At 40.6% G+C, this 70,045-nt stretch overlaps 5 protein-coding genes across 13 annotated transcripts in view; 3 read left to right on the top strand and 2 right to left on the bottom strand.

Annotated features, from left to right (window-relative positions):
- The window catches only part of dis3l2 (DIS3 like 3'-5' exoribonuclease 2), an 11,840-nt gene extending 5,021 nt beyond the window's left edge, over nt 1-6,819 (top strand). For both annotated transcript variants that reach the window (XM_026148799.2, XM_080293231.1), the window contains exons 11-21: nt 746-858; nt 977-1,084; nt 1,183-1,416; nt 1,604-1,683; nt 1,867-2,050; nt 2,148-2,234; nt 2,345-2,492; nt 2,831-2,961; nt 4,350-4,454; nt 4,742-4,846; nt 5,045-6,819. In XM_026148799.2, the coding sequence (XP_026004584.2) occupies nt 746-858; nt 977-1,084; nt 1,183-1,416; nt 1,604-1,683; nt 1,867-2,050; nt 2,148-2,234; nt 2,345-2,492; nt 2,831-2,961; nt 4,350-4,454; nt 4,742-4,846; nt 5,045-5,146 (1,397 nt within the window). In that variant the 3' untranslated portion in view covers nt 5,147-6,819. The remainder of the gene's footprint in view (nt 1-745; nt 859-976; nt 1,085-1,182; nt 1,417-1,603; nt 1,684-1,866; nt 2,051-2,147; nt 2,235-2,344; nt 2,493-2,830; nt 2,962-4,349; nt 4,455-4,741; nt 4,847-5,044) is intronic.
- Nucleotides 6,820-9,891: 3,072 nt separating this feature from the next.
- On the top strand, nt 9,892-32,076 carry LOC113010024 (unconventional myosin-VIIa-like). The gene is made up of 49 exons (XM_080293302.1): nt 9,892-9,903; nt 10,061-10,162; nt 10,268-10,420; nt 11,683-11,751; nt 11,833-11,948; nt 12,035-12,162; nt 12,261-12,403; nt 12,685-12,798; nt 13,268-13,421; nt 16,178-16,254; nt 16,345-16,464; nt 16,878-17,020; nt 17,777-17,987; nt 18,074-18,209; nt 18,306-18,472; nt 18,627-18,767; nt 19,990-20,148; nt 20,256-20,348; nt 20,915-21,009; nt 21,137-21,209; nt 21,305-21,406; nt 21,656-21,772; nt 21,866-22,009; nt 22,109-22,378; nt 22,477-22,632; nt 22,720-22,779; nt 22,894-23,018; nt 23,461-23,587; nt 23,717-23,836; nt 23,974-24,147; nt 24,283-24,510; nt 25,885-26,052; nt 26,147-26,264; nt 26,431-26,557; nt 26,685-26,842; nt 26,931-27,109; nt 27,368-27,483; nt 27,614-27,759; nt 27,986-28,139; nt 28,240-28,395; nt 28,750-28,855; nt 30,089-30,202; nt 30,372-30,459; nt 30,549-30,655; nt 30,756-30,941; nt 31,054-31,170; nt 31,251-31,334; nt 31,436-31,555; nt 31,695-32,076. Exons 1-49 carry the CDS (start codon nt 9,892-9,894, stop codon nt 31,788-31,790), a joined length of 6,369 nt encoding a protein of 2,122 aa, XP_080149428.1. The 3' UTR covers nt 31,791-32,076.
- Nucleotides 32,077-34,812: 2,736 nt separating this feature from the next.
- On the top strand, nt 34,813-48,142 carry LOC113010032 (serine/threonine-protein kinase tousled-like 1-B). 6 transcript variants are annotated; one of them, XM_026148808.2, is made up of 22 exons: nt 34,813-35,616; nt 37,459-37,580; nt 38,214-38,282; nt 38,448-38,486; nt 38,604-38,679; nt 38,772-38,815; nt 38,896-38,985; nt 39,233-39,313; nt 39,440-39,532; nt 39,938-40,048; nt 40,633-40,769; nt 40,998-41,189; nt 41,373-41,439; nt 41,592-41,689; nt 42,055-42,136; nt 42,237-42,328; nt 42,424-42,513; nt 43,316-43,485; nt 43,615-43,750; nt 44,920-45,031; nt 45,125-45,232; nt 46,463-48,142. In XM_026148808.2, exons 1-22 carry the CDS (start codon nt 35,490-35,492, stop codon nt 46,610-46,612), a joined length of 2,286 nt encoding a protein of 761 aa, XP_026004593.1. In that variant the 5' UTR covers nt 34,813-35,489; the 3' UTR covers nt 46,613-48,142. The 6 variants fall into 6 exon arrangements, with proteins under 6 accessions (XP_026004593.1, XP_026004594.1, XP_080149359.1 ...); XM_026148809.2 differs by lacking the exon at nt 38,448-38,486; XM_080293233.1 differs by lacking the exon at nt 34,813-35,616 and having other exon boundaries at nt 36,873-37,580; nt 38,902-38,985.
- A 3,954-nt stretch (nt 48,143-52,096) lies between these two features.
- Nucleotides 52,097-57,092, bottom strand: gorasp2 (golgi reassembly stacking protein 2). Its single transcript, XM_026148810.2, has 10 exons — nt 56,902-57,092; nt 56,096-56,176; nt 55,784-55,987; nt 55,621-55,707; nt 55,398-55,528; nt 54,960-55,092; nt 54,568-54,694; nt 54,349-54,456; nt 53,856-53,978; nt 52,097-53,459 (listed from the first exon to the last, which is right to left on the bottom strand). The coding sequence occupies exons 1-10, from the start codon at nt 56,962-56,964 to the stop codon at nt 53,185-53,187; spliced, it is 1,332 nt and encodes a 443-aa protein (XP_026004595.2). The 5' UTR covers nt 56,965-57,092; the 3' UTR covers nt 52,097-53,184.
- A 5,320-nt stretch (nt 57,093-62,412) lies between these two features.
- Nucleotides 62,413-70,045, bottom strand: part of LOC113010476 (glutamate decarboxylase 1) — a 14,565-nt gene continuing 6,932 nt past the window's right edge. For all 3 annotated transcript variants that reach the window (XM_026149547.2, XM_026149546.2, XM_080292200.1), the window contains 12 exons: nt 69,557-69,647; nt 65,677-65,789; nt 65,416-65,531; nt 65,010-65,089; nt 64,865-64,919; nt 64,642-64,758; nt 64,496-64,560; nt 64,326-64,404; nt 63,502-63,651; nt 63,234-63,341; nt 62,986-63,075; nt 62,413-62,858 (listed from right to left, as the gene is read on the bottom strand). In XM_026149547.2, coding sequence (XP_026005332.1) covers nt 62,685-62,858; nt 62,986-63,075; nt 63,234-63,341; nt 63,502-63,651; nt 64,326-64,404; nt 64,496-64,560; nt 64,642-64,758; nt 64,865-64,919; nt 65,010-65,089; nt 65,416-65,531; nt 65,677-65,789; nt 69,557-69,647 — 1,238 coding nt within the window. In that variant the 3' untranslated portion in view covers nt 62,413-62,684. The remainder of the gene's footprint in view (nt 62,859-62,985; nt 63,076-63,233; nt 63,342-63,501; nt 63,652-64,325; nt 64,405-64,495; nt 64,561-64,641; nt 64,759-64,864; nt 64,920-65,009; nt 65,090-65,415; nt 65,532-65,676; nt 65,790-69,556; nt 69,648-70,045) is intronic.

A 70,045-nucleotide genomic window follows, 5' to 3' on the forward strand; every position in this document is an offset into this window, starting at 1 on the left:
TAGAAAGCACTTTCATAGGAAAACCATAGAAAAAAGTGCTTGTGTGAATGAGGCAAGTTGTATAAATCGCTTTGAGTCCTCTAAGTAGAAAAGCGCTAAATAAGAAAAAAAACGATGGTCAGTGATTATCATTGGCCATAAGTATCCTATTCTATCCATAACCTGTACATAAAAGATGGATGTAGCTTCTGCCTCTGAAAAGGGAAGCCAATCCAGAAATGCCTTAAACCTGCATTCTTGCTAATGGCCACTAGGCGGCGGTTCCTTTGCTTCCAACCAGATTATTTTTATTTTTTTTAAATAAATAATTAAAAAAATAACTTTAATAGAAACTATTATTTTAGTAAATATGGTCCCCATTTAAATAAAGAAGGTGGATAAAGCAAGGTTTTATGGTGGGCCAAACTTCTGACTGAAGTTTGTCACTGGTATACAATGGGACTGTGTATTTCTGTGACCTTCCTTCTCACCTCCAACCAGTTACAGCAGATGACTTACACACCCTGAGCCTGGTACTTTAGGAGGTCTTCTCCTGTTAGAAGGGAGTTTTTCCAACTGTCAAGTGCTTGCTCATTGGAAATCTCTTTGATATTGTAAGATCTTTATTTTTACAGTATAGTACAACTTGACATAGGTGTTCTTTTGTGAACAAGCATTGTAATAATACATTGAATTGAAACCGTACAATAACTACGTGCACCTTCTATTATACAGTCTGTTGTCCTAATTTTTCTGTCTGTGGCAGGCAACTTTGAGGTGGGAGTTCACATTGCTGATGTGAGTTATTTTGTGGAGGAAGGAAACTCTTTGGATGTCATTGCCAGCCAGAGAGCAACTAGTGTCTACCTGGTTCAGAAGGTAAGTACTCCCCGAGGCTTTTTTTCCCCGTGTCATTAATTCTCAGTTGTCAGGGGTTCATTTAAACTGTAACTTTTTTAAGTTCTCAGCCCTCAGTGTCTGTCTCGTCACTCTCCAGGTGATCCCCATGTTGCCTCGGTTGCTGTGTGAGGAGTTGTGCAGCTTGAACCCTCTCGTCGACCGACTCACTTTCTCCGTTATTTGGACGCTCACACCCGAGGGAAAGGTATATAAACTGATATAAATGCATCTGATGTTGTGTTGTTTTTTTTGTTATGTTTTTTTTCCATTGGCCCATCTGTTTGTTTCCGCCTTACTTGTCAGATTTTGAATGAGTGGTTTGGCCGCTCAATCATCCGCTCTTGTGTGAAGCTGAGTTACGACCATGCTCAGAGCATGATCGAGGCCCCTGAGAAGATGTTCTCTGCTGAGGAGCTGCCACCCGTGGACCCCATGCACCCTATTGATGAGGTCCACCAAGCAGTGCTCAACCTTCACACTATTGCCAAGAACCTCAGAGCTCAACGTTTCTTAGGAGGAGCGCTCAGACTCGATCAGGTTAGTGTTGGTTTGTTCTTTGGATTATGAGAGGAAATACTGTTGTCCTTACTGTTACGCTTAGTGGATGTTTGGAAAATATGTTTGTGTATATACAATGTTTTATTCTGGACCAAAGGAACTGACTTCAATCTTAAATTACTGCAGTTTCTTGTACTGAAGTGTATTTTATGTTTAATGGTTTCAGCTGAAGCTTTCTTTCACTCTGGACAAAGAGACAATGATGCCTCAAGGTTGTTATATTTACCAATACAGAGACAGTAACAAGTGAGTAAAAAGGACTTTTCTTTTTAATCAGTGCCTGAATAATCTGTCAGTAAATTTAATGACAGATGGGTTTTGTTGGGGTTTTGTTTTTTTGTCTCTGTGCTGTTTTAAAATCTCAGTCCTATCACAGTCTTTTCTCCTCCTTTGACTGTTAATCTCTCATTAATAAAACCTGTTCTCCAGATTGGTGGAGGAGTTCATGCTGCTTGCTAACATTGCCACAGCCAACCACATTTACCGCAAATTCCCCGAGTTGGCCTTGCTCAGGCGCCACCCTCCACCCAAAGCCAAGATGATGGATGAGCTGCAAGAGTTGTGTGACCAGCTGGGAATCAAAATCGACCTGTCTTCTGCCGGATTATTACACGTCAGTACTCATAATGCATTGGTATCCAATTGCATTCAGGGTTTGAAGTTCGGTTGGAGTAAATTGAAAACCTTCTTTCTTCTTGTTTAACATGCAGAAGAGTCTCAATACTGCTTTTGGTGATGACGAGTACACAAGTGCCAGAAAAGAAGTCCTCACCCACATGTGCTCCAGACCAATGCAAGTTAGTACTCATAGTTAGTACTAGTATGATTTAGAGCAGTAAAAAAAAAAACCCTGTTTGTATTAGTTTTGTAGTGTTTATCTTTAACCTGGTTCATTTGTCTATCCCAGATGGCGTTGTACTTTTGTACAGGAGTCGTGAAGGAGGAGCAGAATTTTAAGCACTACGCCCTCAACGTTCCTCTCTACACACACTTCACATCACCCATCAGGCGCTATGCTGACATCATCGTGCACCGGCTGCTGGCTTCTTCACTAAGTCTGTCTCTTTTCCACAAAAGGCTCTTTCAGACAAATGACAGAATTTCTATTGTGTGACATTTCTGGTTGACAGTGAGGAGAAAGGCACAAAAGAGCCTCAAACATCGCTCTCAGTCAATGTATTGTTTGTTCTTTCCTTTTGGTTTTTTTACTAAATAAGTAAAATGTATTTATAAAGCACATTTAAACACCTTTCATTGATTAAAGTGCTGTAACAAAGCATGTATATCTCTATACACACGAGCATGTAATTGCACTGAGCGAGAAAATCAGTGTCACTTAAATTTGTGTCCATTAATTCTGATACTCATGTCTCCGCTGAATATTTGTATACAGAATGTGGGCCTCGAATCAGCCTGTCAACAGCGGAGGTAGAGAAACAAGCGTCACACTGTAACGACAAGAAGGCTTTGTCCAAGAAAGTCCAGGAGCTCAGCTCAGAGCTCTTCTTTGGAGTCTTTGTGAAGGTGAGTAACCAGATCACAACTCTATTGGTGTTTTTTCCAAATCTAATAAACACAGTATCAAGATTATAGGCGTAAACATCAGTTATGAAAAAAGAAATTCACAAAAGTGTTCAACAGTATACAACGGTCCCTCGCTATAATGGGGTTCACCTTTCGCGGCCTCGCTGTTTTTCAGATTTTTTTTTTTTGGTGTGCAATTTTGCATGCTTGCTATGCTATCAGCTTGTCAAATTTACATAAATCTTCGATCGCTAGCAGTGTGACTCTGAAGTGCTGTACTGTATGTTTGTAAGTTTTCTCCCCGACAAACACAACAATGTAGATAAAATGTTATGCACCGTCAAAGGCAGAGGAAGATGCTAACCATCGCACAAAAAGTTGAACTTCTGGATATGCTAAAGGAAGGTAGAAATTACTGTATTTTTTTAAGATTATAAGACGCATTAAGTGAAACAAAACAGTCAGATAAGTCAAACTTTACTCAACTCATTCTTCTTGCTTCCTCCACTTCGGTACCATTGATTCATTAATGTTGAATTCTCTCGCAGCTGCTCTATTCCCATGTTCTGGACCTGAAAACAGGGTTTGATCTTTGGTTTCATTCTATAATACTGGACTTATTTTTATACGAAGGTTTGAACTACGAGAGTGTTTTTAAAAAAGAAACGTGTGAAAATGTTTATGCCTGTCTAAGAAAAGTGTGTAAAGTGTGTCGTGGGGGGTTTTACAGCCTTAAAACATCTCTAATAACTGTAAAAACTAAAGCTGGCTACTTCGCAGATTTCACCTATCGCAGGTTATTTTTAGAACGCAACTCCCTCGATAAACGAGGGACCACAGCAAAATGAAATGATAAAGGGGCTTGCTTGGCTCAGGAAGTAGAGCTGGGTTGGTGGTTTGGTTCCTTGGACAAGATGCTGAATTCTGAGTTGTTCCCAGTGTGTTTATTGGAAAGTGAAGGTGTGTGAATATTGGCAAGCACTCAGAATAGAAAACAAGTGCTTGTATAAATGAGGCATGATGTATGAAGGCTAGAAACCAGCCCATTCACCATTACTGCTCAAATTCAAAAGGTCAAAGATAAGAACATCACAACACAGGAGCAGATTTAGAGCAGAGTTCATTACATATCTTTATATATCTGTCCTGGTGGAGGCAAGAAGTGTTGTAGATTTTTAACATCTTAACAGGAAAAAAAAGTAGTAAACCATAACCCAAACCAGTGTTTATTTCCAAATGTTTGGGGTTTTTTGTTTTGTTTTGTTTTTTAATTACCTGTCTTCAGCTAGATTCCTAAAATGTGAAACGAGTTGAGACTTATTTTCTTAAGGCTAGTTTCTTAGGCTAAAGATTCTTTGTATTTGCATCCACCACACATGTTTTTGCAGGAGTCTGGCCCACTGGACTCTGAGGCCATGGTGATGGGGGTGCTGGATCAGTCCTTTGATGTGCTGGTGCTCCGATATGGAGTTCAGAAACGCATCTATTGCAAGGTCAGCTCCAACAATGGGTTTTACAATGTGATTTTGTTTTTTGTTTTTCATCAAAGATACCAATTTATTCCCAAGTCTTAATTTTTTACTTTTTAGTAATTAAGAGATTATGCTTTTGACTGTATATAACTTTCAGTTCTTTGCAGTTCTTACCATGCCTTTGCTCAACACTCATATCTCACTCGGGAGAAAGAAATGAGACTGTCGTATGAGAGACAGAGCAAAACAGAACTGTCACTTTATTACTTTATTAGAAACAGCTGAGAACTGTTTGTTTCCAACTTTAGTCTATCACTGGCTTGGACGCATTCCGCCATCGTAAGGTGGGGAAGAAATCCGAGCTGACACTGCTGTGGACTGCAGAGTCCCCGGAGGATCCGCCTGTAGAGCAGGTGAGAGCCACAAACATGAGCCTGTGACTTTGTGTACTCAGGAGAATAAATGCCAAAGCACTGTTAAGCACCCCACATTTATTTGTTTTTGTAGACTAGTAGAGTAGTGTAACAAATTTTGGTTTGCATGATTACAAAATGTCTTTGAAGCCAGTTGACGGAGTGGAATGAATAAATCAGAATTTCTTGTCTGTTCAGGTCATTTCCGTCTTCACTTTAGTGGAGGTGCAGCTCAAGTCGGATGATGCGCCTCTGAAATACAGCGCAGTGCTCAAGAGACCCGAAGACAGCGCATCATAAACGTACAAACACTTGAATGGAAGTCAGGAACATTTTCTTCTGTTGGTTGCTAGGAATAACATTTTATAGAGTGTAACGTGGAAGCAATAATTCAGTCAGATCTGAATCCGATTTTAATTTCAATCTTCTCCAGTTGTTTATTTTATTTTTTTATTTTATTTTTTTTTTCCCCCCCATACTTTTGCAAACTTAATGCAAATACCTTGAATGTATGCATGTGGTCTATGTTATAGGATGTAATATTTTTAACCTGTTGTCATATGGGACTTTGCTTACAGCTGTCCTGTGGCTCCGTTCCTTTGTGGAATCAATGGAAGAAGTTCAAAATCTATGGTAGACATACTACGTGGCTTTAAATCTGAATTAATTCAATATTATTTTTTGCAATTTAAGATTCCAAATTGAGCTCTGACTCAGGTCTGACGCTGAAAGAATCAAGGCAGCAGTGAGTTCTATTTTGCTGTTGATGGTTTGGTGTGACTATAACTGCTATACACATTCTAATATGAGAAATCTGATTTTTAACCATTTTTATTTGAATGTTGATGAGCGGCTTCCTGATGTTTGAGAAGAAACGATGGTTTGTGTTTTGCTAGGCATTAGATTTACCACACCAGTGACTTGTGACCTGCTCTGGTTGTTTTAACTTGTTGCCACAGTGAAGCTTCACAGGTCAAATGCAGCTGTGATAGCAAGGTGTGACACCTTGATTAATTCATATTATCAGAACATGTACACTAATATTCACATGTAACAACAAAAAAAAAGAAAAGCTGAGAAGTTTTCTTTGGATTCTTCTGATGTTGTGTAATGTCTCAGTCATTAAGTAAAGCTCACAGGACTTTTCTTTGCTCTACTTTGTGAAATAGGAGCAAACGTATTGCTCCAATCCAAAGAAAGTTCTTGTTGTTTTTGGACTGGAGCGATATGATTAGACTAAGCTTTTCTTTAGTCAGGCCAAAGCTTACCAACTCTTTGTTTTTACTGCAAAACACAGGGATGACCCACGTGTGAATTGCTGCTAAAGATGTTGACTGCCTCGAGGTCTTAATGAATTATATGTTTGCTCATGTGTGGTTGTGTTTTTATGCTGACATTTGATTTGGTCAGCACAAATGATTAATGTACCTCATTGATATTTAAGAATGTCAGCCTTCCTTTTATCCGCTCAATTTAATTTGATCGAACTGGGACTGAACTCTGGAGCAACTGCACATTTTTAAATGGAGTGTGGCCCCACTTTTTCTTTGACTCAGTCCTTGTGCCTCAATTTAGTTCTCACACCTGATTTTGATTGAACTGTGTGATTAGCTGCTGTATCTGCACACTTTCTCGTCTGTCAAATCCATTTTTTTTTTTTTTTTTTGACAGATCTAACAGCTGTCTTTTTAAATAGAAGTGTTTAGTTTTACATGTACAGACAGTACTTTAATTTTAAATCCATGGGTACAAAGCCAGTACAAGCCACTGTGTTGAAGAAGTAAGATGTCTGACAAAGTTTCTTGTCACATTTAAATGAGGCAAACATTAAAATCCAGTTTATTTGGGTCTCTGGTTATATTGTCACATGTAACGTCTGGTCAGTATTCACTGTGCAGTGATGATATGCTCTGTACTTCCTCCAGTGCAATATATTTGATTGTGTTTAGGAAAATACAGACATGAACTCTAAACTGTGTTTTGTTGTCTGTAAATTACTTTTATCATGCCTGCTTTTTTTTTTTTTAATTTAAATTAATGGTTGTAACTAAGGAAAGGAACTTCTAGTCAGACATTAATCAGCTGCTATTTTAGGGTCCATTAATATATCACCATTAGCACACAGGCACTGCCTGCTTCTGTTTAGTTTATACAGCAAACGACACAGATTTTTTAAATTGCCAAGGAGTGTCTTAATTTGTGATAAACGTACTGCAACAGCTCAAAGATAAGATTTTGTCCACTGTAGTTCACCACCATGCAACAATTGATTACCCTGCCTTCATAAACTACTGATAGTGTATAGCCCACACCCTTTCCTTGGGTTGAATATGGCCTTTATGAAACTGAGGGGGGTTGTGGGCTTTTTTGTTTGTTTGTTTTAACGTTTAAATGTGTTCCATGAGGTAAAATAGACAACATGCTCGTGGTAAGTGTAACATTTGTTCAAATTTGCATATTTCCCTGAAACACTGGAAAGAAAATGAAAGCTTGACTATCGGAGTGAGTTTCCGAGAGAAAAATCCTGTATTAGTGATGATAATTAGAGTAATAATAAATAAAAAATATAAAAACACTAAATGTGACAAAGGGTGACAGCGGGACAGTGCGGGATCTGTGAATAACTTGAAGGGGATCTAGGCAGGTATGGCAGGATGACATCTATATGATTTACTTTTATTTTACTCAGAAGAAACTTGGCTTGAAGGAAGGGGGCAGAGACCAAACATGAGAGAGAGAGAATGACCTGAGAGGGCCCAATAAAAAGTCAAGGATTATTTTGAATTATAGATCATGCAAAGCCGCTTTAGTGGAATCCGCTTCTATGTAAATATAGTCTGAAATCTTTATGATCGTTCCACGTTAACCTTTGTGTCCTGTTTGGATCACATTTGAGTTGTTTTGACACACAAGGTTTCCTCACTACTGCTTGGAAAGTGCTAGTAGTTTGTAGACTAGCTGGTAATGTTGATAATAAATGTGGGCTTTCTATCATTTAACAATGAAGACAGCGGCTAATGAGAGGGTTATACATGGGTGTCTATTAAATCCCAACACTTTTTCCTTTTAATAGAATTTATTTTAAATCCTTTCTTGTATGTTTTTATGTTTTAAACGGGGCATGAAATTGTGTGAAAATGGATGTTATTCACAGAAAAATGAGTGTTATAAATCCTAGAAAATCCACCCTGTATTCTCTCTGAAACTTAAATTAATCATCCATTCATTTATGTCAGACTATTTATACATTCTAAGAAATCTGTAGGTCAGATTTACGGGTCAGCACTGAGGGAGTGTCTGTGAAGGAGTTCTTGGCCAATACTGTGAAAGCATGAAGTATGAACAGTATGTAAAGGTTAAACACCTTCCTAACTCGTCACCACGAGGACAGAAAGAAAAACAAATTTCAGGCTTAAATAGGTCTGAAAAATCTATTTCTCTTGATATTGTTGCTGGGCTCTTTTTCACACATGCACACTGCCATCTTTGACCTACAGCACCTCTACCTTTTGCCCCATAGCCTCAGGACCATAATGTCATTGCAGTAAATGCAAATAGTCTGCAAACAAAGTCAAAGTCACCACAAACCAGTGCAAATACCGAACCACAGCAGCAATAAAAACCTAGACTCAAGGCATTTTATAGTTAAAAACTCCACCTTTATTTTATATGTATGAGGAACAGATTTTCATTTAAAATGAAACCTTCCTGATATGATCGTCTCAGTGCGTCAGTTCCATCGTGTCATTAGGAAAACAGTCAAAGATCAGGCTGATGACTAGAGACCAGAAGTTCACCTTTCTTTCTGACGTCATAAGCAGCTAGGTTTGAAGACAATTAAACCACACCCCATTAAATTACATAAGCATTGCTGCACTGCCCATCTGTGGGAGGTTACCCAGAGCCATGCAGCACTGTCGTGATGAAGCTTTTACAAGGCTTTCCATTCTTAACTGTGACTGGTTAGCAGGGAATTCCTTATCAGAGCTGAGCGGGCTGACGCCTGTGAGCAATCAGCCAAGTATACTGTCATGACTTTAAACCCATGAAACTTTAATAGCGATTTCCTGATGATTTAAGGAACAACTTCTGACTGTCAGGAAAGATTAGCCTCTTGAAGACCCAGCACAGCCACAATGGTGGACTCCCCACACCCTGTTGCGTACAATAGGGCTTAATTGATAACAAGAATGCTGATAATAACACTGTTGTGGCAGAAATCTGATCCCTCTCTAGTCTAATCTCATATTTACATCTTTATTGCAGCAGCAGGGAGATGCTCAGCTGTGTCTCCTACAATTTACACAGGCAGGGTCCAAAGTCTCAATAAACATCCATCCAATATGATCCTGGTAAATCCACCACCAAGGACATTTATGTAAAATCTCCTTTAATAAATGTATTATCTTCTTATTTAACTTCTTATTTAAACAACATGACCTGCATGACCACGCTGATGCACGATTTGTTGATTTCAGCAGGTTGTGCATTTTAAGATTTGGTCCTGTACAGTAGTAGTAGTGGATGTAACCTGATATAAGCTTCAGTAGGAATACTGCAAGTTCAAGGTGAAAAACATTTGGATGGGCTCCCCTAAATTGCCCAGAAAGACACACATCACTCCACTGTGACAAGTTCCTTATTCACCTCTGAGTAAGCGATCCATTTCTCTTCCTCCTCTTACAGTCAGTCCAAAGTCAAAGCGTCATAAAACCTCTGTCACTCATAGGCACGCTGAGTTTTATCCTTCCTCATACGGAGACGGATTCTATAAGACGCAAAGACGAGGAACGAGACGGGAATTAATGAAGATCCCACACCAAAGGATCATCGGGTAGACCGTTTTCATTTTAACGGTGACATTAACAGTGCTCTGTGATTTGTTTTACCGCTGCACACCTTGAGCGCTGACATTGAACACAACAGTTCAGATTAAAAAAGCCAAAAGAAACCCTTTAAATCGTCAGTACTTTGGTAATTGCAACTCATTGTATGGATTTCTTTTTCTTTTTCTCTCCAGGGACTAGAAATAAAAGAAACTTGTGATGTTGAGAAAGGTAAGGCTGAAACAAACTCGAGATAATAACTTTGGAGATGTGAGTTTTATTGAGAGAACTGCCGCCCCACCGAGTGTCACTTTGTGTTCCCGTAAACTGAAACCTAGTCCCGTGTCCCTGAAGGACAACGTGAAATCTTTCTGTCTTTTGCTTTCAGGGGGAATGGGTTTGGGTGGACTCGAGCATAGGGGTGCCCATCGGAGCAAGGGTCAAAGTAACACCGTCGGGTCAGCGGTTGCTGGTGGACGATGAGGGAAAGGTAAACAGTGCTTTTGCACTCTCACAGGGTAAAAGTCAAACATCCCAAAACGGCAACAGTTGGTGTTATGTTGCTGAGTGTATTCCCGTTTTCACCCTTCCTCAGGAGCGCAGGTTGTCACCGGAGCAGGAAGCCTCCCTCAAGATCATGCACCCTACATCGGTGGAGGGGGTGGACGACATGATCAAACTCGGGGACATGACGGAGGCCGGTCTCCTCAGGAACCTCCTGCTCAGACACAGACAAGGCATCATCTATGTGAGCAACACACTGAAGGAAAAAATGATTTTTGTCGCCAGTGTTCCTACATGCTTTGGACGCTTGTACTTTAAGTCAAGTATCTTTATCTTTACTGTCATTGTATAAACATGACACAGCAAAGCGTCTCCCAGAGCCAAATATAGAAAAAATATATTACAAGACAGAGAAGACAGTTGCTGAGGATAAAAAGCAGATTAAAAGTAAAATGGATTTGGTTCATTCAACTCAATTTTCAAAATATCTACACATCATGAGGCCAGCGCGCTGTGAATGACCTGATATAGACACTTAACGCTTTTGCCCAAAGACAGCAGGGATCTGCAAACCTGATTTGGATAAGTGGTTAAGAACAATTGGATGGCCTGATAATGGATTATAGGAAATATTCCTTTAATTTGTAACGGTTCGTTTCTCCCAGAACACCTTAAAACATCTTCCCTTGATGTTTGATTCCAGCCTCACATGAGCTGTTCAGCTTTCTCTCGCTGGGATTTCTTTCTTTTAATCAACTTTGATTCAATTGTGGCAAATCAGAACAATAGAACATTTTAAATCTCCAGGCAGACTCCAAATTTGCACAAACTTCACTGTCGAACATTTAATTTTCACTATCTTTTACTAGCGACAGTACATTTTTTATTCAAGAGTTAAAAAAAAAACAACATTTACTGAGTCGCAAATAAAAACACAGACGCTGTAACATTTATCATTTTACAGGTCCGGTGGACAAACTTTCGAAATGTTCATACTCTTACCTTTTTATTTAGTGTCTGACATAATGAGATGGATATGAATAGACATAAGTAGCAGATATAAGTAAGCATTCTAATAACTTTAATAACTGCTCTGTTTTTAGCCGTGATTGAAAATAGCATTGGATCATTTGACAAGAGCAACATTAAGTATCTTGTCACTCCACACACAGGATGTACCCTTAACATCATTTTGGTTAAATTTTCAATTCAGTTCAATTCAGTTTATTTATATTGCACCAAATCACAACAACAGCCTCAAGACACTTTATTTTGTAAGGTAAAGACCCTACAATAATACACAGAAAACAGAGAAAGCCCCCAACAATCAGATGACCCCCATAAGCAAACACTTTGAAAGTGGGAAGGAAAAACTCTCAGATTCAGGGAGATGTTGTGGAATAGAGCCAGAGATTAATAATAACTATTGACTGTTTATAAACACGTAGTAAGTGGAGAAAGTTGAAGGAGATTCTTTTCTAATGCAACATTTCTATGATTGTGTAGACCTACACGGGCTCGGTGCTGGTGGCCGTGAATCCATACAAAGATTTTCCAATATACACAGAAGAGCAGGTAAGGATATGCGCAGCTGATGACTTCACTGTAATATCGCAGTGATCTACTTCACACGCGTACCCTCCTTTTTGTCTCCAGGTGAGGTTATACCATAAGCGAAAACTGGGAGAGCTCCCGCCCCACATCTTTTCCATCGCTGAGGCCTGTTACTTTAACATGACTCGCCATCAAAAAAACCAGTGCTGCATCATCAGGTCAGCGTCTGTTATATCACTGAGGATCTTTAATATCTGAATTTGATTCTTTACAACTGCTCATTGATTTGATCCATCTCTGTAAGTGGGGAGTCTGGAGCAGGGAAGACCGAGAGCACTAAACTGATCCTGCAGTACCTGGCAGCCGTCAGCGGTGAGCTCTCTGAGCAGCGGATTGAGAAGCAGATCCTGGAGTCCAACCCGATTCTAGAAGGTAGAAAACACCAGCCAAAGAGTGCACAGTCATTATTAAATGTTGTCTTTATGGCATGGATGAACAACAACAACTTTTTTTTTCTTTTTGCATTTCAGCTTTTGGAAACGCTAAAACAATCCGCAATGACAACTCCAGCCGCTTTGGGAAATATTTGGAAATCTTCTTCAACAAGGATGGAGTGATTGAGGGTGCACGCGTGGAGCAGTATCTTCTGGAAAAGTCTCGTGTCTGTCGTCAGGTGAGTAAGCTCTGTTAAGACAACCTTTGTTATCTCTCCACGGGGCGGGAATGTGCGGTAAACCAGTAAAAACACAACACGCTACGTCTGAAGAGTTTGTTTCAGTCGATGTGCTGTTGTTGGCTTAATCTCGTGTGCTGCTGTTGCCATTGTCACTATCAGTACCATCAACAAGAGGAGTGAAGCTAAAGTAAACATGTTCCCACCCAGCCCGCATAAAAACTTGCGTGAGCTTATCATTTTGTAACACTAATGATTAATTTTTTCCTCTGCAACCTCAGGCTCTGGAGGAGCGAAATTACCACATATTTTATTGCCTGCTGGCAGGAATCTCAGCAGAGGAGAAAAAACGCCTGAGCCTCGGGAATGCCAAGGAATACAAATTCCTTACCAAGGTATTGCAATAAGGAAGGCTGTGACTGCCCGCATTGCTGGTGAAGTTATTGTGATGTCGTGTAATTTATGGAAAAAATTCTGCTAGTTCATTGCCCAGACTGTCCTGTAGTTTTAAAGGTTTTATTAATTCACAGCAAGTTTTCTTTTTCTTTTTTGTAAAAAACAAAACAAAACAGACATTTCTACACTAGATAGTAGAAAAATAAGAAATTGTATGTCATGTAATCTATTAGTCATTTACTTTAGTGTGTAGTATAAATTGCAGTATTGTTAATTATTAATTGGCAAAGCTGTAAAACTTGTGAAAATACAATGAAAAGTTTTAAATCTACGCACCCCTTCACATTTTCCAAAGCTGTCCTGTGGGCCAGATTGGAGTCTTTGCAAGGCCTGTTCTGGCCCCGAGGCCTTATGTTTGACACCCCTGCTTTCTCCTAGCTATTCTAAATCTTGTCTCTCACTCTTCAGGGCAACTGCATTGCTTGTGGAGGACGAGACGATGCCAAAGACTACAGTCGTATTAATTCCGCCCTAAAAACGCTGAATTTCTCAGGAAAAGACTGTCATGAAATCTTCAAGCTCCTGGCGGCCGTACTACACCTGGGAAACGTCTGCTTTGAGGGTGAGGATACAGAGTTAGAAACTATGTAAAGATTTTAGCCTGCACATAATGGAGCTTAGTTTATCTTTAAAATCATTTCCCTATCAGATTTCAGCAGAACAGCTATTCAAGTGTTGCCTAACGTTTAATCAAACATATCTCCATTCCTAATTTTATCAATGCTAGATTTTGATTCAGTGCCAAAAAACAAGCATATAATAAATAAGAGCATCAGTAGGCCTGATGATACCTATGGCAGATTGCAGTCTGTTCAGATCTATTATTAAATGAGTGAACGGATTTATTGTTCCATAAACAGGCAGCTAGTTATACAACAGTGAAACTGAATAGCAGACTAAATCATTTCTACACTTTGAATTTGTCAATGAAATTATTATTATTTTTTTAAATGGAGAAGTTGATTTATTGGTTTATTGGTTTGGCTCATGTCACCGTTTCCCAAACAAAGTTGAGAGATAGTGTCATGATTTTTTACATATACAGTGGGGCAAAAAAGTATTTAGTCAGCCACCGATTGTGCAAGTTCCCCCACTTAAAATGATGACAGAGGTCAGTAATTTGCACCAGAGGTACACTTCAACTGTGAGAGACAGAATGTGAAAAAAAAATCCATGAATTCACATGGTAGGATTTGTAAAGAATTTATTCGTAAATTAGGGTGGAAAATAAGTATTTGGTCACCTCAAACATGGAAAATCTCTGGCTCTCACAGACCTGTAACGTCTTCTGTAAGAAGCTTTTCTGTCCCCCACTCGTTACCTGTATGAATGGCACCTGTTTGAACTCATCATCTGTATAAAAGACACCTGTCCACAGCCTCAAACAGTCAGACTCCAAACTCCGCCATGGCCAAGACCAAAGAGCTTTCGAAGGACACCAGGAAAAGTATTGTAGACCTGCACCAGACTGGGAAGAGTGAATCTACAATAGGCAAGCAGCTTGGTGTGAAAAAATCAACTGTGGGAGCAATCATCAGAAAATGGAAGACATACGAGACCACTGATAATCTCCCTCGATCTGGGGCTCCACGCAAGATCTCATCCCGTGGGGTCAAAATGATCATGAGAACGGTGAGCAAAGATCCCAGAACCACACGGGGGGACCTGGTGAATGACCTGCAGAGAGCTGGGACCAAAGTAACAAAGGTCACATCAGTAACACACTACAACGGCAGGGAATCAAATCCCGCAGTGCCAGACGTGTTCCGCTGCTGAAGCCAGTGCATGTCCAGGCCCGTCTGAAGTTTGCCAGAGAGCACATGGATGATACAGCAGAGGATTGGGAGAATGTCATGTGGTCAGATGAAACCAAAGTAGAACGTTTTGGTATAAACTCAACTCGTCGTGTTTGGAGGAAGAAGAATACTGAGTTGCATCCCAAGAACACCATACCTACTGTGAAGCATGGGGGTGGAAACATCATGCTATGGGGCTGTTTTTCTGCCAAGGGGACAGGACGACTGATCCGTGTTAAGGACAGAATGAATGGGGCCATGTATCGTGAGATTTTGAGCCAAAACCTCCTTCCATCAGTGAGAACTTTGAAGATGAAACGAGGCTGGGTCTTCCAACATGACAATGATCCAAAACACACCGCCCGGGCAACAAAGGAGTGGCTCCGTAAGAAGCATTTGAAAGTCCTGGAGTGGCCTAGCCAGTCTCCAGACCTCAACCCCATAGAAAATCTGTGGCGGGAGTTGAAAGTCCGTGTTGCTCGGCGACAGCCCCAAAACATCACTACTCTCGAGAAGATCTGCATGGAGGAATGGGCCAAAATACCAGCTACTGTGTGTGCAAACCTGGTAAAGACCTATAGTAAACGTTTGACCTCTGTTATTGCCAACAAAGGTTATGTTACAAAGTATTGAGTTGTATTTATGTTATTGACCAAATACTTATTTTCCACCCTGATTTACGAATAAATTCTTTACAAATCCTACCATGTGAATTCATGGATTTTTTTTTACATTCTGTCTCTCACAGTTGAAGTGTACCTCTGGTGCAAATTACTGACCTCTGTCATCATTTTAGGTGGGGGAACTTGCACAATCGGTGGCTGACTAAATACTTTTTTGCCCCACTGTAACTATGGCAGCACGGTGGTTAGCACTGTTGCCGCACAGCAAGAAGGTCCTAAGTTCTATTCCACCATCAGGCCGGGGTCTTTCTGTGTGGAGTTTGCATGTGTTTGCGTTGATTCTCCCCGGGTACTCCGGCTTCCTCCCACCGTCCAAAGACATGCAGCTTGTGGGGATAGGTTAATTGGATAATCCAAATTACCACTAGGTGTGAATGTGAGTGCAAATGGTTGTCTGTCCCTGTGTGTTAGCCCTGCGACAGACTGGCGACCTGTCCGGGGTGTACCCCGCCTCTTGGCCTATGACAGCTGGGATAGGCTCCAGCGACCCTGAAAAGGATAAGCGGAAGCGAATGGATGGTTAGAACTTTGGAACAGCTGTTTTGGAATGAATGAAAGTTTCTTTGTTTCACTGACACCAGAGAACCAAAAGAATATTAATTTCACCATCAGCTTTTGGTCCCTAGATGCATCTGTTGGATTTGTGCATTAGCATTATTTTATGTTCCAAGCTAGATACATTTGTGACTTGTACTTGTGTAGTTGGAAGTGGTTTGGTTAAATCTCCTGACTGGTTGTAATATCTTTTAAAACTCACACTGACCTCATTTCACAGGATTACTCCTTACAGCTGTTATTGTGCTGTTTGTGTCTTATGTGTGAATTTGTGTTTCCATCAGCCAACACTCAAAATAACCTGGAAGCCAGTGAAGTCAGCAAATCAGAACATTTCAATGTGGCGGCATCACTACTGGAGGTGGGTCTCCTTCTCTATTAGCAGGTAAGATCTACTTTGCTATTAAATAGCACTAGTAAAGGTTTTTTTTTCTGTTTCTTGTGCTTAAAGGTGGAGAAGCCCACCCTGGCGACCAATCTGACTCATCGATCCTTTAAGACCAACCGCGAAATGGTGACTAAACCTCTGAGCTGTGAACAGGCAGCTGACTGCAGAGACGCCTTTGTGAAGGTAATGAGGGAGAGCCAGCAATTTTAAATCACTGCTTCCTTATTGGTTCCTGGCTTAGGATGAAAGAAACCTGGGCCCTGTAAATGCTGCACGCTGTACTTTATGAGGAAGCGTTCCAGTTTCACTGTGATAGAGCAGATGGTTTCCAACCTTTGACTGGTGCTTACAGCGTTGCTACAGTTACTCGGCATGTTTTAGAAAACTCTCGTCTTACTTTTCCTTGATGAGCTTCAGTGTAGATTGACTGATTTCTTATGATTGTAAGGTACAAGACGTGTAAAAATCCACACGCCACCAACATGTGGGTCAGGTGCAGAGCTCAAAAGAAACAATTAAATATAGAAAAGAATAAACAGTTTGCGTGTTTCAGAACTCCACTAAAATGTAACTCTGCTGGGTTTCTGTTCTCTCAGGCGATCTACAATAAGCTGTTCATATGGATTGTTAAGAAAATCAACAGTGTCATCTACAAGAAGCTGACCAGCAACTCCAAATCAGCCTACCTGTCCGTCGGCCTGCTTGACATCTTTGGCTTCGAGAACTTCAACACTAACAGGTCAGGAGGGTTTTTTTCTGTTATTCCTGTTTTGTACTTCATCAGATATTTTTTTCATTTTGACTTTTCATCTTGAATTAAGTTTAGTTTATGTTAGTTTAGTTTTTATTGTTGTTATAAATTTTTATTAGTTTCAGTGTTGGTTTTACTCTTTATAGCTATTATTGTAGTTAGGGCGTATGCCAAAAGCAAGGTTTTACAAAATCAGTACTGACATTGCAATTTAAGAAACAAAAAAAAATTGATAGCAGGTGACTCACAGGCTCATAAACTTCCAAAGTCTCAATAAACATTTTTGTCAAAGCCTTAATAGACAAGTTATGATAACAAGAATATATTTTTTATTTTCACAAAATCATTTCAGTTTGATTTTTTCTAAACTCTAGTTTATCTTTTTAATTTAGTTAACTAAAAAGTCTAGCACTCTTTTTCACTTTAGCATTGTTCAGCTACAATAACCTTAGCCTGAACTGTTGATGCAAAGCAGCATAGATTAGATATTTAAGGAAACAAGCAGCTGAACCCAATAAAGTACATAATAAAGTGGCCTGTGAGTGTACATTACCAGTATCTTCATTTTTATCCATTCGATTAGTTGAGTCAAACGTATTTCTCAGATATCTTTAAGCTTTCACAGCCGTTGCACTGCCGCCCTGACATATTTATGAAACATTAGACGATCAGACATTTCGTGGTATACTAAGGCATCTAATTTTCACAGTTATCACTATTTACAAGCCATCGTTTATTTTACAGTTTTGAGCAGCTTTGCATTAACTTTGCCAACGAGAAGCTGCAGCAGTTCTTCGTGGCCCACATCTTCAAGCTCGAGCAGAAGGAGTACATGAAGCAGGGCGTCATGTGGGATAACATCAACTTTAGCGACAATCAGAAGATTCTCGACCTTCTAGCTGGAATGCAATGTAATGTGCTGGCTCTTGTTGATGAAGAGAGCCACTTTCCAAAGGTATGCTTCTGCTGAGGTTTCTTATTTAAGGTTCTGCCCTGCTGCAGAAGCTTTTTTATTCAAAAGAATCACTTGGTTGGCCTTAGGGTACAGACGCTACGATGCTAGAGAAGTTGAACCAGCACCACAAAGGACACAAGAACTACATCGCCTCCAGGAGTGAACGTGACACAAACTTTGGGATTTGTCACTTCGCTGGCCTGGTTCAGTACGACTCCAATGGTAGGCAAGCAAACAGCAAATATTAAAACCTCAGCCAACGCAAGGTGCTCATGAGCGCAGTAATACTTTGTTGTTGCCTTTTTTCTCCTTCCTCAGGTTTCTTGGAAAAGAACAGGGATGCTGTCAGTTCGGACATCATTAAGATGCTTGACATGTCTGCCAATAAGCTACTGCGTGACATATTTGAGTCTGAACTGTCAACCAATGGGATTAAGGCTGTTAAAAATAAAAAGTTCATCATGACCCCAAGCAACTCTCTGCGGGTATGAAAGGATAAAGTCATGTCTGATCCTTGGGCAAACTGCAATAAATGTTCCTGTGTCATTTAGTTTCATAACGCTGCCAATGTTTATTTGATCAGGTGTATCAAGGACTTCATTTTTGAGTTTTTCCTTCTGTCACATGTCATCCTCACAGGGATTGGCTGACACTCGCAAACAAGTGCCGACACTGAGCGGCCAATTCCGGCAGTCTCTGGACTCCCTAATGAAGGCTCTGTCTGCCTGCCAGCCTTTCTTCATCCGCTGTTTCAAACCCAACAATGGCAAGCAATCTGAGGTGAATGTGCAACTGCTTCTGCCGCCATGGCAACACCATACAGTTGCTGTGTAAACTGAGCAATCATGTATGCTAAGAAAGGGAAATGAGGGGGAAGCTTGTGACAAACTAGTGTATTTCAGCAAACTGTTTGCTGAAATTAAGACATTTCCTTTAAATCCTGTCATTTCCCGAAATAATAAGGATGTTGCTGTGTTTTTTGTTTTGTTTTGCTTTGTTATGTTTACTGCCACCATTTGCAATAGAGCTCATTCTGTTTTGTGCCATAAACCAACGGAGCCAATTTCCTGTTAAATATCACCTGATATCACAGAGAGTAAAGTACAATGCTGCGCTAGTATCTGTTGAGCTTTTCTCACCCTTTGGATTTAGACTAGAAGTCACGAAAAGTTCACACATTCTGAACTCCCTGACCAATATTGTGGCAAAGCGTTGTTAGTCCACAGTGCCACGTGTCACAGTTCTCCTGTGAAATCCAAGCACCTGCTGGCAGGACTGGCACTTACTTGGTGATCGTGGTCCACACAGGACCACTTCAAATTCAAATGGGTCATTAAGTCTCAAATCAGCAAATGCTTTGTACATTTTCTGCTTGACCTTCCCTAATTTACCTAAAATTCTAATGAGCCAAAGTTTGAGCATATGTAAGGATTGCTATAAAAAAAGCACTGAATTTTCCAGGGTTTTATCTTCAATAGATTTTTAGATATTCATGTTCAAAAATTACCACATATTTCAAAGTGTGAAAAAAATATCCGGTGGGTCGACGGGCCATTTTTCAAAAAAATAGATCTTGAAAAGTATTTGAGCAAACAATTTCACAGCAATCATCATATATGTTCAAACTCGGGACCATAAAAAATGTTAAAATAAAATTTGAAAACATTTTTGAGATGGAATACCTCAGAGGTATTTTACTTTTCTTCCAGCCTCTCTGAGGTTAATAGCTGTTGTAAAAAAATAAAACAGTGAGAATAAACATTGGGTAGATTTGAAATTTGATAGAATCAAAATCTGGCACACGGATATATTCACATGTGCCAAATTCGGCTTGGATGATCATTTGATTGGGTACACACTCAAATCAAGCTTAGAGTAATGAACTGCTGACATTTACTGTAGATGTGGAAATCACCCCATAGTCCAGCCTGAAAAATAAAAAGGTTGGATAGTTGTTGTGTTAAGAGAATATTCATCACCACTTTAATTTGTTCTCTTCTAGGTGTTTGACAGAGAGCTGTGTATGCGTCAGCTGAGATACTCCGGCATGATCGACACCATCCGTATTCGGAAGCTGGGATTTCCCATTCGACACACGTTCGACGACTTCTTAAAGCGCTACAGGGTGCTCCTGAAGACGACCGTCTGCAACCCCAATACCGTTAAGTCATGATGCATCCTGTTTTTGGAACCCAAGATGTGAAAATGAGTCTTTTATTGGGTTCTCTCATCAGTTCTTAACTGATATATTCTTTACTGTCTCTCCAGGAGTCTGCTTTGGCCTGTTGTAAAGCCATCTGTGAGGCGGTGATCGAAAGGGAGGGCGAATGGAAAATAGGCAATACCAAAGTTTTCCTAAAGGTGCTGAAAACTTCTAACCATGTTGTATTGTAGCTTTTTCTCAAGGCACAAGATGGTAAATGGCCTGTATTTGTATAGCACTTTACTAGTCCCTAAGGACCCCAAAGTGCTTTACACATTCAGTCATCCACACATTCACACACTGGTGATGGCAAGCTACATTGTAACCACAGCTACAATGTAGCCTGGGGCGCACTGACAGAGGCGAGGCTGCCGGACACTGGCGCCACCGGGTCCTCTGACCACCACCAGTAGGCAATGGGTGAAGTGTCTTACCCAAGGACACAACGACCAAGACTGTCCGAGTCGGGACTCGAACCGGCAACCTTCCGATTACAAGACAAACTGCAAACTCTTGAGCCACGATTGCCCCTTAGATGATTGTGGCCATGACATAGTGAAACACTAAATCAAAGAGACATTACATCTCTCTTGAATGATTGCAGAAAATGAATCTACATTAATGTGGATTCACATTAATGTGGATTCATTTTTGAAATATGATTAACAATTGAAGTTTTCTTCAATATCAGAAAGTCTTTTAAAAGAAATTCTCTTTATTTCAGGATGTTCACGATTCTATTCTTGAAAAGCGGCGGGAACAAGAGCTCAGCAGGGTAGCTTTGGTGATCCAGAGAGTCATGCTTGGACAGAGAGACAGGTGCAGGATATCCTACACATTCATATCCAGTGCAGAGGGGACACATAAGAGGAAAGGACTGCACATATGAAGGCTTAAAAATACACCTTTTTAATAACTTAAGTTCTTTGCTTCAAATCTCTTTTAGAAAGTCTTTTCTGAGGAAGCGTTCGGCAGCCGTGGTGCTACAGCGGTCCTGGAGAGCCTACATGAAAACAAAGGTTCAATAACTTTTTATAGAAGTCAGAGCTTGTAGCTGCCTTGATGTTTAGGGAGGACTCACCTCAGGTTTGCTTCCCTCTTTCGGTCTGACCAGGTTCAGCGCGGCTTTGAGCGGCTGGCAGCACTAATCCGTAGCCGGAAACTCCAGGCAAAGTACCAAAAGCAGCGAGAAGCAGCAGTCGTCATACAAGCACAGGCATGTACTCTCATGTAGGAACTGTTTAGTGCAATATGTTACAAGTAGTTGTTTTTTATTGTTTGGAATATTGGAAAATATCGCTGTATTTGATCAAATTTTAAGCATTTTATAGTGAAATTAGGATATTTTATCAAATCTTATCAAAATCTACGTTACATATCGGTTGTTGTGTATTTAATTAATTACTGATATTTTTGTTATTTCTTAAATAATTTGCTTTAAATTGCACTGATTGATCGGGTTTAGGTACGAGGCTATGTGGCGAGGAAGGACTTGAAGAAAAAGAGAGAGGCAGTCACACGGCTGCAGGCGCAAAGGCGAGGAGTGCTGGCCAGAAGGGAAGTTGAATCCATGATGAACACGGTGAGTGCTCAGCATCTTGGAAGGTAAAGTTGCACAAGTTGCACTCTGAAAAGGAGCCTACTTTCAAACCTTTTTGTCTCTTTTGTCTCGAAGGCTTTAGTTTTAAAACAGCTGGAGGAGGTCTCACAGATACTGGACAATGAAACCAAGTCAGAGTCAGAGCACGATTCAGACGACGAAGATCTTCCCGTCACGCCTTCAGTCAATGTAGCAGACGAAGAAACTTCAGAATCTGAGGTTAGCTGATTCTAATTCTGTCATGTTAACATGTCCTACTTTTTCTTCATTGAGTGTGTGCGTTTAAGATCTGGTATAAATTCTCTTTTCCCTCCAAAGACGAGTCACAGCAGTCCAGAGCCTGTAAAGATAATCTCTGAGCTCTTGGAGCCAGAGTTGATAGTCACCCCACCATCAAACTCGATATCCCCGACCCCTTCGGTGGATGAAGAGAAGGAGGAGGAGACCGATGACTTTGAGGACGACGGTGATGAGTTTTCATTCTACAGGTTCAGCCAGCGTTACTTCCAGGACAGCGCCAGCCACACGCACATACCCTACCGACTCAAGAAGTCTCTTCTGCATCACGACGATGAGGGTGACACACTGGTGAGAAGTCAGACGGGAACGAGTCACAGCCGTATCACTATTAACCCAAGAGATTTCTCTCCTCACAAACAGTTTCTCATTCCTCTCCTCACCTCCAGGCATGTCTGACTATATGGTGGATCATTTTGCGCTTCATGGGGGATATACCAGAACCCAAATCCTCAGATGCCATATCAGTGGCATCAAGCAACACGCCCCAGGCTCCACCCAGCAGGCAGGGCAGGAGGCTGAGTAACTTGGTGGGACTGGACCAGGTAAACTATTACATATATCTTATTATTACACTGAAAAAAAAACAATCTAACTATTTAACCTCTAGTAATGATGTCATTCTCGGACAGAAAATACTGAGGAAGAACAAGAAAAAGTTTGACAGAAGAGCCTCTTCTATCCCCGAGGAGGTGATTATAATACTCTTCATTCTGTCTTTTTTTTCTGTCACTGGTTCATAACACAAACTCTGTGGCAATTGTTATTATTATCACTGTTATTTGTATTATTGTCATCGTAACCAGCCAGAAAACTTGACAGGAGAAGAGGATGTTATGATTGGAGAGGGTACCACGCTGCAAAGGCCACTTTCAGACTTGGAAAAAATTCACATCATCATCGGCTATGCTCTGTCAAAACACGGCATATGGTAAATGCTGCCTTACAAGTATTTTGAAGAATGAACAATATGATATATCTGTAAATAACTGTAGGTAAATGTGTGTAAGTAATTTTAAGTAGTGTGAAATTGTATGCTAATTTTGCAGAAAAACAATAATTTCCTCATCTTACTAGACGGGCTATAGTTTTTGGGCTGTGGGCCGTATTTACTTGGATGTGTGATGAAAGGTTTCTCCCACTGAAAACGAGTCAACTTTCTGGGATTTACACAGGCTGCCTAAAATTACTTAGACATCAATTAAAATTACATATGCAGTACTTAAATGTAAGTATTTGTAGATAAATATGATTACATTGTCATTTCGATTATAATAACTACAATTCCATTTAATTACAGGGAACTGTGGTTATGGGCTGTATTTTAAGATGTTACCTACTTTTTTCATTTTTTTGGTTCTCTCTCTGTGCAGGGATGAGATCTATTGTCAGATCTGTAAACAGCTGTTGAAAAACAATGACAGGAGGAATCGTATGCAAGGGTGGATTCTCCTCTCCATCTGTCTGGGGATTTTCCCTCCAACAGACCTCTTTAGGAAGGTCAGTCTACATGAAGTCATTTTATTAATCCTGCCTCAAACTTCATGTTAATCCTTGTCATGCCACTTTAGTTGAATTTAGCCGAGGTATTATCGTGTTGCTTACTGTGTCCTGTTCTGTGCTTCACAGTATTTAGAGAACTTTCTCCGCAGAGGGCCATATGACTACAGGGGGTATTGCATTGAGCGCCTGAAACGTATCGTAGCCAATGGACCAAGAAAAGAGTTGCCCTGCTGGATAGAGCTACAGGTAAAAAGCAGAAGGTGCTCCAATATGGTGCTGAGGTCACTGTTTATTTAGTTTTAACTTTTGGCCAGCAGCAGCAAAATTTGAATTGTGGTTGGAAACAACTGGTTTTTTTCTTCTTTCTTACCCTGCACTGAAAGGCTGCCAGGACCAGGAAACCCATTGATACGACTGTGGCAATACAGGATGGTCGAAATATTGAAATACAACTGAACTCGTCCTCCACATCTGAGGAAGTCTGCCAAGATGTGGCCAATGACATCGGTCTCAAAGACACCTACGGATTCTCCCTGTACATTAGGCTCTATGACAAGGTCAGTGAAAGCTTCTGATTCTACATCAAGGCTTGGGTACTCTGTATCTTCTGACTGTAGGTTCTGACTAGTCCAGTGCAGAAAGAATTGCAGTTTGCCACACTCATTCAAACTCTGCTGACTTCTCGTCACCAGATGTGGTCTCTGGGGAACTCTGGGGCACACGTGCTAGATGCAATATCTCAGTGTGAGGAAGAGATGAGGAGGCAAGGCAGACTGGAGAAGGATACCCCATGGTCGCTGTCCCTCCGCAAGGAACTGTTCACACCCTGGCACGAAAGTAAACTAGATGAAGTCAGCACAGATCTTATCTACAGGCAGATCATCAAAGGAATCAAGGCAGGAGAGTACGTTGCTGATAAGGTAAGGCTTTTTCTTTTTTCCTGAAATATTACGGAAAACAGTGTGTAATAATAATAATAATAATACATTTTATTTACAGTCACCGCTCATGACACTCAGGCTATTAAGTTCCAAAATCGCAGTATGCACATCTACTTTTCTGGTGTATTTTCATCTTATGTACAAAATAAAGCACAAAAGGGGCACTAATTGTTGCTGGGCCAACGCTTAAAAGACCTTAAATATAAAAAAGCCTCCAAGGCACTCCCCTTTCAAAATAAAATAAAAATGCCTTCATTTTCATGGCAAGGTTTTGTAAAGGACTGCAGTCTCTTCCAGTGATAAGCTAGCTGCCTTATCACGTAAAACAGTTAAAGCCAGTAAAACTGCTGCAGTCTGAGAAGTAACTCATGAATAATTATTTTAATATCCTTCTTTAATCAGGATTTATATTGTAACAATAGAACAACTGACAAACCCACAGAAACCTCTCATTCAATCTTGCAGCTCCTGTAAGCCTTATAAGACATCTTAGCTTGGCTTTAGCTTAGCTAACGTTTAAGCAAATGGCAGACAGAAGAAGAAAGTGAACAACTAGCTTGGATACATGGTGGGATGTATGTAACGGCCAAAGAGTTGGAAAAATATAACGACTAGGAAAGTGAAAGCCGATGTTAATTTAAATGGAATAGCTGACTGCTTACATTGCTTTGTGGCTGTCAGACGCACCCATACGGAAAAGAAATAGTAAAAACTTATATGTGATTACTCATGAAAGTGGCCACTTTCGCATTACTTTCATACATTGTTTTAGTAAGTATCCAAAACATACAAGTTTCATTATATAATTTTTCAAGGGATCTTATATCTGTTTTCACTCTTATATGCTTTTCATACAAGTTTCACACAAGGCAGATACAAACTTTATAAGATTTATATATATCTTTTCCATATGGGCATAGACGGGCAACCATTTCCTACTAGCTTAGCCTGAAATTTGTAGATGTTTGTTCACGGCTAGTTTCTATTGCCTGTGTCTCACTAAAGAACAAGGAAGGATTTGGAAAACAAGAAAATCTATCAGTAAAGTTTTATTTATTTATTTTTTTCATCCATTGTGTTTTTAGAGTAAATGCAATAATTGTGATTCTTAAATGAACAAATTAAGAGTAAGAAACTAGATAACTGTAAATGTAAAATTTACTATACTGTGGTGCTAAACAGTATATCAGCAGGCATTTTGTAGTTTTCAAATATTTTGCAGCTCAAATAAGTTACTTAGTGAGGTCAACTATTTCTTATTTGTCCACTTTTTATTCTACTATAAATTTTATCATGATGTTCTCCAAACATTTTGTCAACTGTATCTAATAAAGTTGTACTTTATCTACTCAGGATGATGATTATATCCAGCTGGCAATAATGCACTATTACATCATGTTTGGCTCCGAGTATAGCGTTGAGAACGTCACCAAAGTGGTTAATGAGTGCATCACCACCCAGCTTATTGAAAGCAAGTCTAAAACAAGATGGACCCAGTTCATCAGCTCAGCACACAAAGAGGTAAATCAGTCTATTTTATGTATGGTCAGCATGGATTGTTTTAAAACATAACGCCTCATAAAGGCACCCTCACAATCGTCGTTACCTCATGTAGGGTCCTTATGTCAGTGGGAGGCAAAACTCGGATGAGGTAAAAGGAGAACTGGTGGACATCGCACGCAAGAAGTGGGCAATCCACTTTTCAAAGTTTTTTGAAGTCACAATGATGTCAGGTGAGTCTGCGCACAGCTTTTTTCACACAGAGGCTGGGATATACAATCCTTTTACAAGTGAATGTTGCCGTGTTACACATTTGTATTGCAAACTTTACTTCTGCTAACTAGCATTTATGAATTCCAATTCACTACTTAAAATCTGCAACACCATATCTGTCCACAGGACCACCTTTGCCCAAAAGCAGATTTATTGTGGCTATAAACTGGACTGGCATCTTCTTCATGGACGAGAGAAATAGGCAACTTCATGAAATTCCTTACATAGCAGTTAGGAAAGTCCAGGAGAAGAGGTACGGTCTCACATTTTTATGTCTGTGTGTATGTAAATTTGCTCTATTTACTTTCTTAAAAAGATTTTTAAATTGTGCCTTTAAAAGAATCTAATAAAACTGACACTGATGATTATGACCCATTTAGTGACAGTGCCCAGACCATTAGCTTGATCACGATCACAGGAGAGTATGTCCTGAAGTCTCCTGAAGCTGAGAAAATTGTAACACTGATAGAGAACAATGTGGAAGGGCTGAGACAGCGCTCAGTGTTTGCAACCGCTCAGCAGGACTCTAGCAAATCAGGTAAGAGTCTACAGCATGTTCAGTATCCATAAATACAGTCACGCACACCAAAACACTCACGTCTGTCTGTCTCTGTACGCTTCTGCAGATGACCCGCTGTTTCTGGTTTGTAAGCGAGGTGACCTCCTGCAAGTAGACAAAGAAAAAAGTGCCCCTAATGAGAGCTGTTTCATCGCCACCAACAAGCGCACTGGCAGCTCTGGTGCAGTCTATAAGAAAATATTGCTGTTCCTGCCAACTCTTACCGAGCCGACTAGTGAAATGCTGGTAAAGTTGACTTTACCTTACATGTTGAGTAGTTATGACTAGTTTATCAGAGCTCAGGTATAGGCAAATCACTGATTTCATTTTTAATGGTGTTTTAATGGTAAAGACTTTACTAAAGAACAGAAAATCTTTACAGACATGAAGATTTTTCATCGTGCGCTTCTAAGTCTATGCAGTGAGAGATGCACAAGTTCTGTTAGTTCACATCACATAACGCCCTCTTGTAGTTTATCTGGCAAATTGCTTCTGACCCTTCAGGAACAACTCAATCCAAAGCAGGATAAGAGGAGAGCTTCACTAGTTCTTAACCCCGTTCAAGGAGAAGAAACAGTGGCCCCTGTCTCTTTGAAAGAGTTTGCCCTTGAGAATTTCAGGTAATACTGAGGCTCTTGTATTTTTAGCTAAACGCCACTTCTCAAAAATGTGGCATTCATGTTTGACTCTTCATTTGGCAAATCGAACAGCACTCGTGCAGACGATATTTAAGCTCTTTGTCCCTCGCAGATCTGTGAGTGGCGGTCGGCAAGGATACAAAGGAGGCAACAGAGAGAAACTGTGGGTCATTTCCAGAGAGCCTCTCAAGCAACCACTCCTGAAGGTGCTGGTCAACAACTCTGAGCTCAGCAACCTGGCCTGCAGTGCCTTCACTGATATCCTTTTAAAAAACACATGAACTGGTACCTGCATTTATGGATTGCTGAGATGTTTTCTTATGACTAAACCACAGTTTAACTAGCATCCATACTGTTGGTTCACATAGGCAGATATTTGAAAGTATGGTACCAAATTCTTCAGCAGTTTGTCTGTAATCTAAAGAGGAAAGAGCCATGTCTAATTTTAATGTTGTTTGAGTGAGTCCTTAACGTTAGCCTCTACCCATCCTGAAGTACATGGGCGACTACCCCATCAAACATGTCCGCAGTCCCGTAGAGTTGACCGACCAGATCTTTGGTCCAGCCACAAAGCATGAAGAACTGCGCGATGAAATTTACTGCCAGATCATGAGACAGATGACCGCCAACAGCAACAGGTTCTCCAGTGTGCTTCACTGTGTCGGAAAGACACCAAAACAATAATCACAAAAAATCCATTTCCATCATATCGTTTTCTCTTTCTTCCCCTCACTTCAGTTTGAGTATGGAGCGTGGGTGGCAGCTGATGTGGCTGTGTTCAGGCTTGTTCCCGCCCAGCTGGGATTTATTGAAACACACACAGTGCTTCCTGGAGTCGCGGCCCAGATACCCACTGGCTGCTCTTTGCCTGGAGAGGCTGCAGGAGATCTGCAGGTCAGCCTGGCGATACGAACACTATTTAGAAACAAAAATCCTGAGAAGATTAGAATTACTGATTATTTTGATACTTCAAAATGTGGTTGTCCGTATTTTAGAAATAGCATTGCTTTAAAACTGGTATTAAATTGTGATGAAAATCTAACTGACAGAATCTACTCTCTGGTAAATGCTGGCCCCCAAAATTACCACAATGCACACTTTAGAAACCACAAAAAAGTTTATCAGCTGAGTTTACTGAGTTTAATTTTTTTTTTTTAAAAACATATCCACGGTATTGTAACTTAGTGATCTGAAATTCCACATAAATATATTTTTGTGTGTGTAACTTCATTTGTTTTGTATACTCAGTAAGAAGCCCAGGAATCTTCCTCCCCATTTCGTAGAAGTGGACGCTATCCAACAGAACAGCCCTAAGATCTTCCAGAAAGTCCACTTCCCAGATGATACAACTGATGTAAGAACCTGCATTCAATCAATTTTTGGATTTAATGATAATTTTAAAAAATGCAATCATTTGCACAACTCATAAATCCCTATTTTATTCACAATAGAACATGAAATCATGTTGAATGTTTAAACTTGAATGTTTACCCCTTTGACGCATAGTGGTCACTACAGTGGACAACTATCCAAATGCTGTTTTCTCGAGTTTGTGTCAGTGTTGATGATATACTTGCACATAAACCACTACATTGGACACTGATGTGTCCATACCCTGCCACCTACTGGTCGTTTAATATTACTATAGATGTATGATGTGTTTCATTGTAATTATTGTTATTTAACCCTTTCATGCATGAATTATGACAACCTTGATCATGATTTTTTCTTAAGCATTGTTATTCATCTTTTCAAGCCTAAAGATGAATAAAAAATCCTGATCGAGGTTGTCATAATTCTGCATGAAAGGGTTAAATTTTGCTATTTGATGAAATATATTCAGTCATTTTGATTTGGATCGAAGCAACATAGCTCAAAAAAATTGGCAAAGGCTAGAAAACCTAAAAAGAAACCTTTGCAGGAATATTATTGCACTGTCTAGGTTATGTGGCAATAGATCAATAACATGACTGGGTATAAAAAGAACATCTTAGAGGGGCGGAGCTTCTCAGAAGTAAAGCTGAGAGGTTCACCATCTGCAAAACATTGCATTTGCAAATTGTGGGAAATTTTCAGCATATTATTCCTGAATGTAAAACTGGGAAGACCAAATATCCCATGTTCCAGATATGCTGCCTTCTTTTTCTTTGGGATAAAGCTCTCTTAAAATGGACTAAGGCAACAAAAAAAAAAGCCTGGATCTCTGATGCCACAGGGAATTGGCAGCTTGCATATCTGAAAAGAAACGACCAATGCAGGTTTTAGAGCAACATATGCTCCCATCCAGATGACGTGTCGTCCAAGGAAGTCTGTGCATATTTCGGCAAGACAATGTAAAATTGCATACTGAAGCTTTTACAACAGGATTGCTTAGTAGTAGAGGAGTCCAGGTGCTGAACTACCTGATGTCCAGACCTTTTACAAATTAAAAACATTTGGCTCATCAATGCTGTGACACATTTAACATAGTGTCACAGGTTTCTTGGCATTGGAGTTGTATTAACCATAAGAGAGAGATTAAGAATCAGTTTTGCCATTAAATGTCGATTTAATGTTATCATGATTTCTTGTCCTTGCTGTGGCGCAGATAGTCGAGGTGACATCAACAACCACAATTGGAGACATGTGCATCAGCATCGCCTCTCAGCTCATTCTGTACTCACCTGAAGGATACGGCCTGTACCTGAAAACACTAACCAAGGTGGTGTTGCCTAACACTGTCAGTTCAGTGTTTTCGATCAGACATTAGCTTGCACAGTGATCTGATAGAAAAGACAAAAATGCTATGCACAATATCACAATACAGTCCATATGTAACAAATACATCTTTTTCCTTTATGTGACGAAGCTTTTTTGGTTTCAATTCTTAGACGGTGAGCATGGAGGAGGATAAATATTTCTTTGACAGTCTAAAGATAACCTCAGACGTCCCCAAAAAAAGAAAAAAGGGGAAAGAAGGTAATGGAGTAAACCAACTGCGGTCACTTTTTTTTTATGCATGTCTTTGCCTTGACAGATCTAATCAGTGTAAATCTCACTTTTTTTAGTCACTCAGACCAATTTACCTTCCTTGGTGCTCTTTAAGAGGAAGCTCTGGTTCAATGTGAACCCGGGGAAAGATGTGAAAGCAGATCTCACTTTCCATTTCCCACAGGTATCTATATTACAACCACTCTCTTTATTCACTGAGATTCTTTTCATGTTTAAGATGAATAATTGTCACGATATCTTACCTCGAATTTGCTTCTTTGCAGGAACGATCGAAGTACCTGCGGGGATACCACGACTGCACCAAAGAAGACATGATTACCCTGGGTGGGCTCCTATTCAGAGTCAAAGTAGAATCAGACATGTCACAGTTCGTCATGATCCCCAAAATGTTGAAGGACCTGGTTCCTGCTGACCAGCAAAAGATCATGTCCCCTGATGAATGGAAGAAGGTAAAGAACAAATTGTACAGAAGCACCCCCCAAATGGTCTATTTCATGTCTCAGAAGATGGGATTGGAGCTCCGGTGTAAGGCTATTTTATGCTTTATTGTTTTTCTTGCAGCACATCATCTCCTCATACAAGCAGCAGAGTGGCATCACAGTGGACGAAGCCAAAATCGACTTCCTAAAAATCATTTCAAGTTGGCCAACCTTTGGCTGTACCTTCTTTGAAGTTAAAGTGAGTTAGCTGGAGTAAGTGACAGACACACTGGCCCGCAAGAATTTGAGGAAACTGATGTTACGTTGTTTCATTTGCAGCAAACATGTGAATCTAGCTACCCAGCTATACTTCTGATCGGCATCAATAAGCAAGGGGTTCGCTTAGTAGACCCAGAAACAAAGGTATGTTCAATAAAAAGCACAATATATTTATATTTTTACAGTAGCCTAAGGTCATTTGTGCTTATTTGCAAATAACATTGCATTACTTGAAACTCTTTTAGGACACAATGATAATGCACGAGTTCAGCCGCATCACAGAATATTTCAGCAAAGGCAACTCCTTCCAGATGACCATCGGCACCATGTTCAGGGGCATCACCTTTGTCTGTGAAACCCCAAATGTGAGTGACGGGCTTTGAATGTATTTTGATGCATGACAAAACACAGAATTTCCTTTAGAATGAATGCCAATAAATGTTAAGGAGAATAAAATATGATGTGAAAGATTTGCACAAAAAGAATCATTCTTTTCTTTTTCAGGCCCACACGATCGAAGACCTCCTCAGATCCTACGTCAGCATGTATGAAAAGGCAAGGCAGGCCCCCCTTAATCACAGGAAGAGCATATTTTCTTAAGGTTTCACTGGCAGAAGTATAGACTTAACCTTTGTGGATTATATGTACTCCTGCCCAATGTCTCTATAGGAATGTATTTGTATCCTTAAAAATACAAACTCATCAATTTGTACATTTAGATTTTAGCATTTACAATTCTTTCTAATGAACAAGCATTCAAACTGTAATATTTCCATTGTTATCGCCTTAAATGCAGTAAAATTCTGTTTTGTGAAGAAACGGTTGCATGTCCACGACTTCCTCTGACATTCATGTAACTGTCATGGCATTAAACTATGACGTCCAACTGTGTCCTATTCCTACAATGATTAACATTTAACAGTAAATTTTGCAATTCACAAAACACTGATTACATTTCCCTGCTGCTTCTTATGTCTTGCATTTTAAAACACAGCTTTTTTTAGCGCACATTCCCATCAGTTTCAAAATAAAACATTTTTAAAAACCCACTTTTCACCAAGAAATATGTGCACTTGCATTAAAACGCAGCTCCCTTTTCACAAACAGGAACCCTTGTGCATGGAAGTATTTTCCATTTTCATTAATACGTTTAGGATATGTGAAATTCATGTTAACAAACTGTTAATCTTCACATGCTTTGTAGTGTTTTATGCAACAAACCAGAACATTATAATAAGCCTGTGGCCTAAAATAGACCAGATTGTTGTTAAGGGAGGGAAAAAACTAACTGATAAACTATTCTTTACTGATCGAGACATTCAGTCCTTGCTAGGTCTTAAAGTTAGGTCAGTATGGTTAGGTAATAATGACATATTATACTGTGTCATTATTATTACTATTATTATTTAACAAAAAGCTAAATGCAGAAGCAGTGCATGAAAAACTATGACAGCCTGTGATTCAGTAACTTGTATAACAACACTACCAATAACTTAATAACCCAAAGTAATTGTATTCCATATTATTTTATCAGTTTTTCACATCACTGTAGAGGAACTTTGCTTCACTCTTTTTTTAAAGCATTACTTCAGCTCAGTAAAGTTTTCAAGCAGTCATTTATGCACACCTCAGAGTCCCGCCACAACATTTCAATCAGGCTGAGGTCTGCACTTCGACTGGGCCATTGCTACACCTTAATTCTTTTCTTTCTTCGGTGGTTCTGTGGTAGATTTGCTGCTATACTTGGGATCATTGTCCTGCTGCGTGACCCAGTTTTGGCTAAGCTTTAGATGTCGGACATAAGGCCACACATCTGACTCTAGAATACTTTGGTATACAGATGAGCTCATGATGTAAAGCCCAAATCATCACCCCTCCTCCACCGTGCATCACAGTTGGTATGAGGTGTTTTCTACAGAGGTGCCAGCACTTTCTGAGGAATCAAGTACATTTTATTAGCAGCACTTAGCTGCTACTTACCCTCTTAATTCCTATAAAAGCAGTAAGGGTGTGCTTAGTGTTTCCACACACTGCATTTTGGCTTATTTAATGTTAAATAAATAATAACTCATTATAATAATGTTGTGTGATGTTGTTCATTTGAGATTGTATTATAGAGTAAACTTTATTCATATGATTCTACTATTACTTTTTTACTATTTCTAATGTCTCTTGAATCTGTAGTTAAACTAATCATTTTAGTCCATGAGGTATGGTCATCTTCATACGATGCGAGATTTGAAAGTTTTTCCCTTTTCAGAAGGATTCTTGATTGTCTTGTAAATATTCTGATGAGCATATTTGTTACTACTTTTAGCCTTATTGAGTAGTCGCCTACAGTATGCTACATAACTGCAGATGCATATATTTACTAATACTATATTTCAATATTTTCAATACATAGGTACATTAATTTTTATTCCAAGTCTACCTGCTTTTTTATTACTGGATTGATTCATATATCATAAAATGATATAAGGAAAGAAGGATGTTGGCATGGACTGCATCCTAAATTGTCTTACTTTTATCTGGACTTTGAACGTGTATCAAGGTATTTTAAATGTTTCTTTATTTTCTTATAATTGATCGAGTTTTTCTATGCTTGAAAATAATTGAAATACTTTAAACAGAAAATTGTTTGTTTTATATTTTTTTATTTTTAACCGTTGAACTGTTGGATGCCAGAGCTGTTATAAAAAGTCATACCTTTGCAACTGTGCGGCTACTTCTTTTCCGCTTCACTTCCTCTGCTTTGTCAAACTTTTCTTATTTTCTGAAAGGCCATTATTGTTGCAGGCCTTAGCTGTGTGCAGTATAGGCAAGCCGGAGGCAGTTTGTAAAATGTCAGCCAACACTCCCGGTTTTCCATCAGGCATTTGATGCTCCTGGAATGTCGTGGCTGCTTCTTGAATATCAGCTTGCCGTCAGCCCTTTCCTCATAACACAACTCCAGTTTCATACCTGGAATTACATCATAACGGCTGAGTGACTCTGTGTGTGTGTACATACATAGTGTAGCGTAATGTAGTACACTGCTTATACAACCTCCTGATTGCCTGTCAAGACGATTGCTCTGTTACCATGGAAACCATGTGACAAAAAAAAAATCAGGTTACCATGGGCAGGTGCATATGAGGTGCAGTATGATCATTTGTGGCTCCGTCTGTTGCCTGATGCAATATGACTGCAAGGGGAAGCTGGGTTTGACAGACACAAAATCCGTTTTGCGGTGTGTTTACTATCACTTTGAATGTTTATCTGAACCCGTAAGATTAAAAACACTAAAAATATTAGGGATTAGGAAGCTTCCCCGCACAGTCGTTGACTCCCAGCTGCACATGTCGAGGTTACATAAATGTATTAGACAGGAATCCGAGGGAGATGTAGGCCAGACAGTTAAATGTTAGAGAGTTTTGTGTGTGTGTGCTGCCTTACAACACAGCAAAGGCATTTTGATGCACTGCACCAATTTTGGAACAAAAGACCTTATAGCCCAGACCACATCACTATCCTCCCACCACCTGCACCCCCCCATACCTTCCTTCCCTCCTCCTCCCCGCAACTTTTAGTTCAAGACTGAAACAACAGTATATCAAGACCACAGCCCTGCCTACTGTAACACATTTACTCAGTCATCACACAGACCCACACGCTCACTCCCTGCTGCCTAATTAAACTGGCACACTGTACGTACTACTTACAGTAGTGCGCATATCTACGAACATAAAGTCAGTTTGTATGACTATGTGTGTACATAAAGCCTACTGCGCGTTTATCTTTCCCTTCCTTCTATCTAAGCAGACACGAACTTTCGGCCATTTTTTTTTGGGTGCTTGTTGTTTTCACCAAAACAAGGAGCTGTTCTCAGGTCGACGCTGAGCAGCGCCTTCCGGTGAACCTCGGGCTACTTTGGAGGAGGGTAAAATGATCCCAGATCAGTGTCTGTTTCGGTGTCACGCCATCCCCCCACCGCGCAGCTAGGCGCGCGCGAGCCTCGCGATAGCCTCGCCTACCAGAATCAAAGCTCCGCTCGCGAACTGGATGCTGACAGGCGCGCGTGCGGTCATCATGCAAAGGTTACGTTGGATCGGTTTCAACGAGTCTCGAAAGAAGCCGCTCCTCCGCAGGACCCGCACGGAGCACAAAATGCGAGACGTCTAGCGACTCCGGCAGCCACGGAGTTACTCACGTTTACCGGCCCGTTTGGCGACGGCAGGTGTCAAGAACCATGAACGCGAGTTCGGGATTTCCGCGAACGGCAGTGTGTACGCTGGCTCCTCACGGCGGTAAAGTGGCTTCATGAGTGTCCAAAGTAACAGTGGAAGTGGTGGTGGAAGTTTGGAGGCGACGCCATCTTGGTCGCAGCTCTCCTCGTCCCCAACGATTTCTCAACCACAAATAACGGCGACCGCAAAGAGCAAGGAAGGTACACCAGCTCACCCAAGTGCACGACCCGCTCGCATTCTCCCCAAAGTGCGTTCTTTCCCCCCCGAGAAGTGGATTATTTTGGCCGTGTCGAGCTAGCGTTTGTTCAAGTAAAAAAAATGGATGTCAAGTTCAGTGATGCCGTGAATTGGAAGCCAAATGTCAGCTGTCAGTTCAGTTGATGGCCAGTCTAAGTAGCAACGGGCTATCGTGTTTGCACAAAGGCAGTGCTAGCTTGTTGTTTCGTTTTGTTTCGCTGTCATGTTTCGTGATCTCTTGTCACTCGATCGCCGTCGATCCGAAAACAGTGTTTTTGTAGCAGTTTGTAACATCCTGTCAACAGCTTCTAGTGGAATATTAAACAACGCAGCTATGCATGCATCCATTAATGCGCTGTAATGCATGACCCCGCTACTTTGAACTGCCAAACAGGCCGTGGGTTGCACTTTTTTAAACCAGTTTGGGCGCATTTGTTGTTCCACGTCTTTTGCTATGTTGTTGACGTGATGTTATTTACTTGTGACTCGGAGTTGCTGGATGTAATGTGACAAAACTGGGCAAATATCAGCAATCGTTTAGACTCTTCCAGCTAAGGCCATTAGTTATAGGGCAGAGGAAAATTACTGAGACAGCGACGATGTTACGAAGTTAGTCCGAATATGCGTATCAAAATATGCGTAATAGGTACCATACCGATATAGGATACGTGTTCAAGACTATTTTTTTTATTAAAATATTTTTTTTACGCAAGACCAATAACAATAATGTCCAAATAGACAAAATAATTCTCCCAACACGAAGGTCTAGCTTTATAGATCACTTAACCCAAATGTTGTCTGTCCTAAAATAACCCTACACACTATTGATATTTTGTTGTGCTCCCAGTTTGACTGCACAAAGGTTTCATAATGTCCATTATGCCTTTTAAGGCTTGCCCCTGTGCCAGAAGCTGTGTAAAGATGACAGCCAGGAAATGTCCAATAAGGAAACAAACACTTGCAGCATACAGCAGGGAGTATGAAGACCAGCCTTCCTCTCACTTGGGAAACTGGTTGTTCTAGGCCCAGTCTGACTGAGCGTGTGTGAGATATATGTGTGTGTGTATGTGTATATATATATATATATATATATATATATATATATATATATATATATATATATATATATATATATATATATATATATATATATATATATATATATATATATATATATATATATATATACTCAACAGGGTGAGGAGAACTGATGCACACGTGTAGCATTTCAATTAGACACACTGCTGCCGTCTGCTTCTTTTTTGAGTGATGTAGCAACTTGTTATTTTTCCTCCATCTGCAAATGTTCAGAAGTACTGAAATCCTGAAATGTTAAACTGCTTGAGGACAGTGCAATGAGGATGTGTGACAGGCTAACTTTTAAAGAAACAATACTGTAGATGGGCCAGCTGACAATTTTTGTGTTGGCAGACTCAAGCCAGCGCGGTCTGTTCTCGTCCCATTTCTCTAGGTGTAAAATGACCTCCATGCTTTCTGTTTGTACTTACAGTGTCACTCAGCTGCTGTAATTTCCAGCATATATATTGCAAACACGTCTTTTGAAGGGCTGCCTCCTTCCCAGTCGAATGAAATGCATTTTTCTATTTTTATTCTCCTTCTAATTTTTCCTCATCCCATCCCTGATACTGTCGGCTTATGTATTTTCCTGCGCTCGTTTTTATTCCTTTTGGGTATTTTTATTCTTTTTTTTTTCACAGCAGTGTGTTCTGCTCTAATTCTGTATAGCACGATTATGGGTGATAATATAAGCGTCTCACTGTATTGTGCTTTTGTCGTCATTCCAGGCCCAATGGAGGAGCTGCACAGCCTGGACCCCAGGAGACAGGAGCTGCTGGAGGCCAGGTTTACAGGAGCTGTCAGCGGCAACACGGGAGGCAGCACTGGGAGCATGAGCGGCGGTGCTAAGGTAACACAGTACAGAAGAAGAGATAAATAAATAAAGCCTCCATTTTCATATGTCTCGCTCAAAAACAGTTAGCTAGTGCACAAAAACTTCTTCAGAAAATTTCCCTTTGTGTGTCTTTGTTTCTTGACTCGTTACAGAGCTGTAAATGCCTTTGTTTTTCCCTACTGTAGGAGCTACATGAGAAATTAGCTTGAGTGTGTAAGGGGAAAAAAACTGCCAATCCAATCTAGTTGACAATTGGTACTTGCTAGCTGTAGAAAACATGCTTTACGGAAGTTAAAGCAGCAATGGCTAACTCCCACCATGATCAGAAGTTGCCAAAAAGCGCTACGTCACAATCCCAGAAGTAAAAATCAAACACGTGTTCCTGCTAGTGGAAAAGCAGGCAAAAAAGTTCCTGTTTTCCTAAAAAGGAGGTCATAGTTCCTGGAAATGTTCATGATTTGGAAGAGATCCAAGTGACACACCTTAGGACTGCAGAGACTAGATTCCTGTCAGATGAGCCAGCCGCGTCGCCTGCCTTCAGCTTTTGTTTTACTGCTGTTTACATTTAGTGATCATTATAGAACTTGAATAGCTGACTTGTGCTGACTGTTCTCTTGTTCTCTGTGTTTGAATTCTTGCTCTGAATAGGGTCTGGCTAATGAATCCTCTAACCACAGCTATGGAAGTCTGGGATCATCTAGTGACAAAGAGTCAGAGGTGAAACTCACATACAGTCAGAGCATATTACACCACTTAATAAAGAGATGCACAGTAATATGTGCTTATAAGCATAGCCATATTGTCAGTGTTTTCCTTGCACTGCCCACTCTTTCTTTTCTGCCTCTCCTGCTACCTCCACCTCTCCCTCTTTTCTCTTTCTAGAACTCTGATTTGAAAAGAGGGAGCTCTCCTGCCTACTCAGTATGTACTCTTCCTTCCTGCTGCTCTTTCCTGCTGAACACCACCACAAGATCCTGCCTTGTTAGATAAAACACAGGGGATTCATGCTTTTCTTTTTTGTTTCATATCTATTTACAGACTCCGGAGAAGAAGCACTCTGAGTCGTCCAGAGGGAGAAAAAGGAAAGCTGATACCTATTCAGAGAGTAGTCAAGGTATGGTGGATGTCTGCGTTAAAGCAGCATGATTCGGGGGGGGTTATTGATGGCTGACATTGAATTTGAACTGTTTTGTTCTGTTTTTGCAGGAAAGACCTCGACACGTGGGCCCAAGATCAGTGACTATTTTGATGTGAGTATTACAAAAACTGCTCTTTCTTCTTATCATTTCGAACCTCTTTCTTAAGTCTTAAGTTTATCCTCTGTTCAAAGTTCCAGGGTGGAAATGGTTCCAGTCCAGTCAGAGGTCTCCCATCAGTTCGCCGCTCTCCGCAGAACTCACACTCTGCCCCAGGCTCCATCGTGAGTATTTGAGGGATGAACTGGGGCTTCACCAAAGTCGAGTGTCAGCCAAATAAGGATTATTTAGCACTGTGAATTCTCCAAAGCTACTCTAGTACACTTTAAGAAAACAATATGATGCTGCAAATAAGCATGTGTCCTCTAAAAGTCTTGCTCAGGGATCAGACTTACTCGATCGATTATTGGCATTGTGTACAAGTAAACGTCTGTAAATTTAATATTTATAACAAAACTTTTGTGTGCGTAGATCCGGCAGAATAGCTCCTCACCTACTAGTCTGTGCTTTGGAGAGCACAATCTCAAAGCTTCCTCAAGCAAATGTGTCCAGGTAAGAATTACACACTGACATGATGAGGCTTTTTTCCTTTTCCTTCTTCTTCTTCTGCTTCTTTTTAAATTTTTATTCAGGCAGTTGTCGTCTCTTACTGGTGTCTGTTTATTTGGCTTTTTTTAGACTGAACTGACGGGCCTAAAACTCGCTGCCCTGGAGAGCAACAAAAGTTTGGACCTGGAAAAGAAAGAAGGGCGAATAGATGACCTGCTCAGGGTGAGTTAGATCTCCGTGTTGATCAGCAGTTGATGAAGGATGGACGGCTGTTCAGATCGCATGGGGCTGTAGTCTCCATATCAGTCAGTTGGCCAGTATGCTTTAATCTTCAGGGTTACTTTCAAAGGAGAGGAAGTGCCTTTAGTGCCTGGCTCTGACTTGTAAAACATTTATGTTGACTGAGTGTTTACATGAAGATGGATCCAAACTAAACTTGTTGGTCTGGCTGGCTAGCATCATTTTAAATAATCTAGACCATATGTCAAGGTTTTTGTTGCCATGTCCAGTTGATTGATTGGCAAGTAGGCATGATTGTAGTGGACCAAGATTTTCAAAATCACACTAGGTTTATATTACATGTAAACAGTCTTTCATTGTGTTCCTCTTTGTTTTGTTTTTTAACAGGCTAACTGTGACCTGCGACGGCAGATTGATGAACAGCAAAAACTCCTGGAGAAATACAAGGAGAGACTCAACAAGTGCATCACCATGAGCAAGAAGCTGCTCATAGAAAAGGTGTGTTTTCATACACATACATACATTTGGCTAAAAAACAACATGCTACATTTAAAGCTGATCGTTTCTCTTTAACATGTGAAAGAGGAGATGATGCAGGAGTGTGTTACCATGTATTAGCTAATGTTTACTGAGTAAACGTGAAGCTTATTGTTTGCAAAGGTGACGACATTAAAGAAAAATACATTTCTTAGTCCAGTGTTCTCTGGTGTTTTAGCTTTGCTGTGGTTGTACAGCTGCTGAGAGAAAGAAAAGCGTGTTTCGGTTGGTAGGTTTTTGAACATCTTCACCAGCCACTTGTTCTCATTTGGATTCCACTGAGATAAATGTAGTATCACAGTGGTGGAAGGACTTGGTGTTTAAACAACCTCTCTTAGTTCAGAGTTGTGTTGTTTCATAATATTTAAACGTTGCTTTTAGTCTGCATGGTAATTGATCAGGGTTCATCACTGGAATATTTTGCTAGAGTCCTTAGCTTGAATTGAAAACCGTATCAAGCCTCAGCTAAGATACTTCAACAACAGAGCCATTGTTCTAACTGTGTGCCTGCCTGTTTTTGTTGTGTTTTTTGTTTTTGCCCACAGAGCACTCAGGAGAAGCAGTCATGTCGCGAGAAGAGCATGCAGGATCGCCTCCGTCTCGGCCACTTCACCACCGTCAGACACGGAGCATCCTACACAGAGCAGTGGACTGACGGATACGCATTCCAGAACCTGATCAAGTGATGTGTTGTTTTTTGTTTTGTTTTTAAATCAAACACAGTCAACTATTATTTATAGTTGACTGTGTTTGGATTCTTTGTGGAAAAAAAACCATTTTTTTCACAAGTGATTTTTCTGTGCAAGCTTCACTTCACAGCCAAGAATATAAACAGCGATGAGTTGTCTATATCCAGCCTTAGTGTTTGCCGTATGATCCATTTCTTGTTTGTGCCTTTCTTTCTACACAGGCAGCAGGAGGGCATCAACCAGCAGAGAGAGGACATAGAGCGCCAAAGGAAGCTGCTGGCAAAGAGGAAGCCTCCAAACCCTGCAGCTCCCTCCCTCTCTGTGGCCTCCGCATCTGAGCCCAAGCAGCGCAAAACGAAGGTGGTTAACGGCAACGATTCTGACCCCTTCCTGAAACCCTCCTTGCCCCAGCTGTGAGTACAATGAAATAAGTATATGCTGTCTGTGAGAATGATACTAAACTTCTCTTCATTGTTTTCTATGGGTAGTTTTAACTTTCACTTTTGAATATTTATTTTTTTAAAGTTACTGAAAGCCGTGGTTAGCAGTGGTGTCATTTGGAATTAGGAAAATTCGATTTCTATGTGTTTTGGCAGACTGACCCTCGCTGAGTACCACGAGCAGGAGGAAATCTTTAAGCTCCGCCTTGGACATCTGAAGAAGGTGAGTGTTAAAAAAAAAGGAAAAAAAGCATCAGCTAATAAACCAACTGTTTGTGAAAACATTGTTAAAATTCTGCTAAAAGCAGAATTTGACCATAACTATGAGTGAAACGCTTTTAAACTGTAAAATGTTTGAATTTCATGGTTGTCCAGGAGGAGGCAGAGATCCAAGCAGAGCTGGAGCGGTTGGAGAGGGTGAGGAACCTTCATATCAGAGAGCTGAAGAGGATAAACAACGAGGACAGCTCAGCGTAAGTGTACTCGGCAACCCCGCTGAAGGATCTTGTTTACTGACAGTTAAGACGTGACTGTGGATGAGCGTTAGTATTATTTTCCACAGTGGTCATTTAGTAGAGCCGATGAATGAAAACAAAATTAATGTGTAATAAAATCATCAAGTGGTCACATAATGAATATAAATCACAAAGAAGTTGGTGATTGCCTTGAGCAGCTGTGTACTCATTAGGTTAATTCCTCATTCATTGGCACCGAAACTTGCTGTATCACAAGGCAGATGATATAATAGAAACTTCACACATCCTGAATGTATGAATGGTTAGTATTTTTTTATGCTGTGTTAATTTTTTTTTGCTCACTAAGCATCTTTCTCACTCAGATTTAAAGACCATCCCACCCTGAATGAGAGGTACCTTCTGTTGCACCTGCTGGGCAGGGGCGGCTTCAGTGAAGTCTATAAGGTATTGTCTTTGTGGAAGGACTGCGCTTTTCCTGTTTTCTCTTTGGGCGTATGTATGTTTACAGACAAAATGTCTGAGTGTGCTTTCCTTTCACGTGCAGGCCTTTGACCTGTTTGAGCAGCGCTATGCTGCTGTTAAAATCCACCAGCTCAACAAGAACTGGAGAGAGGAGAAAAAGGAGAACTACCACAAGTAGGTCTCATCCACAGACACAAAATAATTGAGGTCCACAAAGACAACATGTTTCCCTATTTACACATGCTGTTTTGACACATTTTCCCTTCTAGGCATGCATGCAGGGAGTACCGGATACACAAGCAGCTGGACCATCCCAGAATAGTCAAACTGTATGACTATTTTTCCCTGGATACTGACACGTGAGTGACCTGTGACATCTGCCAGCTGCTGCCCTGCTGGGTTCACATATCCTCAGGATGCGCCTCTCTTAGCACTGTGTTAAAAACTTTTTTTTCTAATGGCTGCAAACCAGCATGGTGCACACTAGTTAGTGTTGAAGCTTCTCAAAGACCAAACCCAGTAAATATTCAAATAATGCATGAATTGTTTGTGTTGTGCCTCGAGGCTCCAGTTCAGGGTGGTATCAGATTAGAAAATCACAGTGGAATGTATGATTCAGTGTTAACGTGCTCTGACAATGGATGTTATTTTTTGAAGGTTTAACTTCTGTCTGTGGGTGTTAACTCAGCACATGAGCTGTAGTCACCCAGACTCGGAGGGTGCTTAAAGGAAGTGGCAGCCAGTCTCACATACCTAAATGAGGGCATTATATGTTTGTCCAGAAAGACAGTTTAAATATTTCTGAGGTTACTCTTGCTCATATTGTACCGACTTTGCAAAGTGTTCCTTGGATAACTAAGCAGCTCGCTTACATGGCTGGAAACTGAGATCGGTCTCATTAAATAGCACAAAGTCCTGACCCTGACCTCTGACCTACATATGGGGGAAGGAAATGTCTCTTCTTAGCCTCTAGGCTTTCCATCTCCTGAGAGAAAGGTATACTGGTTAATCAGTGTATCTAGCTACTTAAGGATCACTAAACTGATGACAAGCTGAAGTTGCAAAGACTGTTCTCGTCTTGTTTGTTCATCGGGTTTTTTTGTTGTTGTTTTTTTTGTTTGTTTTCCTCTGTATGTAACCATGTGCATGTGTCTTTGTTAGGTTCTGCACGGTGTTAGAGTTCTGTGAAGGAAATGACCTGGACTTCTACCTGAAACAAAACAAGCTAATGTCAGAGAAAGAGGCACGCTCCATTGTCATGCAAATTGTCAGCGCGTTGCGCTACCTCAATGAAATCAAACCCCCCATCATCCACTACGACCTGAAACCTGGTTAGTCTCCTGTTTGACATGAAATCAAAGTCAATTGTTGTTCCTCTAACGATTTTTAGTGTTTCACTGTTAAAGCAGGATATCTGATTGTTAAACACTTACTGAATCTCCTGCGTTTGTGGCAATTAGGTAACATCTTGCTGGTGGATGGTACAGCATGTGGAGAAATCAAAATCACAGACTTTGGCCTGTCCAAGATAATGGACGATGACAACTATGGTGTTGACGGCATGGATCTCACATCACAGGGAGCGGGCACCTACTGGTAACACACACACACACACACACACACACACACACACACACACACGCTAATACTCTTCCCAGACTGACAGACAGGTTAAACCCATGATTGCAGATTACCTGAAAGAGACAGCGCACTAAATCTGTGGGCGTATGTCGTGTATAAATTGTGTCTCTGCGCTACTAATAAGCTGTACGGTGAATTGTGACTGAAATATGGTAGGTATAGAGTCAAGTATGGATCTGGACAGGTTACAGTCCTGAACTTACCCACATGAGAAGAACAATAACAAAGATGTCACATGCAGCATGCTATCGCATAGAAGGAAACAGTGGAGGGCTAAAAGTGCCGAAATAATTATTCACAGATGTATTTATTTATGTAAATGTGTCAGAAATGAATTTCAATTGAAAGTAAGGAAATAAATAGATCATAAATAAATTTATCAATAATTATTGAAAATATTTGTTTATTATCTAAAAACATTGAAGTATTTCACTGTAATTATTTCCTGATTCGTGTGCTGCAGTGCAGCATGAAATCGTTTAAACTGTCGCTACAGCTCGTCAACGTCTGATTGGTTACCTTGCATATGTCTCAAATAATGGACTGATGGGAGTGGTGATGTGGACCATCAGGTATCCCAGAATGCATTGCGAAAGCCAGCTATTAACTGACCGAATGATCAAAATGCATCGTACCCACTAAGGAAAGCCTGCTCCAGGCACACAATTTTCAAAACCCCTGTTGACCCTCACCACTCAGTGAATGGTTATATAATTATCCTATGTTCTAACTGACTAGTGATGTCTTATTGATTTTACTGTTTTGTCTTCCTGAGCAAATTGGTTTGGTCGAGATTAATGAGACAAATTGAAAATTCATTTTAGCACTTTTAGTCCTCTGTAAGTCAGAGCGTATAGTTTTATTTATAAATAAATTTGCAGCACAAAAAAAATGCACAAAGCCCCAAATTTTGGCCTCTTGTCGAACAGCTGGTGCTCTGTATGCAAGTGTGTAGTTGTGGTATGTCTGAGTGTGTAGATTGTGCCAGGAGAGATCACACCTCTACCGACCTGCCCGCGTATGGAAGCAGCTCAATTCAGTTTTTTAAAGATAATGTCATATAGTTCTAATCTGATAGCCGATGTCCTTTTTTTAAAAATCTGTTTGCTTAATCTTGTATTTAGGTACCTTCCTCCAGAGTGCTTTGTGGTGGGGAAGGAACCACCTAAGATCTCCAACAAGGTGGATGTCTGGTCTGTGGGAGTGATCTTCTTCCAGTGCCTCTATGGACGCAAGGTGCCGCATCGTAACACCATGCACCACAACATCCAATGTCAGATGAAGTGACATGAACATTTTGAATTTGAATCTTGTGTTTTGTTTTTACAGCCGTTTGGTCACAATCAGTCACAGCAGGACATCCTCCAGGAAAACACCATCCTCAAAGCCACAGAGGTCCAGTTCCCAGCGAAACCACAGGCCAGCACAGAGGCAAAGGTAACGCACACACAGACACGTTTACAGACACACGAGGGCATTTACGTCACCTTTATTGATACAGCTGCTATAAAATGGATGCTGCTTGCGCTTAGTTTTACTCCTGTTGCTCGATATCTCAAATTGCACGAACATTATGTTCATAGTGATGCAATATTTCAACATTAATGCAATAAAGCTGAAACTCGGGACTGAAAAGTAGCCTGTAAATGGCATCTCCTAATGACCTTTAACCACATAGCATCTTAATGGTGAGTTAATAGAGGGCGCTGTGGATAAAATCTTCTATATTTTACACCCATCTAAAAGGAATATCCATAGATTTAATAACCATGCTGGGACGTCTGTTTTGGGCGCAGGTAATTCAATACCTGACAAATGGATCTGCTGTTTGACAGTAATGCAAAATCCTGTAAAACCCAAAGTGACATGAAACAGTCCATCAGTAAATAATCACATCTGGCGAAATTTAGAGATATTAAATCGAGGCAAACCTTGTGTAGTTGAAGAGATAAACTTCTATATTATTTTAACACAAATGTAATGACCTATTTGTCTGTGGTGTGAAAGAAATCAGAAAAGTTCACTGGTTTTAGTTTCTCACATTTCAAGATGATTTTTTCTTTTTTTAAGCGTAAGCAGGGTGAGACTTGTGTTGCAGTTTTGGCTACAGCTGCACACTAATGTGTTAATAATTAACAGAGATTTAGTTTGGCAGTCCAGCGACACGTTGACACATGTTCGTTCATCTGAGTCAGCTGCAACCAGTAGTTTCCTATTCCTCGACTTTAGTTGGGTGGGACAGCCAGACACACATGATTCATTTTAGTATTTCTTTAGCTAGCTGCTAGCTACGCCCCTTCCTTTATCACGTCTTGTTTCCTACCCTGATATCATTCAGCTGTTTCTCCAGAGAGGATCTCGTCCTACACTAGACTCCGACTACAAATTTCAGAGCTGAAGTAGCTGACAGTAGTCTGTGTTCTGGCCTGAAAATTTGCTGCAAGCTGGAGTGACACTCAAATGAGAGCCTATAGCTGGTGGAGAAATGTTAAAAGCAGAATAAGAATACCCAGCCACCCGCAGTTCACCTGTGAGAGACTTACTGGAGAAGCAGCTGATAATATTGCCTTTTCATAAATAGGATCTAAATTAGTGGCAAACAGTAACAAAAGGTAGAGTAGCATATGTCTCCTATCATTTTAATTTGTGCTCTTTTGTGCTCTGCAGGCGTTTATCCGCCGCTGTCTGGCCTATCGCAAGGAGGATAGGTACGACGTTCACCAGCTGTGCTCGGACACCTACCTCCTCCCTCACATGAGACGCTCAAACTCCTCCGGCTCTCTGCAGCCCTCCGCCTCATCTCTTCCCACCTACTGACTAACATTCTGATGGGACCGTCTGGCCAGTCTTGAGGCAGGAATGTTCATCGATTAGTAGATGTGGATCTTTGTTTTTTCTTTTTCTCCACCTGAGCTGTTGCTAAAATGGATACATTAGCAACAGAACAGGAGAAAAGATGGAAAAATGAGAGGAAGTAAAGGCTGATCATGCTCTTGAACTCAATTACGTGAGAGAGGAGACGGAGCATAAAGCGAAGGAATAGATGGGGAGAAGAGCGGAAAGCAGACGACGACGATGAATCTAGAGGATTTGTTTAAGGAATTAACTCCTTAAAAGACATTAAATGACCTGCTCCCTTCTCGTAGCTCTATATACATCTACATGTAGACACACGCACGTAATAAAACACCTCATGAGGTGGCTAAAACTCACGTCAACATAACGCTGCAGTTACAGTCTCGATGCTAATGAGGGCGCTGACCAGCAGGGGTCAGAAGATGGGGGTTAACGGACACGCAGAGGAGGCACCGGTGTTTGAGGCGACCTGCAATTCATTTTAATGAGACGCCCGAATGACTTTACCTGTAGCCTCCTATCTGCACCCCACAGGGATTAACTTAAAAAGTGATCTGAGACGAGGACTCTGAAGTGACCACGTAACCTTTATCAGACTTGATGTTTAAAAACAAAAAAAAAAGGAAAAAAATTACATATTTCTGGATTCAGTTTGCGTTTCCAATCCAGATTACCTTCATCTGGTCTCCTAGCTGGCTTTTAGCACTGCAATGTGGGCTTTATTCCCGCTTCATCAAATTCCACTTCCATTTACTTTTTTTTTTTTTTATCCTCCTTTTTGTTGCTTTACAACATAATTGAGGTCTACAGGAAGTGGATCTGTGAATCTGTCTTAATCGTTTTTTGTTCAGGTAAAAAAATCCGTCATGTTGTACCCCCCGCCCGCCCGCCAGCTCTCCTGAAGAAGAGGGGGCGGGGGGCTGGATCAGCTGTTGCTGTCATCAGGACGCAGAATTGGTTGTAGATTTCGCGTGCAGGAGACGTCAATCATTAGCAGATCAATAATATTGAGGCTTTTCCTTGCTACCACTTAGCTCCATTTAATTTGTATCTCCTCCTGAAAGCTGTTCTCAGTTTGCTGCTATAAGTGTCGCTTTTAGTTTGTAACACGTCTGTGAATGATTTTCACCTCGCATATGTGCATACTTGAACTGTGTTAAGAGGATTTTTTTGTTTGTTCTTATAAAATAAGACGCCCGCTGTGCTGTTCAAGGGAATGCAACACATTCTTCTGCCACCAACATTCAGCCTCTGTGTTTTTGTTTTTTTTGGTCTATTTCCCACCCACAAAACTTTTTTTGATTATTTTGATGTAAAAGTCCGACAGACCTATAGAGCAAAGGCCCAGTGCGCTGTGTAGTGAGAAATGTTCATGCCAGCAGAAGTGTGCACGCTCCAGGTTGGCTGCGGTTGCAGCAAGATTTACTGCGGCTAGAGTTTGAGTGGATATATCCAAATGTTGTCATTGTCTAAATAAAACACTTACCTGTATGGTTTTGTGCCTTTTAAGCCCTCACAAATGTAGGCAACGTGGATCCCGGATTGGTAAGAATTTTATGTGCCGCAAGTGATAAGGGGATTGATAAAAATAATGCTTTAATTTAAACATTTATCCTGAATTGATTGTTGAAATGTTAGCTGTCATATGGGTAAAAAACAAACAGAGAAACTCAACATCAATTCAGAAACATTACAAGAGCATTAAAGTGCAGGAGTGGAGCTCCCATGGCTTGTGTGAAAGTGAAAGCAAGTGAGGAAGTGGAATAACAAGTTTCAAGTTTAATAAAAGAAACAAACACACCGCCCTCTGTTTTCATCTGCTGAACAGAACGGTGTGAAATATCAGGTACACACAGCAAAACATGTTTTAATAGAAATACATCCATTAGTAAAGTAAAAGCCATATCATGTTTGGAATCTGATGCTAGGCTTCGTCGTTAAAAGATTGCCCTACAAGAACTAGTTCCTGCTGTGCGACCCATATTTCCTGTGGAGGGTTATGTAACTTTGGTGGAAGTGCAACAAGATGGAGACTGGAGGAAGGCGATAACACCCATGTGGTAATTGCCAAAGAAAGTGCGATATTTATATTTATGTATGCGTAGCTATAGATAGATGGATAGATATAAAAACTTGGTAGTCACTTCATTAGTTACACTAATGGAGACAGTTTTTCCTTAAGAACTTCCCTAAGTCTTTGTGGCATGGATTTGACAAGGTGCTGGAAACATTCCTCAGAGATTCTGGTCCACATTAACATGATGACATCACAGCTGCAGCAGATTTATTGGCTGAAATCCAAGATGACGATGTCCTGTTCCACCACGCTTGTCATGTTCAAGAAACCAGTTTGAGATGATTGAGTTTTGCGACGTGTGTTATACAGGCACGATGGATACACTGGTAATAAAAGGGATGAACATGGTCAGTAATGATATACAGGCAAGTATTGACTCAGCAGTCGATACTGAGTCCGAACTGCTGGTACAAGGCAGGATGGACCCATGCGTTCATGTTTTTTATGCCAAATTGAGAGCCTATCATCCGAACGTCGCAACAGAAATCAAGGCTCTTCTGACTGGGCAGTGTGTTTGCAGTTTTCTGCTTCGCAGTTTTGGTAAGCCACGTGTGAAGTTTTAGTTTCCTGTTCTTAGCTGACAGGAGTGACACCTGGTGTGTTCTTCTTCTGCTGTAGCTCATCTGCCTCCGGGTTCTGTGTTTTGTGTGCTTAAAGACGCTTCTCTGCATACCTGTGGTTATCTGACTTCCTCATCGGCACAAAGCAGCCTGTCCATTATCCTCTGACCTCTGACAATTCAGTTTTGTTTCAAAATTTCAATCCTACAGTTCAATTGTAGGACAATACAAGATTTTGGAGTTCTCAAATATGATTCCCCCCCGATAAAATGCAGAAAACCGATAAAGAAGCAGGTGACATGGGGTACCCGACACAGTGGCCGGTGAGTGTATTTTAATGCTGTAGCAGGCTTGTGTTACAGTGTGCAATTACAATCTCACCTGAATGTGGTTAAAAGGTATGGAGGGAAGAAAGGATTGTAGTAATATGGATATTTTATTCATACAATTTATTTTGAAGGCCATCAGTTTGAATTTTACAAGGTTAATTAGAGAATGTCTTAGGTTAATCTTGGCGCCCAGCATCAGTGGGGGAGGTGCATAAAACTGAACATACAGAACTAAAAAGTGTGTGTATCCACAAAGACAGAACATGCTGTCCTTCATCAGATTTATTAGCTCTGTTTGTGTATCGTTGCCTTTTATAAACCTCCAGCTCGGTAAGTTTCAAGCATGTGCAGGATCTCTTTTCCACTCCACAATTACTGTCACTTCTAACTACAGTCGCTTTTAAATGCCAAAAATAGGTTTTTAGTAATCACTACACATAAGAATAGGGTATGTGATTGCTTATATATATTAAAAATATAAGTATTTTAGGTATGAGTATTATACCAGTATACATACATCTGCAGCGTCTATAACCACTGATGTCATTTCCCCCTAATTAAGGACCTGGAGGAAGTTCAATTCACTTTGTTTTTTTGCCATTATTTTCACACATTTGGAGTTTTTGTTCACTTTCAGGCTTTTATTAAAGCTTTTTTCTGCATTTCTCAAACACAAATTTCTCATTATCTATAGGAAATGTTGTAGCCTGAGCCTATTTATTCAGTCAGTCTCTCTTTTAGCAAAGCCTTTAATAATTATCCTCTGTTTACTTACAATTCCCCAAGCTCATGTGCTCCTTTTGCAAAACTAACCACATTCTTACTCACTGCAACACATTTTGTACTTGTGATACACAACAGAAACCACAGGTGGCAGAATCAAAATATTTTTACAGTATGGATGTTTTCTTTTCTTCCTTTCACATGAATCAAGGTTGCTCACACTTGTGGCTCATGGTGTGATGGTATGAGCTGGATCAGAACGCACAGACTCAAAGGCGAATTGAAGATCAACATCAAGAACTTAAGAGGAGGGATGTTTTATAGATGTTTTTAAAAAATTTCAGCAGAAATGTAACTTGTTGATGTATCCATTTTTTTCACAGACGTGTTTTCATTTAGAAGAATTTTCCATTTCCCCTCCCAATACCAAGTGTTTGCAAGTCTTATAAGACACATGCATTGCTCTAGTAAAGATGTTTTAAATTTAATTCTTATAATTACGTTGCACAAGACTGTAAAATGTGTAAACAAATGAGATTGCAGTCTTATGAGACCAGCAATGCAATGCATATTCAACATGTATATTATCAGAAGGAGAGGTGCTATTTGAAGAATTTACAGGAACATTTTGAACCAGTAGATGTTTGAAAAAGGTGGAAAAGGTTTTTAAAACTTCATTTTGATGCAATTAGCAAGTTTTGTGTGTCTGTGTGTGTTTTGTTTTTAAGCATTTTGATTGGAGATTTAATACTAGAGCCCAACTTATACAGTTTTAACACTGATACCAGTTGCACTGAACAAACTGTGCAACATCAACACCTTTCTTTTTATCTTTTCACTTTTAAATGCTTATAAAGGGCGATACAGATAGATCAGCAAACAGCTGGTATAGCCTGATGATGTTGGTCTGCCGGTGAGCTCTGTTAAAAATGTTCTGTTTTTATGTCTCCATAACTGAATTAAAGCTAATTTAAGTCATGCTTCAACATAACTGTCCAGAGGTGTTTCAGAACAGTTGCTGAGTGGTAAGACTTGCTTCTGGAAGGACCGTGCTTTTGTCTTGTTTTTCAAATGAAAATGAGAAAAGTGGGATAAAAAGTACAACCCAATCACATCAGATTCCCAGCGGTCACCATAACGTTTTCTGCTATTAAAGAGTACAGTGTTAATAGGAGAATCTTTAATGTTTACTGTATACAGATGTTTCACATTTTTGAAATATGAAAAAGACTGTTTGATCACTGTGACACGACCACACAAGGCTGAGCAGACTTCACATTTTTTATTTTCTGATGAGGTGTGTGATGAACTAGAAGTAGTGTTTTTTTTGTTTGTTTTTTTCCAGGTTGTGTGTATGATGTGAAAACTGTTTCGATGATCAGGTGTTGTCTAAAAATTATGAAAAAGTGTATCAAATTTTGAAAGACATGTTTTCTGGTGACTGCAATCTTTAGCACCTCGTATATGTTTGCTTTACAACTGAATTATTAGGCAGATGTAAATTTCTTTTGTTCCCCAAATATTTATTCTGTGGGTTTCTGAAATGCTGCTTAGATGCAGAATATTGAATCTTCTAGCTTCCCATACACAAGCCCTGCTGCACCAGTTTTCCATAATACCTTGTTTGTTCTTGTATTTTCTTTTTGGCCATCTTCATCATGTTGTTTTTGTCTATCTGGGACATTGAAAGTGCAAAGTAGCTTTCACTAGTAGCAACAAACATTGCACAACATAAATTGACACACAAAGGCAGCTGTTAAAATTAATTTGGCTTTATTGCGTGCCCTGTACATACTGCAGATATTCTCAGAAAGTTCTGTTACAGTGACACCTTGTGGCCATACTGCAGCTCTGCCACTCCACTCAGACCATGCCAGGAGATATGCTCTGCATTAAAAACCTCTCACAAGTTTAATGTATCCAGCAGCAAGTGCACACTCTACTCAGTAGCTCGTGTTTCTGTAAACCTCTGTATCCTCTGGCACGGCCTTCGGGCTCTCACTGTTCTCGGTGTTGTTGAGATGGTATGAAGTACAGATTTTGGATATACAAGGAGACACACAAGGGGAATAAATTTTAAAACACAAAGGTGGTGCAAAATAATGCAGATTCATTCATTGGGTGGAGACATACAGCAACAAAAAATGAATACATATGACTCAAATTAATCTACTGACTGGTGGTTCTATTAACTAATAAGAAAAAAAAGATACAGGAAATTGTTGGTTGATCACACTCAGGATTTGTTTACTTGTTTATTCAGCAGCACAAACATTTCTTTTCTTGGGTTTATGGTCTGATTTCTTCCAGTATGGTGAGTTCCATTCTGGACTGGACTAATTCATTTAACATCTTACTTCCAGCTGTAATCCCGGTTTTTATCTTTATTATGTTGGCAATTCAATAAACTGTGTTTATCATCCAGATCCATTAACATAAATTGTTATATAAAACTTAAACAGAGAGGTTTTCCATACAAGAAAGGCGGAAATCTCAGAGGTCTTTGCCTTGTCTAACTGCAGAAGTGAAAAGTAAACTACAAATGAATGAGTAGACTTCATCTTCCGCAAGCAGTAGCTTAGGCAAGCTGCAGTGCTAACAGTTCCTCTGCGTTATGGCCATCAGGGAATACAGACACAGCAGTCAGACCAGTCTACAGGCGCTTTCCGTTCTCTGCATCCACACAAGCTTCCTTGCCCGTGAGCATGCTGACCTCTGTGTCTGAACTGATGCGTCTGTTCACTCTTAGCCAAATAAATAGAAAACACGGAGAATGACAGATGGAAGGATAAGCCAAACCAGGTGTGTTTAAGTTTGACGGGAAGTGGAGTCATATTTCCCACGTTATGACGACGTTAGTGTTGTTTCCGTAGGTGCTGGAGATTCCGTGGTGCTCGTGGATCCTGCCTCTGTGGGGGCTGTGGCTTCGGTGGCTGGATTAATCATGTGTGCTGCTGTGACAGTAACTGAAGCTGGAGGGGCGGCAGTGGAAGTTGGCAACATGGGAGTCAAACCCTGAGAGAGGACAGGAGGCAGCTGGGAGGGCAGCATGGTGGGCAGAGGAGGCAACGTGGCCAGGTTTGAAAGGTTCAGGGGTGGGAGTGGAGCCAGAGATGGGACTGTTGAAGACAGATAAGAGAGGATAACTGAGGTGCCTCCTTCATGTTAGTTTTTTTTTTTTTTAACTCAAGTTAACTTTTCAAACACAGAACATTTTCACTTCACCTTCTTTTTAGCTGCTCTGTAGAGATTTGGAGAAATAAAGGGTCACAACACACGCTGGCATGAACATGTTTTTACCATCACGATCTGACTACAAACCATCTCCTGATCACACTCAGCTGCCTAAATGCAACAGTGCGTTTTGCTCACTGAACAGACTTGAAGCAGTTTACCCACAAGACTTCTTCCCTGGTTTGGTAGTAATTAAATAATATTTCATTTTCAAAAACTAAACTGATCCTTTATTCCATAAGCTTAAAAGCAAAGACTGGAGTAAAGTCTTCATTACCCACCTGTCATCCCTGCTGGTGGCTGTAAGGTGCTGCCGCCTGCTAGTGACACACCACTGAGATCTAGGACTGGCAGGTTGGGAAGGTTAGGGAGCGCTGTTAAGCTACCTGGGAGGGGTATCAGACCTAGAAATGCAAACACATCCACACAACCACCATAATCATTCATGTTCTTAGACTTCCTCAGTCTTATGTACACTGCTCTTCAGAATGCGTGCAGCTTTAATGCAGTAAACCACTCTAAAAGGTAAAACTAGGCACAAATCACAACTAAAAAAAACAAAAGAAATAACAAAGCACCATTGTCACTGATGTGAGCAAAAAAAAGAAGGCTCAGGGGAGAAGAAAGGGCAGGGGGTAGTTGATGAGGCTTTGTAAAGGAAAGTCATTCTGAGTGTGGGAAACGTCAACATGAATATGTTCACTGAATGTGTGTAATGTGTACACAAAGACTTGTGTCTTTATTGAGGAAGGGTGTGAACCTTGCTGAAATCACCTGGTAGCGTGGTGGCTGGGTTCAAGCCGGCAGTGGCAGGATTCAGCGGAGGCAGAGGGGTGAGTGAGGGGTTAGTGGAGGTGGGCAGAAGAGGGACTGTAGGCAAACCTGAATTGGAAGAAGAGAGACATTAAACATTAGATGAGAATATTCCTGCCGTGTATCAAACTTAAAACTGGTGGATTTAACAAACGTCTGTGAGTGAAAGTGCAGACATACCTGTCTGCAGCTCGCTGGGCATGGTGGGTGGGGCTGAGGAGCTGATTGACAGGGCAGACAGTGACCCTTCAAGGCCAGAGGGAACTGCAGGTGCAGCAGGAGAAGGGGTGACTGCTGAAAGTTGCACCTGCAGAAGGTAGACATTTTCATTGAATCTATTGAAAAACATAACTGTTCTCTCCAACAGGCTGTGTGCATGCTAAATGAAAACAAACACTCAAACCCTTCCAATGCCGTACCTGCACATAGACCAAGTAATTTAAGCGATTGATAGTGGGTATCGATTTATAGCCCCACAAACTCCAAGACACAGGTACAAAAAGTTTCAACAGAGTCATACTTAAGCAGCTTTAAACTGCCCTGTTTTTTTAAATAAATGTGTACATTCTGACCTCAGTAAATCCGTCTTTCAGTGGACTGACAGGCTCACTGGAAGAAGTTCCAGGGAAACTGATCTTCTTCCCCTCCTCAAACGGCCGGGTGGGAATCCTGTGGAGGTATCCATAGCCGATCCCACAGCCAAGGCTAGAGAAGGGGAAAAGAACACTGAGAATCTAAAGTGTTCCCCAGTGAAAATCATTTGACATCCACCTGGTCTGAGACCTTTAATTTACCACCTTTATGCTCATGTTTTAAAAAGAGATTTAAATCGGCCTTTTTATTTATTCTCATTTTGGCTCATTTGTTCAAGGACATCATCATTAATAAAAATAGCTGACCTTACTTGGCTGATAATATTTATGCATTTCCATTTTTAATCATGTCAGATGCAAATAAATAGGACGCTTATTTTGAAAATACACAAATTCCAACAGGAGTCTGTGTATTACCTGCCCTCTCCTCCCCAGGCAGTGTTAGGTGTAATAACAACCTCTCTGCAGTTGTCAGTGTCTGTGTTGTACACATACAGTTTCAGGCCCTTCCCCTCGTGGCTCTCTATTAGAGAAAAGAGGTCCTCGGACTGCAGAAACAGGAGGACAAGAAGGTAAATCTTCAGGAACTAGTAACATTGAGTGAAAGCAGCAAGAATCAAGATAAGTATGGGTAACCAACCTCATTCATAACAGTATCGGCTCCAATTATATAGTCAGTGTGTGGCCGCAAGCCAGCAAGGGCTGCTGGGGAATTAGGCTCCACTTCCTATTAGACATAGAAAAATTACTGCTGTATCACACAGACGGAGATGATGCAACACACAACCTTTGTGGCTACCTACCAGGACATGCCACACGTTCTCATTGGCTCCCTCAAAGCTGCAGAAGCGAATGGAGACACCGAGCAAGCCCTGACCCCCCCACAGGTTGCTGGGGGTCACCGTGGCCTCCCGCAGCTCCAGAGTCTTTGAGGAGTAAACTAGCATCTTCACTGGTTTCTCGACATGGGCTTTCAACAAGTCCTTTAACGTGTCGTTGTCCTTGTTCTGCAGAAAATGAAACAAACATAAGTAGAGAAAGGGGCAACGGTGAACTGTAGCCTTCCATAAGGCTCTTATTTCATCCTGCCAGCTGCAAGTGCTGCATTTTCTCACCAGTCTGGTGTTGTTGATGGAGACGATGAAGTCAAAGAAAGGCTCCAGCCCTGCCCGGTGCCCAGGCGAATTCTCTTGAACCTGTATGAAAATGAGGGATATCCTCAGCTGCTAGGCTGTGATGCTTTATTGAAATTCAAGTTTCCTCCAAATAAATCGCGCTGATCAACATGCAAACTAGTCATGACTCAACTGGCTTACAAATGAGCAACTTCTAGGATACAAAGACGTCAAATCAGCCTTTGATCTGAGTTACCCTGTATACAAATACCACTGTGTGAAAACCATAATCAGGATGGGGGTCAATCCTACTCATCCTACACTCATGCTATCAAGTCTAGCCTCTGTGTTTGCTATTTTGATATCACTGTTACCACTACTGGACGACAAATACTAAACGCTCATTTTAGCTCACTGGTCGATTAATCAAAGGCTAAGCATATGTAAACAGGGTAAAAAGCCCTGTGCACAAGATAAGTGTCTGATAACGGGTCTATTACTAAAACTAGCTTGGCAGCTGTCATTCAAATTAGCGACGTAGCATCAACTAGCCCTACGGTTTCTTTGCTTTCAGCAAGCATATTTAACTAGCTGAGCAGCAGGCATACACAGACACCGTGATTAAAGATGCGTGTTGGGTTGACACAGCTTTAAACTACACATTTCCCAGACGTGGTGGTTTGCTGGACTGGAGGCCCCGGCAGTCATCCCCGGCCTCAAGTCAACACATACAACCGGGAATTCTTCGCCTCAGACCGGAGGCTAAGCTAAGAGCTAAGAGCAGGCTATAGAAGCTACAAACTCACCCGGAGGACGTGGTATCCCTCGGAGCCTCCTCCCGGTATCTCCACACTCTGCGAACCACCCATACTTTTGCTCTTTTAAGGCCTTTTTAGTTTGGTTTAAGGCCGCTTGTTACCCAGCGAGTTAAGAATCCTTAGTACTTCCACTCACCGGGTACACGTCGCCAAACGACAAGCGAACTGATGCGCATGCGTCATTACGTGGCAGGAAACAACGCCTTTTCAAAACTTTGAAATTCCTGTCGGTAATAGCTAATTAATATTAACAAGCCTCTATAGTGACAGACAGCAGCACATAAAATCCTAAACGAATATTCGTTCACATTTAAAAGAAAGATAAAACTGCAAAATGACTGTCACATATATCTTGCCTTTTTAATCTTACAATTTTATTTTATTTTATTTTATTTTAATCAAATTACATACATTTAGATTTATTCAGCACTCTTAGTTGCCTTTGTATGAAGTTGTGTGACTAGGTTAAGAAACCGGTCCTCATTTAAAACTTCTTCCTATAATCTATCTCTGTTACAAGTCTCTTATCAAATGCAGGCAGCGTTCATGCTCTGCTAGTTCACTACACCTAACCTACAAAAATCATTAAAATGTACCTGTAAAAATCTTTGTGTGCAAACTGGTTCAGTGAAAGCTGCGAAATTCATTATCTTAAACCCCCCCCCACAAACAAACAGAAAACAGAAAAAAAAGCAATCGACCAAGAAACTCACACCACTGATTCATTTAGAATTATTTAAAATAAGTTCATCTTATTTGTGTATAGCCTGCTCACACATAATAAATATTTAAATAAAATAGACTGAGTTTTGCTGTTTGTTCCTATATCTATCAAGGCACATTTTGTAATACTTTGTAAAGTTCTTAATTATGGTTCATATTAGCTCTGTCACTAATCTTCCATATCCCCAAGATGTGTACTTACACAATTTGAATTAATACACAGTTGCTGCTTCTTGAGAGCAAACTTGACTAGAATATCTTCAAACACAGATGTAAACAATCCTCAGCTCTAATCATTCACATGTTCTTCACACGTCCATCATTCAGTCCACTCATGGTTCTGTACACCATGGGTGTCAAACATAGCGCCCGGGGGGGGGGGCAGTCATCCAATCCAATGGATGTTACTGATTAAGACCTCCTCCACCGCCATTCATACTGCACCAAAGTAATTAATCAATAGGTGAATAAAGATGTTTAAAACACAGAGAAGTTCCTGTTTCCGTTTTTTGTGAATGAATGTGAATTACTCACCTGGGCAATGAGCTAACAGAATTTTTTCTGCAATTTTACTCATTTATTGATTTGTGCTGACAGATTTCTTTCATTTACAGCATTTCTTCATCGTGCAGAAAAACTGAGATGCACTGTTGAAATTGCACTTTTTAATATTAAATATGACTAAATATGTAGTTAAACGTCTTTACAGTGGCAGACAGGTTTTTTTTTCCTTGTTCAGCCCACTTAAGATCAAAGGAGGCTGTATGCATGCCACAAGCTTGGCCATAACATTTCCTCCCATCACCCTCAATCGCCATTTTTGGTAGAGCTGTAAATAGCTTCATGCTCCCCGCCCATGTGAAGAAGGTTATTCCCTGTTTCTCTCTCATAGAAAGACATGTAATCTTATTGCAAGGCTCCTCTGTCTCATACACAATAAATCTGACATGCACTCAAAAAAAAAAAGGTCATAATTAGAACAGAGCTAGATGTTTTCTAAATGGCTCTGCTAGTAAATTTCATATAAACTGGGAGCCTCCTCTAAATTACATCAAGACTTCTTTTAATTCTTACTTTGCGCATGCAGTGACACTCTGTGGATAAATACAGTGGTAATGCACCGTGCTGTAATAATCTTTTTATGTTATATTGTTGTTGTTGTTTTGCTCATTGGTTATTTCACTTTATATGCAGGTTTACATATTCATGCATGTGTGGCTTCTTTTGGTTTATGTTATCGTGCAAAACTGTTAATAAACACATTTTAATTACATCATGAATTTACTTCCAATGTAGTTTTGCATTTCTGCATTAACATGAATACATGGGCTAAAACGTGAGGTCAGTCTTTACCCCTGAAGCTACTTTTCTATTGTTACACTGAGCTGCTTTGAATTGCAGTGTATAATGAAGCTTTTTATTTCCCAGCCTTTACAGGGCAGAGGGCAGTGCTTTTGCTTTGGAAGGAGGAGTGCTTTATTGACTTTAGCTTACATTATTGCCTTACTACAGGCTAGTGGTGAGATCCACATAACTGACTTGCTTTTATCTTTTACTGTCGGTATTTTTTATAGCTTAAAGTTGATCGTGGCAGTGATGCTTGCTCATCTGAGCTTATTTTAGCACTTGCCACCTAATAATTTATGGTGGCTCAGTAGTCAAAAATATTGACATAATGTTTCTCCCTGAAAGACAGTGCGTCTCCTTTTAACACTGCACATTGTTGCTTTTAAATCTTAACAGATAATGCTGTTTCCTGTTCAAACCACTCACTCTGTTGTGTCATACTTCCTGCTGAAAGATGTGAGACTTAATAAGTGACACTTCCATTCACCACAGTCGCCTTGCAGTGAAAAACTCTTAAAGCTTTAATTGGAACAGAATGCTGATGCCTTGCCTGTTAGATGCTATCTGTCTTTCTCCTGTAATACATACCAGCACATTTAGTGAAACCAGTTGAACTGGCACGAGCCAGAGTCATGCAAATGCTAATGTAAAACCTAGTAAAAGCTTTCTTCTATATAAGTAGGGTTATGAGTTAGTCTAACTCTAGGGCCTAAGCATTCTCATACTTATGTTTTTATTTGTACATACTGAAATTCCTTCAATTAGAAGGAGCACTATTAGAAGCCCTTTTCACAAGGTATCATTATCATGTGCTGTGTGTTGTGGCAAAAAGTGATTTCCAATGTTTCTGTGTATTTTTTATATGTATTACCTTTACGTATGTTGGTAAATAGACTTCGGTGAACAGGGTTTACAAAGGGGTTATATATAGAATTAAAAAATTATCTGTTTTTCAAGTATCTTTATTGTACTTACATTATAACCAATCCGGTCCTTTATCCCCACTTAAAATATTTTTTACTGAACTATTGTAATATTTGCTGCCATTTCTGCTGTTGTCTTGGCCAACTTACTCTTACAAAAGACATTTTTAATGTTAATGAGATTATTTTTTTTAACTGCATAAATAAAGGTTATATAAACGTCACTGCCAAAAACTGATTGTGGCTTCAACGTTTTTACACGAATGTTGTTCGTGGCTCAAGATTACTTTATGTCATCCATGAGGGATGCATTTGATGTATATTTCACATATTATAGCCCAACAAGTTACTTATAGCAGTTTAAATACGAGCAATCAGTTTTTGGCAAATACTGGAAATCAGTTTTTGGCATACAAGCATTTTTTGGCACACCATCGGCACAGAGTCACCACCAGAGGGCGCGGGGAGCACATCTCCATGAATAAGTGCAGCTTCACTCCGGAGTTTCTCCTCTCGGTTTTTTACGTGCTCTATTCAGAGGTTATGAAACACCGGAAGCATTGCATTTGTTTCTTCATGAAATGGGGCCTTAAATAGACTGAATCAGACTAAATCGTAGCTTAATAAAAGGCATAGAAAGTAGAAAGGTGGAAGGATTTTCTTTTAAAGCAAAATGAGTATAAGAGAGGAGGGAAAAGTGATGCAAAGAGCAAGAAAAGAATAAAGATGAGAAGGAGCTGGAGAGAAGGGTTTCACAGCCAATCCGACACACAGCTGGAGGCCAAACAAAGCTTCTGGAGGATGATTAGGCAGAGAGGCAATAATATATACTCTCTCTCTCTCTCTGTGTGTGTGTGTGTGTGTGTGTGTGTGTGTGTGTGTGTAGCTGCTGATAAAGGCAGTTTGTTGGGAGAATGGGATACTTTGGAGTAGGGACACAAATGAAATGTCATTTTTCAGGGTGTTCTTTATTTTACTTTTTCAATAAGCCACACAGTTTCATGTTCTCTTTATATTGACTTTATTAAATATCTTGTTAAAGATGTTATGATTCTGTTAAAGTGCCTACTGAAAATTTGCCAGGGAAACATTCCCTTAGAGAGCTTCACATACAAGAGTTACTTGTCACATTACACACACACAGATTACTTTAAATATGATTTATGCAATTGTGCCATTCACATATGGTCCCTAATAAATACTCTGTTAACATAACTCTTATACTAAAACGCATCCATTTACAATGGAGGAAAGTAAGGTGAACATGTGCAAAGACACTAACAGGTACCTTTGTACAAGATATTCCATTGAGCTCCCATCACACTGAGAATACAAGTAATATGTGTAACAATTAATATACTATATTATAGTAATGCATTAGGATTCAGACAGACGCAATTCTTCGTTCTTCCCAGTCTCAACGAGAGAGTACATTCTCACATCCTTGTGCTTCTCACTAAAATAAAAGACCGGCGCTGCGGCCAGAGGATTATAGAGCTTTCATTCTTAATCTCATCAGAAGGCCAGTCAATCATCTCAAAACATTCGGTCAAAAAGACTGACAATCACAAAAAGAAACACACGTATAGAGATTGCATCGCAGTAAAAGGTCAACAGGTAACGTTTTACAAACACCTAGTCTATAAGAAGTTATACATGAAGGACGATGGATTGCTGCGTTCCCGATTCTCTCTTTGGCTGACGATATCACTTTAAATAAACTTTACTCGGTTCACTGTGTTACAGCGTAACACGCATAAAGATACATGTACAATAAAATACCTGAATCTGCAATCACCTGCGGAAATGCAATAAATATTTTGTCTCATTCCCATATCATCAAATATGAATATATTAACATTGGTTTAAACACAAATGGGCATGATGTGACTGCAGGGAACGGACAACGAGCCAGAGTTTTACAACTTAAAGGTTGTCACAGACCTACGATAGCTTTAAATGGGGATCTTCTACGAGGGAAACTATTGCAGACTGTAGCTCTGTCGGATGGTCCGAAGTCGTGTAACAGCTTGACACTTAACACAACCTGTAACTATGCTGAGCACGTTAGCTTATTTTTAACACAGTGCGAGCCTAAAATACGCCGCTGCGGGGCTTTGGACACCGGGTTCAGGGGAAACAGGTCAGAGTGCTGAGATCAAACATATGTACAGCTGAAAGCACCACCATATTGTGCAGCACATGTATGATACAGCAGAATAACTTGATGATACTTGTAATACTTCGATCTGTTCTTTCCCCCCTTATTTTTCATTAATTTACCACACTCACTCACACACACATTTGCTGTGGCACACACACAAGACATTAAAAGACAAACATTAAAAGACTGCACACACACACACACTCTCTTTCACACACTTGTGCCATTACAAGGCTCAATTGCACACACAGACATTAGAGCACATTTGCTTTTAAAGGAAACTTCTATAGAAAAAAAAAAAAAATTTATATATATATATATATATATATATATATATATATATTTTTTTTTTTTTTTTTTTTTCTTCTATAGAAGTACCTATGTGGGCCAGAGCTAGTAAGAAACTCCAGAGGCTCTCTCATTGCTCGTTTCTTTCCAGCGGTGAAAACATTTAGAGTGCTGCAGGCAAAGGCAGACCGGAAAGAAAGAACCTAAAACGTGTCCTATTATTTCTCGGACTGCAGCACTGTGAATGTTTCACTCTGGCGTTCGCTTTTGCAGTAAAATCGATCACAGACTCCGGGAAGGCCCTGGAGCAGCGATGGCTGTGAGGTCTACAGGTCGTGGGCGAGCCTCTCGATCTCATCGATGAGGAAGTCGATGTCAGACTGGGTGACCGAAGGATTGGAGACGACCATTCTGAAGAAGTTTACTTTATTGCCCTGAGGCTGGTAGCCCACCATGGTGGTCCCTGACTCCATCATCATGGCCTTGATCTTTGGCGCCACCTGTTGGAGTGAAAAAGATGACAAAACAGAGCCTTGTATTCCTGAAAGCAATCTAATAATGTGAACATCTTTTATTGGCTGTTTGAAGCTGATCGTGGTGGAACTTATAGTGTGATTATAGTTGTACCCTGTGGAGTTTTTCTCGCCTCTCATCTCCATCTGGCATGCCTCTCAGGCTGGGTGGAATGTACCAGAAGCAAACATTGGTGTGCTGCGGCTGCAGGCAGAAATGAACACGTCAGATACAGATCACGGTGGGTTTTTATTTATTTATTTGCATTTACATACAACAAAATTCTGTTAAACAGCAGTGAATTAACCCTGGTGATTAAAACTGGACATTGGTAAAGGACAAATAAAAAGAGGGAAGCTCACCACTCCGTCAAACACCATCTCATATCCCTCCCTGTTCTTGATCTTGTTGTATAGGTACTGAGACAGATCCAAACACTTGTCAATGTGCTGCTCAAACCCAGTGGTGCCCTGCAGGGGAAAAGAGAAGCCAATAATTACAGTTAAGAACACTCAGTATAGCACTAAATAGCATTGCACTAACAAAGCCATGAAGGTTCTTATTGGCTTGGAGATGCTTTTCTGTCTTTTTTAGCCAGCATGTATGCACCCGTCTGTCCACCCGGCTCACCTTGGCTTTCCACATGAGCCAGAATTTAAAGATGTCCACATGCCGGCCACACTGGATGGCCTTGTCCCCTGTGTCATATGTAACGTCGTATTGTTTGTCTGGTTGGAAGAGGTAGCCAGCGCACATGGAGTTGCAGCCTGCTAGGATTCCCTACAGACAAAGTGCACAAACTGTTAACATTTCCTTTCACAGGTCTCCTGCCCAGGCTGTCATCATTTAGACATGTCAGACTACATGTACCAAGAAAAGCTGATGAGTATGAATGTGCAATATGGATATTCATAGAACTGTATTTTTCATAGGTTATAATGAAGAAAAAAAACCCAAAGTGTAATGGAAATGTTTAAGCTTTTGCTACATGTCTGTGTCAAACTAACCTTACTGAATGAAAGCCTCCATATTGTCTTATTCTGTCTCTGTGTTATCTTTCAGATATACAGCATGTTGATGTACAAGTTATCTTTTATTACACAGTGTTCTAACCGCAGATGGATAACTTGTCTTCATAAATGATTCGATTCTTTTAACTCAAAGAAAAGCATGAAACATGTTTGCTGGTGTGCTGCCTGTACTACTACCCCTTTACAAACATAAACAGAAGTAATTAAGAACATCAATAGCTGTAAAGCTCAATAGCTTTACATATGTATATATATGTGGACCTTATAATGCCAAGTGGCGACCTGCTCCAACGTTTGGATTAAAAAAGTCCCTAAAACTTGTCATCATAAATTTTTAAGGTGAAGTAATAGAAACAAGATACTGTGTGTGTGTGTGTGTGTGTGTGTGTGTGTGTGTGTGTGTGTGTGTGTGTGTTCCTGTACCTTTTCTCTGACCAGGATTGCTGAACACTGCAGTGGCACACCCATCATCTTGTGTGGGTTCCATGTGACAGAGTTGGCCCTGCAAAACATGTTGTCAGTGCTATCGTTAGCACGCTGAGGTTTCTTTTAAATAACAACACACAGGAGCTTATCAGTTCCCATGTGCTCACCTCTCAATTCCATTAAGCTTATGGCGATGCTTCCTAGACATCAGCAGTCCACCACCCCACGCACCCTAACGAGATAAAACAGTACTGTTAAAGGAGTGGATGACGCACTGAAGCTCCTGCTATCATCACTACTGCAAACTACTCACATCAACATGGAGCCACAAGTTATACTTCTCACAAATGTCAGCAATCTCATTGATGGGGTCAAATGCTCCATACACAGTTGAACCAGCTGTTGCATTCACAAACAATGGCACATAACCCTGCAGATGTAGTACCCAGGATAGATGAAAAGAAATGTGGTTAGAGATAAAAGTACATGGAGATGCAATTATATTAAAAAAATAAAAGGGGAAAAAAACCCCTGACCTTCTGTTTAGCGTCGAGGATTTTGGCTTCCAAATCCGCAGGAATGACTCTCCCTCTGAAAACGAGCAGAGCAGCATGGAATCGCTGTGGATCTACATGTTGCACATACAGTATTCATCAGATGATTTCTGCAACGATTACAAACCTCTCATCCGTGCTGAGCAGGATCACGTTGTCAGTGCCGAAGCCCAGCGCAGCTCCAGCCTTCTTTATGGAGTAGTGGCTCTGTGGGGACACATAGCAGACCAAGCTATCCATGAAATACCTTTGAATTCAAAAAGGGGGGATATTTTGAGAGCTCATTGTTGCTTGACATTTTTCCTGCTCTCTGTCAAGTTGTCAAATTCAAAATACAAAAAAACTAAAATAATGAATTAATTGAAACAGCCAGTGCCCTGATTTAAACAGACCTACTGCTTATTCCCTGACTTTGATTAATCTACAGTCAATGAAGTAGCTTATCTGCATTGTTAGATTACCTGAGATGTACAGTGTGTGTGTGTGTGTGTGTGTGTGTGTGTGTGTGTGTGTGTGTGTGTGTGGTCACTTACATGCTCAGATGTGAAAAGGACAAGGCGGGGAGCAGCAGACATGCCCTTGGTCTTCACCTCTGGGAAATACTTGTACCGTGCGATCATCACACTGTACATGTTGGAGATAGCACCCCCTGTTAAGCACACCGCACACACATCAGTACCCTGGACAGCAGCACACAGTCTGTGCAGTGTACATCCACGTGGAATATTTGGACCAAAAGTCATACAGTAATATGAATATTGGCTATACATGGGTAGTGTGATTTACAGACCGACCTGGGGAAAAGAGGCCGTCACCCTCTCCGTTTGGCCAGCCAATCATCTCTCTCATTTTCTTCAGAGTCAGCTGTTCCATCAACACAAACACCGGGGCGATCTCATAGGTGAACCTGACAATCATAACACCGAGTAATGAATGCAGCACATCATTCAGAGACACTGAGCATTCTTATGCACTCGTAAGGCAGAGAGTCCACAGACTCCCCCAAAACACACACAGTGATATTCATTGTGTGTCCATATTATTCATTAGTCCTTCTATAATTCCATCTGCAGAGCACAAAAGTGGAGCTTGTGCTGACTGGGCTAATTAAAAAGTGGCCGATATGAGTCAACCAGCAAACATTCATATTCAAATGCCTCCTAAAATCACTCAGTGGTTTAATTAAAGCACACAAAGCTCTGATGGATATCTGTCAATGGTGCCGATCTCAGCGGCGACTCTGAATGGGGCTGATGTGATGGCTGAGAGAACTCGCGCGCGCGCGCGCGCGTGTGTGTGTGTGTGTGTGTGTGTGTGTGTGTGACAGAAGGACAGGGAGAGGGAGTGCTTTAAAGAGATAACAGCCAACAGAGATAACAGCCTCTGTTGGCCCCAGAATATAGAAAAAATGAGGGAGAGCCTATGCCTATGAATTTCATTATTTCATTAAAAAGATGAAAGAGAAAAGATTCAAAAACAACAAAAAAAGAAGTAATCTTCACACTCTTGAAATGAGCCAACGCTTTTAAAGCTTGATATGTGCCTGACCTCTCTGTCAGTTAATAAAAGATAAAACGACTGTTATCTCCACGAACAGCCACCAACAAAACTCCTGGAGAAGCTAAAGTGGGTCAAATGTGTCACAGAAAGGAGGCCTGAGCTTTTGCTCTCTTTGCTAAGTGACATTTCACTGCTTCCCACACGCACCCTTAACGCTGATCCCTGTTTACCCCGCTTCTAATGAGGCCAGTTACACAACGCTCCTCCACCTCCATCGCTGTAGCTTCACCCATCACCCAAATTAGAAGCAGCGTTATCTCCACGTTTCTTCGATTCCTCCCTGTCTTTTTCCCCTCCCCTCAAATAGCTATCTGCACAAGGGCTGAGGTTGTTTTTTGTAGTTTGGTAGAAAGGGGGAGGTATAAAGTCTGCGAGCAGAGTGAGATTTAGGGAAACAATGCAATGAAGAGAAGTGTGACAGAGGACAACAAAGGAAGATGAGGGGATGATGCAGGGTGCGCACAGAAAAGCACGCAGCAAAGCAACATCATGAAGCACGCACAACGCAGAGGCTGAGTGACAGAGAACAAAAACAAAGAGACAAAGAGAAATTGAAAAAAAAATATGAAAGATGAAGAAAAATAACCAAGGAGGCATTTTTCTTGTGTAAATATTTCTGCTGATGATTTTTAGCTTTTGTAAATGCGCTGGACTACTCTATGACTTCTGGGCTGTGACTATGATTTGCTACACCCAAGGATAACACTTCACTTTTCAGTCCCTCACTGGCCTCATCTCACCAATTTAGTGTCCTTTGATATAGTGGAATTATGGTTTATATAAAGCAGACTTAATAACCTGGATGTCTCATATTCCTTTCTTCTCAAAACTCATCCCAGCCACAGGACAAAAAAAAGGTACAAAAAACCCCAGTCAACCTTTTTAAAATTCTCCTTCTCTCTGAGTCATTTCACGCTGTAATGGCAATAATGGTGATCATTATCACAATCAGAGCCAATCATTGGTCTTTTCAGGGTGAAAATTACCCCTCAGTCACCTGCCTGTCCCCAGGGACAGCCCCTAAATGCCCTTATTATCATCATCAAGGGCACTCAATGTGTGCGTGTAAGTGTGTTTATGGATGTGTTTGTGTGTGTGTGTTTGCGCGTGTGTCTGTATGTGACTAACCCTCTGACCCCCCATCACCACCACACACATTCCTCTCAGCCCCTCAAAGGACCACTGAGTCCGTCTGTACCCACGGGGACAATAGAGCCGGAATGAGCACTCCGTGGGGAGCTGCGGCAGCCAGTTTCCACAATGTAACAGGGTTTTCTGTGCAGCCGGAGGACATTGTGTTTCAGTGTGGGGCCCAGCTGGCCTATCTGCTAACACCAGCTCACAATGAGCCTGTAGTCAATGGACTGGAAACCCTAGCTGCTGTATCTGGGACAGCCAGAGCTGGTGTGTGTGCATGTGTGCGTGTGTCATTATGAAAGCGTGCACAAGCGTGTGTGGGAAGTCAATGGCCCCGTCTCTTGGGGCATTCTTCCAACCAGGAAATGAGATGGGAAAGTTTTTCTAAGAAGGTAGTTTCCTATGCTAATGTTTTAATAGAAATTGGACAAATTAGGTGTCACAGTTTTCTTCTAGCCTTTGCTTTACTGTCCTCAGAAGCAAGTTTGGACAATATTCTTTTAGGTCTAAAGTGCATTGTCTTGTAATTAATGTTTATTCTGGGTGACCTTTTGTGCTGCACTCGTCCTGTTATTTTCTGCAGTTATGTGCCAACCCTTTCACCAAGTCAGACTTATGCAGGTGTGATTTTTGCACTTCACTGGAAGTTCAGTTCAGTTTTCTCCTATCTATGAATGCGGCAAGTCTGAACTGAGACTGAAGTCACGATACAAACATCTGTATTATCATATCATAGTTTCATTGTGATTGCCATATGAAGCTGTTAATGACTAGTTAAAGGAACCCAGTCTGTAAGAAGCTGTAATGTTTAAAGGTTGTTTGGGTAATGGGTGAACTGTAAATATATACAGAAACCATGCAGTTTATATTTTCTTCATGATCTAATAATGACTACATGATCGAGCCTTAGCTTAAAACAATCCTCATTCTTTCGTTATTATCTCCTCTAAAGAAATAAAAAAAACCCTACATAAATAAAGCACTCCTACCAAACCTCAGCTGTTTTTGACAGACCTTAACTGATTTGTGTCTCTCACTAATAAAACAGCTGCAGAATAAGTTGATTAGCTGATTGCCTCTTATTGTATTCTGTAACATTTCCCATTTCCAGCCTCCATTGTGGCATTTTGCAGCTTTTCTTTGTGTTATGTAACAATAGAATTTATTAGCCTTTGACTACTGACTGCTGGACAGACTAAACAGGTTATTTGATAATGACTGCTTTTGTTGTGGATAACTGGGGGTGTTTTTTCCACACACTTCTGATATTTCATACGTAAAAAGTTGAATCATTTCACTACGAATATTTTTGGAAGGTGAAATTATTAATATTTTAAACGTTGCTATTGATACACATCAAAATCTAAGAAAATCACATGAAAGTGACATTGCTATAAATATTAGGCTGATTATTGCTCAGTAAAAAATGTGGATGAACTGACTGTGGTCGTCTGTATGAACCTCTGTGAGTGTGCTTGTGTTTTGCTATAATTTGTCACCTCACTCCAGTAATCGTGTCACAGAGTTGTGGCTTTTCGTTCACAGCATGTCTGCGTCAGGATCTGTGTGCTGAGAGCGTGTGCAACTGATGTGGGGTTCAGGCCTTCTCCACTCAAGCTGGGTGAACATGTAACTGTGACCTGAGATCAATATGCAATCTAACCACCCCCTGGGGCTTGGTGGTGTGTGATATACACACAGTATAGCACTGTGCCAGACTACCATCTGTCAATACAGGGGGAGAAAACACAAACACTTTATATAATCGGGAGGCCTCCTTTGACCAGTGGTGGAGTGAGCCCAGGGGTACATCATAAGCACTTCCGCAATGCTAATATATGATGATGACTAGAGGCTATTTCCACTGGCCTACAAACAGGAAATATCAGTTGTCCCCCTGTGAATTGTATAGGTGTTTCCCTTCTATACATAAACTGTGTCAGGCACTCGGTACAGAGAGCGTACTGTGTGACTTACATGTTGGTGTTGGCGGTGGAGGTGAGCCACTCTCCAGCCAGACCAATAATGTCTAGGCCAGAAGATAACTGGTTAAAGAAGCGTGGGTGACCTAAAGGGAGAAAAAAATAATACAAAATAAATATTAAAAAGTTCAATAATGGGTTTAAATTCAGTCATCATTCAGGTTTCATTTTGTATTTCCATGGCCAACCATAATAGCAAAGGGATCTGACAAAGCGCTGCTCAGTGGGCCATAACAGCTGTATGACAAGCATTTAGACTCTCACACACACACACACATATACACACAGTGACTGTGTGTAGACCTGGAGCCTGTATGCAGTCATGGATACATGTACACTGTGGTTATGGAGGTGCCTGCCTCACATAATAAACAGAGTAATAAAAAGAATTAACAATAAAAATGAAATAACAGCTGTGACAAAAGAAATGAAAGGTGTGTGGTTTCAGCACCGCCGACAGCTCCTCCAGCCCACAAACTAAAAA

This window comes from Astatotilapia calliptera, chromosome 18 (assembly GCF_964374335.1).
Source record: "Astatotilapia calliptera chromosome 18, fAstCal68.1, whole genome shotgun sequence".
NCBI lineage: Eukaryota > Metazoa > Chordata > Actinopteri > Cichliformes > Cichlidae > Astatotilapia > Astatotilapia calliptera.

Coding starts and splice junctions, on each gene's coding strand:
- LOC113010024 (XM_080293302.1), top strand. Junction 17,988..18,073: donor AAGAGAGCCACTTTCCAAAG/GTATGCTTCTGC, acceptor GGTTGGCCTTAG/GGTACAGACGCTACGATGCT. Junction 22,633..22,719: donor ACTTGGTGGGACTGGACCAG/GTAAACTATTAC, acceptor ATTCTCGGACAG/AAAATACTGAGGAAGAACAA.
- LOC113010032 (XM_080293232.1), top strand. CDS start 37,245: ATGCATTTTTCTATTTTTATTCTCCTTCTAATTTTTCCTCATCCCATC. Junction 38,986..39,232: donor ACTCTGCCCCAGGCTCCATC/GTGAGTATTTGA, acceptor TTGTGTGCGTAG/ATCCGGCAGAATAGCTCCTC. Junction 41,190..41,372: donor AAACCCTCCTTGCCCCAGCT/GTGAGTACAATG, acceptor GTGTTTTGGCAG/ACTGACCCTCGCTGAGTACC.
- gorasp2 (XM_026148810.2), bottom strand. CDS start 56,964: ATGGGTGGTTCGCAGAGTGTGGAGATACCGGGAGGAGGCTCCGAGGGA. Junction 55,708..55,783: donor AGAACGTGTGGCATGTCCTG/GTAGGTAGCCAC, acceptor TATGTCTAATAG/GAAGTGGAGCCTAATTCCCC. Junction 54,695..54,959: donor TGAAAGACGGATTTACTGAG/GTCAGAATGTAC, acceptor TACCTTCTGCAG/GTGCAACTTTCAGCAGTCAC.